At 39.8% G+C, this 72089-nt stretch overlaps 4 protein-coding genes, 1 non-coding gene and 1 pseudogene across 9 annotated transcripts in view; 2 read left to right on the top strand and 4 right to left on the bottom strand.

Annotated features, from left to right (window-relative positions):
- The first annotated feature begins 42271 nt into the window (after nucleotides 1-42271).
- LOC122046165 (transport inhibitor response 1-like protein Os04g0395600) lies at nucleotides 42272-51186 on the top strand. Of its 5 annotated transcripts, none has more exons than XR_006130186.1 (7): nucleotides 42272-42760; nucleotides 42869-43371; nucleotides 43835-44330; nucleotides 44407-45227; nucleotides 45700-45837; nucleotides 46249-50830; nucleotides 50914-51186. XR_006130186.1 is itself a non-coding variant. In XM_042606719.1 (5 exons), exons 2-4 carry the CDS (start codon nucleotides 42920-42922, stop codon nucleotides 45184-45186), a joined length of 1728 nt encoding a protein of 575 aa, XP_042462653.1. In that variant the 5' UTR covers nucleotides 42272-42760; nucleotides 42869-42919; the 3' UTR covers nucleotides 45187-45227; nucleotides 45700-46077. The 5 variants fall into 5 exon arrangements, 2 of the variants coding, with proteins under 2 accessions (XP_042462653.1, XP_042462652.1); XR_006130185.1 differs by having other exon boundaries at nucleotides 46245-50830; XR_006130184.1 differs by having other exon boundaries at nucleotides 46220-50830.
- LOC122048411 lies at nucleotides 46729-47414 on the bottom strand. Its single transcript, XM_042609980.1, has 2 exons — nucleotides 47256-47414; nucleotides 46729-47106 (listed from the first exon to the last, which is right to left on the bottom strand). Exons 1-2 carry the CDS (start codon nucleotides 47412-47414, stop codon nucleotides 46729-46731), a joined length of 537 nt encoding a protein of 178 aa, XP_042465914.1.
- On the top strand, nucleotides 48169-51186 carry LOC122046167 (GSH-induced LITAF domain protein-like). Its single transcript, XM_042606720.1, has 3 exons — nucleotides 48169-48425; nucleotides 50704-50830; nucleotides 50914-51186. The coding sequence occupies exons 1-3, from the start codon at nucleotides 48169-48171 to the stop codon at nucleotides 50995-50997; spliced, it is 468 nt and encodes a 155-aa protein (XP_042462654.1). The 3' UTR covers nucleotides 50998-51186.
- Nucleotides 51187-51631: 445 nt separating this feature from the next.
- Nucleotides 51632-51703, bottom strand: TRNAM-CAU. Its single transcript has one exon. It is a non-coding gene; the product is annotated as a tRNA-Met (tRNA).
- A 12031-nt stretch (nucleotides 51704-63734) lies between these two features.
- On the bottom strand, nucleotides 63735-63913 carry LOC122049727 (annotated as a pseudogene).
- A 4291-nt stretch (nucleotides 63914-68204) lies between these two features.
- The window catches only part of LOC122046164 (probable metal-nicotianamine transporter YSL6), a 7079-nt gene continuing 3194 nt past the window's right edge, over nucleotides 68205-72089 (bottom strand). Inside the window, exons 5-7 of the mRNA XM_042606717.1 lie at nucleotides 71746-71935; nucleotides 69797-69929; nucleotides 68205-69326 (exon numbers count right to left, since the gene is read on the bottom strand). Of these exons, the coding sequence (XP_042462651.1) occupies nucleotides 68398-69326; nucleotides 69797-69929; nucleotides 71746-71935 (1252 nt within the window). The 3' untranslated portion in view covers nucleotides 68205-68397. The remainder of the gene's footprint in view (nucleotides 69327-69796; nucleotides 69930-71745; nucleotides 71936-72089) is intronic.

Raw genomic sequence — 72089 nt, 5'->3', positions numbered from 1 at the left:
TTTTTCAATTCTATTTTTTTTTTAATTCTTTCAACATGTTGTGTATCTTCCCTATACATCATCATCAATAGCTCAAATACAAAGATAAATAGCATGATTTACCTATGTTGATCAAGCATGGTTTACCTATGTCTCTCCTAAATTCTACTAAGCTATTCCTCTCCCCCACACTTAAACTTTTATCCATCTCAGGCAAAACACTTATCATGGAACATCCAAAAATATCCACATCTAAAAGAAGAATAAGGTGAAATAAATGGAAGAGAGAAACAAATGATATGACGAAAGATAAAAGAATTATTCAAGCAACATGTGATAATAAAAGGAATGAATAGAAGCACATGAAATAACCTTTATAAAAATCATGCAATCCTATGATAATATGGTCCCGAAAGAATTAAGCAAGTTCTAGAGTAATATTAACCACAAGTGCATCACACATAAATGAGAACAATTGGCTTAAAAATATCCTCACTAGGTATATAAAAAATTATCATCCCAATCTATCCACATAGAATCCATCATCAAGTTATAATCACATGCAATTCAAGAATTCAATCATAAAAATAAATCATCAAATTTGACAATCAAATGTAACTAGTTTTCATAATTTCTAACGTGATAAAAAGAACGCATAGGGAATTTATTATGAAAACCAACAAGACAAACTAAAAATGAACTACCAAGCACAAGCAAACAAAGCAAAGAAATATATACAAATAAAAAAATGAGATGGAACAGACTCCCCTAAATTTTTGGTGGTCAGAGTCGATTCAGCTCCAAAAGCCATGCTGGAAGTGGAATGATTATGAGTGAAGTGAGGCCTGCTCCCTTCACCATCGTCTCCTTAAACATTTTCTCTAGTGGTCGAAGACGGTTCAGTTGAAGTGTCCACTCCAGAAGCTTCTTTATTGCATATAGAGTTAAGGTTTTTTTCAATTGGTAGAATGCATCCTTACATTATTGACTGCAAATGAAATGCCTATAGAAATCCTGTGCACTAAAAAGAGAATGCAATTCCTATATGTATGTTGTGTAAGATGAACTAGAAATAATATCAATATCAACAGAGCATGAATTAAAAGATGTGTCACATTCAATACAATCAAAATGAATTACCTCCATAGAATTTTCTAAGGATTCTAGAGAAACATTGACCTTACCATCCTGAAAGGTACCCGGAGGGTCTAAAATACTGAATGCGACATTATCTTAGTTAGGTAAAGTATCTGTCTTTGGATGAGGTACAATCAACGAAAGTGATTCTTGGATCTTCCCTACACTTCCTTCATTAGTAAGTATAACTACAGACTTAACTGGCTCAAAAGGAAGCGATTCTTGGGGCATTGTCTCTACAACATAAGTCCCTACACTTCCATCATTATCTCCTATACTTGCAACATCAAGACTATCTGGAACAACAATATCATCAACAAAAATATTATCAGGAATAACTACAACATCACAATGTAAAAAACTAGAAAAGTCATGTAAAGTAGCATAATTAAAGTCAGGAATATCACAAACTCTACAATCCATCTCCTCGAAAATTGATACGGTAGGTTGATCTGAATGCAACTGTAACTGTGTCGATGAATGTGTTCTTAATTTCCTGGAACTGTATTTCTTGTTATTGCCAAGATTGTTGTTGTCAGGCCCAGGTAGTCCCTGCCAAAAGAAATTTCGGCAGCATCTCCCATGTACGGGTGACAATCTGAGACTATTCTACAAGCCCTCAGGGTCACATATACCTCGACCAACATGACCAGAACAATAAAAATAAACATGACCAGACAACCACACAGTTTATATGTATTTCAGCCTCTGACTATCACAACCACGCAGTTTATATTGAAAGCCACCTACTCCACTACACAACGAAAAATGCAAAACCATGACAGAGAAACCAACGCAATGGAAAATAAGTGTAGCAGACCAAAAACTCGATAAAACTCCTCGAGTACATATACAGGTTCAACAGGTAGATAAAAAAAATAAATAGCAAGGAAACCCAGAAAGCCAAAAATAAGTGAACCCTTCGCGACAAGTGGTGAGGACTAGCGACTAGAACCTCCTGACAACATCAACTTGAAATATATATCAATGGGGGTGAGTCCAACACTCAGTGGATACCAAGTTGACATGCATAGTAAATTATAACCAACAGTAATAAATATGCGTACAGTCTCCTGAAGTAATGTAACAATGCATAACTGAAGATAAGGGAGAAGCTGCACTCACCAGGACCTCCTATCAGGATAACAAGGTCGTCAGACTGAAAATAACATGTCCCTGTATGCATGTCAATCATATGCATCCATCCAATATGCAGCAAACAAAGTGCAGCAAACACAAGCAATAAATGCAAATATTCATATGATGCCAATGACATGTCCTGGTCACCCCTGACGCTAGTCAGCCATCTCACACACGATGGTGAGACCGAGTGGGTAGAGCTATGACAACTGTGCACTCTGCCATCACTGCTCCGGAGCGACCTAGTGGACGAGATGCTGTCGGAGTATACCTATCCTCCTACCCCAAATCATAAGTGGGTGAGCGCAATGCTCTCATCTCCCTGAGACAATCCAAAGGAGAGATCCCTGCGGGCTACCACGCTACATCACACTACCCATGAGCGGACCAACGGAGCCAAACAGAGCAAATCTATCTGCTAGCTACCACGTTGCGTCCAACTACCCAACAGTGGATCAGCGGAGCCTAACAGAGCATAAATGTCACACACCCTGCCTGATATACCATTAACCCATGAGTGGTTGTGTGCGCAGATCCATGTAATTCGCGATGTGCTCAACAATAATAGAGCTGCCAATCGCTCAGCATGCAATCATGCAAGATGGTGCATGACACTAAGCAAGGAAATATCCTGATCCTATCCATCTCTATATAATGTGTACCAAAAGGTATATGGATCAAATAGAATATCCTAGGTACACAGGTCAGGTATGGTAGAATAAATCTAGGTTCTGAACATAATAAGACATGGTATTTCATCACCTTAAGGACATAAATAATCAAAGGAACATGAATTCAAAAATAGGAAATAAATACAACATACTCAGGTAATAGATAATGACATACCGATACAAAAATGAACATAAATATTGCTACTCGTTAAATATTACTAACCATATCAACATGACATATTAAAATAGATAAGTCAAGGTACCCACCTCAAATAGAAGATCCAATCGAACTAATCCGACGTTGAGATGCCTGTCTCGAATCAGAGTCCTGCGTCAAACAATATACATATAATCTTTTATTTAGCTAAAATTTCAAATGAATAGCTAAATAAAATCCTTAAGGCTAAATTAGGGTAAAACCCTAATCAACATAACCATAAGCCCACCTAATTTAAATCTAATGATTAATTAGGGTTAATTACCTTAACCCTAATCATTCCATTAGATTAATGCTAAACCTAATCATACCACATGTTCTAATCTAAATTCAATTATCCCTAATTCAATACATAAACCTAATTCATCAACATCATGTATCAAAATTACTACACCATACCTCAAGCTCAGCCAAAAAGATTGTTACCGGAAGGAGGTCCTACCAAAACCAAAGTGAGCTGCCAGATCAAAGAGCAACCCATAGCACACAATTTCAAATCCACAGCACACAATACCTCTACCTCACATGTCGTGCTTATTGATCCACAGCACTCAACCTCACCTTACAACCCTCATCCGTTGATCCACAACCAAGGATCGTTGTTGTTGGAACCCAAGAAAGCCCACCGAACAACCCTTCCTACTAGAATCCATCATTGAACGGAACAAGATGAGAGCAAGTAAGTGTTGGTGCAATCGACCTAGGTTTTGATGTGTGTGTCAAAGAGTTTAAGTTAGGTTTTCATATGTATTTGATATGTGTTTGAGTCTTGCAGGACTTTGTGGAACACATGAGAACTTGGTGCGGCCAAGTGTGGGAAGCTCATCCAAGGGCTCGGATCATTGAGGCGGTAAAGGGTGGTGTGGAAGACATCCGAAGGACCACAAGACGAGGAGTAATGGAGTGGAGCCGAGGGAAGTGGACTTCAAGGCAGCGTGAAGGATGGCACGGAGAGGAGCCGCGGGCTCGGGTGCATCTGAGGGACGAAGGCCGAGGAAGAGGACTTCAAAGGCGACTCCGGAAAGGATGAGAGGAGTAAATGTACTAGGACCAGTCGACTGGTCTTAGGACCAGTCGACTGATCCAGCTTCACAGAATGCACAGAAGCATTCTGTGCTTGTCGACTAAGGGGACCAGTCGACTGGTCCTAAGACCAGTCGACTGGTACATGATCGTTGGCAGAAAACGGGCTCTAAAGAGAGCCGTTGGCGTTGCCTAACGGCTAGCACCAGTCGACTGGTGCATGGACCAGTCGACTGGTGTCAGGGTTTGAGTTGATTGGTGATCAACTCTTTCCTCTTATTTAAGGGGAGCTTTGGGGCATTGAAGGGGTTACTGATACTCATTGTAAACCTTCTGAATCTTGCCCAAAGCTTCCAAGCCAACTCTCTTCCTTCTAACCCTAAGTTTCATCTTGTAAAGAGGAAGAGAACTTTGTGAGAGGTTTGCTCCACCGAGAAGGAGAAGCTTTAGCCGGAGATTGCCGGGGACTGATCCACCAAAGGATCAAGGGCTCGTCCACCTCAAGGACACGTCGTGGAGTAGGAGCAAGCAATCTCCGAACCATGTTACATCGAGCGTGTTAGCGTTTGTATTCTCGTTTGTGGTTCATTGTTTTAGTTTCTATATTTCCGCTTGGCAAACTAACGTACTGTAGAGAAGAAATCGATTTGGGGGTGGCCTAGCTATCCAACCCCCCTTCTAGCCGGCCACCGATCCTCCAACAATTGGTATCAGAGCAAGGACGCTCTTCAACGGACTAATCGCCAAGAAGAACAACATCATCAATGGCCGGCTCAAACATTCATCCACCCAAATTCGAAGGGGACTTCTCTTGGTGGAAGAAGAGAATGGAGGTATTCTTCGAAACCGATTTTGATATTATGCTAACCATGGAAAATGGTTTCGAAGTACCTAGGGATCAAGACAACAAGATACTTGAGAAAACAAGGTGGAGCAAGAAATAAAGGGAAGAACATCTAGCAAATTCGAAAGCCATCCATCATCTACTACATGTTCTTCCCCAACAAGAAGTAACAAGAGTTGGAACCTACTCAAGTGCCAAGGAGTTATGGGAGAAGCTAGTGGAGCTTCATGAAGGCACATCGGAGGCTAAATTGGCAAGAAGGGACCTCCTTCGAACTCAACTCAACAATGTAAAGCTTGAGAAGGGAGATAAGGTATCTACACTTCATGCTAAAATTAAAGAAATTTTAAGTGGACTAACAAGTGTAGGTGAGAAACTCTCCAACCGGGACATCATAATGAAGGCTATCAATGCCTTCCCAAGATCCTCAACATGGAGCTCCATTGTAGATTCGTTCTATATCTCAAAGGATCTTGAAAAGAGCTCTCTAGATGAATTCTTCTCAACCATGGAGCTTCACGAAACAAGGGTTGAAGGATTAGAGGGAGAAGCAAATAGATCAAGAGGAGTAGCCCTTGTGGCAAACAAGGGAAAGGGTAAGAAGAAGAAGTCTTCATCCCCACCATCCTCCGACTCCGAAGAATCAAGCGCCTCAATGGATAGTGATCAAGAGGCGTATATGGTAAGGAAAATGAGAAGAGCTTTTAGAAAATTTTCATCTAACAAATCTCATGCTAGGAAAAGCTCAAGAAGCAAAAGTAGGACAAGGAAGATAATTTGCTACAATTTCCAAGGAGAAGGACACATAAGAGATGATTGTCCTCTCTTGAAAAAGAAGGAAGGGAAGAAGAAGAAGGAGAAGACAAAAGAAAAGGGGAAGAAGGCTCAAAACCTAAAAGCAACATGGGATGATCCTTCATCATCATCGGAGGAAGAAGAGCATCACATAGTCAATTTTGCTCTCATGGGGATTGATGATGTAGCCTCCACCTCATCCGAACAAGAAGAAGGAAGGAGCTCAAGTGAAGATGAAGAGGGGAGCTCAAGTGAAGGGGGAGGTCAATCATCAGATTCGGACTTCTCGGTAAGTGAGGTACATAATCTTCCTCCTCATATTTTAATTAAAATTATTTCAAGCACAAATGATGACTTGTTCAAGGTAAAAAGGAAAAACAAGTCTTTGAAACATGATATTAGCATGCTTGAAGAAAAATTAGAATCCATGTGCTCTAAGGACTACAATAAGCATGTTTTTTCTTCCTCAAGTTCAAATGTATCATGTTTAGAAGAAGAAAATAGGGAATTAAGGGAAAAGATAGAATACCTTACCAATGTCTTTAGGAAATTTGAAATTGGCTCTAAAACCCTAAATATGATCATTGGGAGCCAAAGGGCAAGTTTTAAGAAAAATGGGATAGGATACAATGAACAAAATAATGAAAAGACCTATCATTGTCTACTTGCTAGGGGGCAATCCAAAACAAAGACCATAGATAGGAAATGGATCCCCAAAGAGTACTTGGTCAACCCAATTAGAAAGAATTTCTATTGGGTACCAAAATCAATCCTCAAGGGTTAGAGGATTTTATGGCAAGTCAACCATGGAAGTCAATAGTTCAAATTTTTCCTATATGGTTGACTTGAGACCTTAAGGGGGAGGGCTTAGCCTTGATAGAGATTTATGATCAAGAGGGCTAAGTAGAGGTTACCTTTATCTCACAATGATTTGTATTATTTTCTAACCATGAATGTGAGATATTAGGATGATACAAATAATTCACTTATGCTTATGGCATTTTGATGAGTTATGAAGTGTATCAATGTTTAGTGATCATAGGCCAACTATGGGGAAAGCAAATGTTTAATTAATGGACATCTTGCCCATAGATCATAGTTGGATATTTTAAATGTTTTTGAAAACAATCCTATATTTTATTTACTATGGTATAGCTATATTGAAACATATGAGTGCAAAACTGGGTTTTAAATTGATACAAACTTGCATGGTTTTGAGATTTTTGAGATTTGGTCAAAATTTCAAAAATACTTTGACTTTTCATAAAAACATGTTTTTCCTTGTTGAAGAACATGTCAAGAAATATGTGTTCAAAATTTCATGATTTTTTGAATTTTCTGGAATTTTTTATGCATTTCTGAAGTTGGTCTCAGAAGGCTGAAATTCGAATTCAGCATGTATCAGTCGACTGTGACAGGTACCAGTCGACTGGTACCAGCCTTACAACACTCTGAAGGTTTCTGAAATCAAGTTTTTGGTCCAACATTGATTAGAATTGATACCATAGTATGTGTACGTGTCTGGTACAATATTTTTGATGGTGTCAAAGGGGGAGAAAAAGGAAGGTTAAGTTAAGTTAGTAACCTACTTGGTTCACTTGTGTACAAATCTTTGAAAATTAAGGTTGAGAGCATGTGTTAAGGGGGAGCTTGGGTTATATGCTTCATGTTTACATATTGCTTCAAAATTTTCAAAGTTGTTATTTATGCCTAACTTAAACATATTGCCACACATCAAAAAGGGGGAGATTGTTGGTGCAATCGACCTAGGTTTTGATGTGTGTGTCAAAGAGTTTAAGTTAGGCTTTCATATGTATTTGATATGTGTTTGAGTCTTGCAGGACTTTGTAGAACACATGAGAACTTGGTGCGGCCAAGTGTGGGAAGCTCATCCAAGGGCTCAGATCGTTGAGGCGGTAAAGGGTGGTGTGGAAGACATCCGAAGGACCGCAAGACGAGGAGTAATGGAGTGGAGCCGAGGGAAGTGGACTTCAAGGCAGCGTGAAGGATGGCACGGAGAGGAGCCGCGGGCTCGGGTGCATCTGAGGGACGAAGGCCGAGGAAGAGGACTTCAAAGGCGACTCCGGAAAGGATGAGAGGAGTAAATGTACTAGGACCGATCGGTGGTCTTAGGACGATCGTGATCGACTTCACGAGAATGCGGAAGCATTACGTGCTTGTCGACTAAGGGACGATCATTGGTCCTAAGACCCGATCGGTTGGTACATGACCGATTAATGACGGACTCTAAAGAGAGTCGTTGGCGTTGCCTAACGGCTAGCACCAGTCGACTGGTGCATGGACCAGTCGACTGGTGTCAGGGTTTGAGTTGATTGGTGATCAACTCTTTCCTCTTATTTAAGGGGAGCTTTGGGGCATTGAAGGGGTTACTGATACTCATTGTAAACCTTCTGAATCTTGCCCAAAGCTTCCAAGCCAACTCTCTTCCTTCTAACCCTAAGTTTCATCTTGTAAAGAGGAAGAGAACTTTGTGAGAGGTTTGCTCCACCGAGAAGGAGAAGCTTTAGCCGGAGATTGCCGGGGATTGATCCACCAAAGGATCAAGGGCTCGTCCACCTCAAGGACACGTCGTGGAGTAGGAGCAAGCAATCTCCGAACCACATTATATCGAGCGTGTTAGCGTTTGTATTCTCGTTTGTAGTTCATTGTTTTAGTTTCTATATTTCCGCTTGCGCAAACTAATGTACTATAGAGAAGAAATCGATTTGGGGGTGGCCTAGCTATCCAACCCCCTTCTAGCCCGCCATCGATCCTCCAACAGTAAGAAGATCACTGATCATATCAAAAATAGAGACCAAGAACTCAAATCTACAACTCGATAAATCACCTATCTTAAGGACCTCTGCTAGGCATGAATCGCAACAAGAACGAGATAGGTCTAGGGCACGGCGATGACGGCTTCGGTAGTGTCGAGCAGAGACACGAGAAGAAGGGCTCGACACTGCTTGCTCCTGTCTGAAACCAACCCGAGCAAAGACGCGGCGGCGAGAGACCAAATTCAAATCTAGGGCACGACTGGGATGCTAGGACGGCTTTGTTTTGTGGCGTCGACACTGCTCCGTGCAGGAAGAAGGCAACCCTAGGGCGCTCTCACTCGGTCGTGGCCTTCGGCGTTCAGCGTAGAGGCATCGGCGCAAGGAGAACTTAGAGCACAAGGCAGGGGTCGACGCGACAGAATCGCACGAAGAAGAGGATCAAAAGGGGAAGGGCGGCGGTGCTAAGGCAGAGGGCAGAGGCGAAGGAGAAGTGCCTGACTCCCCTTTGTCCATGGCTTTTGTTCACAGAGGGGAAGAGGAGGCATCACGGCGGCGGCGGCGGCGGCGTCGGCTCGTCGGTTGGGGATGGGAAGAAGAACGACGCCGCGAGAGAAGAAGGGTCTTCGGCGCGAGAAGAGAAGAATCGGCGTTCAGGGGAGAAAGAAAAGAAAATGAAAAGAAATAAAATAAATAAACTTTTCCTCATTAAAATGGGGTAGCCTAAACAGGCTTTCCCGGGTCCCAATATTTATCCCCGTAACCTAAGCCATTCGAGCTTCGAAAAATTTCCGAATTTTTTTTAAAAATTTCGGAAAATTCCCTTATGGTTATTCATCTTTTTCGGCATTTTACATTCTCCCCCACTAATAAAAATTTGGTCCTCAAATTTCTTTATCTACCATCAGCAAGTACTAATAATAGATAGATAATATGTATAACTGCTGAACGGAAAATTAATTCACATGCCTCAAGTGAAAAGATGGGGGTATCGAGCTCGGATCGTATCCTCGAGCTCACAGGTAGCCTCCTCGTCGGAATGATGCTGCCATCCGATTTTAACCAACCGAATAGTGTTGTTCCGCAGCTGACGCTCCTTCTGGTCCAGAATTTGTATCGGAACCTCCTCGTAGGTAACGTCAAGCTAAATGGGAACAGGTATATCTGACAGAACATGTACTGGGTCGGCTACGTATCTTCTCAGCATAGATACGTGGAATACATCATGAACGCCTGCCAGAGCCGGTGGTAGCGCCAGACGATAAGCCACTGCTCCAATTCTCTCCAAGATCTGGAAAGGCCCAATGTATCGTGGAGCCAGCTTACCTCGAAGGCTAAATCTCTTCACCCCTTTCGTGGGTGAAGCTCTCAGAAATACATGGTCACCAGTAGAGAACTCCAGGGGTTTGCGTCTCCGATCAACATAACTCTTCTGGCGGTCATGCGCCTCGGACATCCTCCGTCTAATAGTACGGACCAACTCTGTCTCCTGCTGAGCTCTCTGAGGTCCTAGCAGCTGGGCCTCCCCAACCTCCTCCCAGATGGTGGGTGTCCGACAAAGCCTACCATACAACGCTTCAAACAGTGCCATCTGGATAGTCGAATGATAGTTGTTGTTGTAGGCAAACTCAACTAATGGTAAATGATCCTCCCAGCTGCCTTCGAAATCCAAAACACAAGACCTCAGCAAGTCCTCTAAAGTCTGGATGGTCCGCTCTGGTTGTCCATCTGTCTGCGGATGGAAGACTATACTGAATCGAAACCGTGTGCCCAAGGCCTGTTGCAGACACTGCCAGAATCGGGACGTGAACCGTGGGTCTCTATATGATATAATACTCAATGACACACCATGAAATCTGATGATCTCTCGACAATACAACTCTGCCAATCAATCCAGAGAATCGGTCTTCCGGATCGCTAAGAAGTGCGTAGATTTGGTTAATCGATCAACAACTACCCAAATCGCGTCATGGCCTCGTCGTGTCCTAGGCAATCCCACCACAAAATCCATAGTAATGTGATCCCATTTCCACTCTGGAATCGGAATCCTCTGCAGAATCCTGCAGGAGTCTGGTGCTCAGCCTTCACCTGCTGACATACTAGACATCTAGCTACAAACTCCGCAATATATTTCTTCATGTCGTTCCACCAATAGAAACGCATCAAGTCTCGGTACATGCGTGTTCCTCCTGGGTGGATCGTAAATCAAGAGCGATGAGCCTCCTAAAGTAGCTCCTGCAAGATCGGGTGAGACTGAGGTACGCATATTGTCTCAGAAATATATAATACCCTTCTCATCTCGTGTGAACTCGGTCTGCTGCCTGGAAGCTATCTGGCTGCCAATGGACTGTAAGTGTTGATCACCATCCTGAGCCTCTCGGATCCTCGTCCTGATCGACGATTGAGCAACCATGGTAACCAACATACCCTGCTCTGTCCGTCCCTGCTCCTGAAGGCCCAACTCAGAGAAACCCTGAATCAAGTCCGTGACTGAAGCTCGGTGGCAAGCCAAAGTCCCTCTGGACTTCCTGCTGAGTACATCGGCAACCACATTAGCTTTCCCCGAGTGGTAGCTAATGGTACAATGATAATCCTTCAGGAACTCTATCCATCTCCTCTGTCGGAGATTGAGTTCTTTCTGAGTGAACAAATATTTGAGACTCTTATGGTCAGTGAGAATCTCAAATGTAATACCGTACAGGTGATGCCGCTAAATCTTCAAAGCAAATATAATGGCGGCCAACTCCAGATCATGAACTGGGTAGTTCTTCTCATGCTCCTTCAACTGTCGAGAAGCATAGGAGACTACCCTGTCGTGCTGTATCAGAACAGTGCCCAAACCCTGTAAAGATGCGGCGGTGTAAAGTATGAATCCGTCCTCTCCGGAGGGTAAAACCAGAACTAATGATGTTACCAGTCTCCGCTTCAGCTCCTGGAAACTAGTCTCACAAGCCTCGGACCACGTAAACTTTACACCTTTCCTGGTCAGGGCCATTAGCGGCATAGCGATACGAGAGAAACCCTCGACGAACCGTCGGTAATATCTGGCCAATCCCAAGAAACTTCAAATCTCCTGAACTGATTTCGGCTGCTCCCAACTGGTGACAGCCTTGATCTTCTGAGGGTCTACTGAAATACCTCTGCTAGAAACTACGTGACCCAGAAAACCAACTGAGGGTAGCCAAAAAGCACACTTGTTGAACTTCACATATAGACGATGTCGTCAAAGAGTCTCCAAGACTATGCGAAGATGCTGTGCATGCTCCTCCTCGGAACGTGAGTAGATCAAAATATCATCAATGAAGACAACAACGAAATGATCTAGATACTCCAGAAAGATGCAGTTCATCAAATCCATAAACACCGCTAGAGCATTGGTAAGCCCAAATGGCATTACCAAAAATTCATAATGTTCGTATCTGGTACGGAATGCTGTCTTCAGAATATCAGATTCCTTAACTCTCAACTGATGATATCCGGACCGCAAATCAATCTTAGAATATACTGAGGTACCTCTGAGCTGATCAAACAAATCTTCGATCTGTGGTAAAGGGTACTTATTCCTGATGGTCATTGCATTCAACTGTCTGTAATCAATGCACAACCTCAGAGTACCATCCTTTTTCTTGACAAACAACACTGGAGAACCCCAAGGACAAACACTAGGGAAAATAAATCCCCTGTCCAATAACTTCTGGAGTTGGATCTTTAGCTCGTACAACTCTTTCGGTACCATACGGTAAGGAGCTTTCGATGCTGGTGCGGTCCCCGGAATCAGCTCAATGGCAAACTACACTTGCCTTCTGGGAGGCAAGCCTGGTAGCTCATCTGGAAATACATTCGGATACTCTCAGACCACAGGAATGTCTGAAAGCTGGGAACTACTGCTGTCGTCAGTATTAATCAAAGACAGAAGAAATCATTGATAGCCATGTGATAGCAACTTCTGAGCCTGAATCGCTGAAATGATCGATATGTCATCGTCCCTGATGCTAGTGAAATCTCATGAGGGTTGGTTCGGAAGTCGAAATGTAACCACCCTCGTCTGGCAATCAACCGTGGCATGATATGCAGACAGCCAATCCATGCTAAGGATAATGTCAAACTCGACCATTTCCAGTACTAATAAATCAACCATGAGTATCATGTTGCCAAAATCTAACGGGCAACCTCTGACCTCATGAGTGATGTCCAATGTATCACCGGACGGTAGGGAGATGGTCAGTCGCTGCGGTCTAAGAGTAGGTAGTCTACCTATGTCCCTCATCAAGGCATGGGAAATAAAAGAATGTGAGCTACCAGTATCTATCAGCATATCAGTGAATAATGCATAAAGTAAAATCATACCGCGGAAAATAGATCTGTCGGCTCGCTGTGCATCCTCTCTGGTAACCGCGTGAATACGTCCGGTCTCTGGCTATGGTGGAGGTGGTAGTGTTGCCAAAGGCTGCTGCGCCTGAGTTTGAGCCTACCACTGTGACGGTGCCGGGTACTGAGCTAGAGACGGATATGTAGGTTGTGGCTAATACTGGACCGGCGGCTGGGGTTGTGACTGGTACTGCATCAGTGGTTGTGGTTGCGATTGATACTGTACTAGGGATTGAGGGTGCGACTAGTACTGAACCAGTGGTGAGGTTGTGACTGGTACTTCCCCTGAGTCAGATACTGTGGTCCTGGAACAAAGCTCTGTGGTACTATGAGGACACTGGAGTGCTCCTGTCCATGCATGTCATATGCAACTGCTGCAGGGGGAGCTACCCTCTCCTAGCTATGCGAAGATTGGGCTCTCCGCCCTCCTCGATAAGTCCCTGCCTGATTGGGATGCCCTCCATGACTAGAAACTTCGGATGCCATATGCTGAGCCTTCGACGAATAATCTCGGCTCAGGTGCCCGGGCAGTTTGCAATAATAGCAAATTGGTTGTCCCAGGGAACGGGTTGTGGTGACGTGGTCTCTGGGCCCACATCTAGTACAGTGAATGTCACTAGTGGACTGTTTCCAGTTCTGCTGAGAAGACCGGAAACATCCTGATGAAGATCGCCCTGACTTCTGAGGCTGACTAGATGCCCCAGAAGTACCCTGACCTGGCCGACCGCGACCACTCTGCTGCTGTCCAGTAGCCTGTGGCAGCTGAATTTGTCCTGATGTCCGATCAGTCTGCTTCCTTTTCTTGTTCGGATATATTCTCTGGTGAGCTGACTCAATCATAAGGGCTTTATCCAATGCCTCTAAATAGGAAGAATTTCCAAAATCGGCAAGCTTTACTTGCAGATGCCCATCCAGTCCCTAGATAAACTGAAGCATACGGGACCTATCCTCAGCATCTAATTCTGGAAAAAATTTAGCCAACCGATTAAACTCAGCATTATACTCCGTCACGGTGCGATTGCTCTACCGAAGGTTCAAAAAATCCTATCGGCGAGTCATCTGATATGCCCGTGAAGAATACCGTCTCCCGAAAGCCTCTCTGAATCTCGCCCAGGTGATATTCGGCTCGCCTATGATGGAACGTTGTGTATCCCACCAGATATCATCAACCTCATCTCGTAAATGGAAAGCACCCAGCTCTACTTTCTCCCACTCAGAGCAAGCCATATAGAAGAAGGTCCGCTCCATGGTCTCTATCCAGGACTGGGCCACACTCGGATCGGTCTCTCCACAGAATAGGGTGAATCGACTTTTCATCGACTCTCCCAAAGCTAGGATCCGAGCTCGTGCCATAACTATATCAGTGTGATGAGTAGGGATGGCTGCAGGAACTGGTGGAACCACTGGAGTTGGTACTATAGGTGGTACCTCTGGATAGGCCAGGGGAGGTATCCCCGGTGCTGCTGAATAGGCTGGGGCAGGTGCCACTGGTGGCACTGTAGGGTCAGTATAGGTGGGTGCGGCGGGAGGTACGGTAGGTGGGGGTACCGGATGTGGAGCAACTGCTGCTGCTGGTGCGGGTGCCCGGTGTGCAGTAGGCACCGGTGGTGGTGGTGCCTGGTACGCCATAGGCACTGGTGGTGGTGGTGTCGGGTACGCAGTGGGCTCAACCGGAGTAGGCGTCGAGTATGACGGTGGTACCCGTGGTGGTACAGTAAATACTGTAGGGGTGGGTATAACGGGTGCAACCAAGGTAGGTACCTCTAAAGGAGCCATCGGGGTCTGGGAGTCCGACGCGCCCACAGCACAGTAAAGAGTATGTCCCTGACCGACAGGCTCAACCCCCATAGGCGTCTCTGGCGACTCTGCTGCTAGGGACTCCAACATCCTCTTACGTGGTTGTCCTTCACCACGTCTCGGCATGGGAGCACGTGCACCTCGCCTCATATCTGTTGAATTATAACGTAAATATTACTACAAGTATCAAACTATAAAACTAAACATCATACCTATATGTTGTCTGGAGATGTTCTATCGCTATCCAGTCCCCATTTATGACCTCGGAACTATGAAATGAGAAAATCGTCAGAAATCCATATAAATCTGAAAAATACCCAGATTGCCTCGCAAAACTGGGCTATGATACCAAAAATATTAGTATCAGATTAACTCAAATATCCATAACACAAATATCTGAAACACGAAAAATAGGTATCGAAAACCCGCTCTGATACCAAAAATATTGGTATCAAATTAACTCAAAATCCAAAACAAAAAGCAAGTATCATATACCTTGCTCTGATACCAAAAATATTATCACGCCCCAGGTAGTCCCTGCCAAAAGTAATTTCGACAATATTTTCCCTGTACGGGTGACAATCTGAGACTATTCTACAAGCCCTCAGGGCCACATATACTTCGGCCAACACAGCCAGAACAATAACAATAAACATGACCAGACAACCACACAGTTTATATGTATTTCAGCCTCTGGCTGTCATAACCACGCAGTTTATTTTGAAAGCCACCTATTCCACTACACAACGAAAAACACAAAACCACGACAGAGAAACTAACACAACGGAAAATAAGTGTAGCAGACCAAAAACTCGATAAAACTCCTCGAGTACATATACAGGTTCAATAGGTAGATAAAATAAAATACATAGCAAGGAAACCCAGAAAGCCAAAATAAGTGAACCCTTCACGACAAGTGGTGGGGATTAGCGACTGAAACCTCCTGACAGCATCAACCTGAAATATATATCAATGGGGGTGAGTCCAACACTCATCGGATACCAAGTTGACATGCATAGTAAATAATAACCAACAGTAATAAATATGCGTACAGTCTCCTGAAGTAATGTAACAATGCATAACCGAAGATAAGAGAGAAGTTGTACTCACCAGGACCTCCTATCAGGATAATAAGGTCGTCAGACCGAAAATAACATGTCCATGTATGCATGTCAATCATATGTATCCATCCAATATGCAGCAAACACAAAAAATAAATGCAAATATGCATATGATGCCAATGACATGTCCTGGTCACCCCTAACGCTAGTCAGCCATCTCACACATGATGGTGAGACCAAGTAGGTAGGGCTATGACAACCGTGCACTCTGCCATCACTGCTCTTGAGCGACCGAGTGGACGGGATGCTGTCGGAATACACCTATCCTGCTACCCCAAATCATAAGTGGGGGAGTGCAATGCTCTCATCTCCCTGAGACAATCTAGAGGAAGGATCCCTGTCGGCTACCAAGCTACGTCACACTACCCATGAGCTGAACAACGGAGCCAAATAGAGCAAATCTGTCTGTCGACTACCACGTTGTGTCCAATTACCCAACAGTGGACCAGCGGAGCCTAACAGAGCATAAATGTCACATACCCTGCCTGATATACCACTAACCCATGGGTAGTTGTATATGCAGATCCATGTAATTAGCAATGTACTCAACAATAATGGAGCTGCCAATCGCTCAGCATGCAATCATGCAAGATAGTGCATGACACTAAGCAAGGAAATATCCTGATCTTATCCATCTCTATATAATGTGTACCAAAAGGTATATGGATCAAATAGAATATCCTAGGTACACAGGTCAGGTATGGTAGAATAAATCTAGGTCCTGAACATAATAAGGCATGATATGTCATTACCTTAAGGACATAAATAATCAAAGGAACATGAATGCAAAAATAGGAAATAAATACAACATGCTCAGGTAATAGATAATGACAAATCGATACAAAAATGAACATAAATATTGCTACTCGTTAAATATTACTAAGCATATCAACATGACATATCAAAATAGATAAGTCAAGGTACCCACCTCAAATAGAAGATCCAATCGAACCAATCCGACGTCGAGATGCTCATCTCGAATCAGAGTCCTACGTCAAACAATATATATATAAGCTTTTATTTAGCTAAAATTTCAAATGAATAGCTAAATAAAATCCTTAAGGCTAAATTAGGGTAAAACCCTAATCAACATAACCATAAGCCCACCTAATTTAAATCTAACGATTAATTAGGGTTAATTACCTTAACCCTAATCATTCCATTAGATTAATGCTAAACCTAATCATACCACATGTTCTAATCTAAATTCAATTATCCCTAATTCAATACATAAACCTAATTCATCAACATCATGTATCAAAATTACTACACCATACCTCAAGCTCAGCCAAAAAGATTGCTACCGGAAGGAGGTCCTACCGAAACCAAAGTGAGCTGCCAGATCAAAGAGCAACCCACAACACACAATTTCAAATCCACAGCACACAATACCTCTACCTCACATGTCGTGCTTGTTGATCCACAGCACTCAACCTCACCTTACAACCCTCATCCGTTGATCCACAACCAAGGATCGTTGTTGCTGGAACCCAAGAAAGCTCACCGAACAACCCTTCCTACTGGAATCCATCATTGAACGGAACAAGATGAGAGCAAGCAAGAAGATCACTGATCATATCAAAAATAGAGACCAAGAACTCAAATCCACAACTTGATAAATCACCTACCTTAAGGACCTCTGCTAGGCACGAATCACAACAAGAACGAGATGGGTCTAGGGCACGGCGATGACGACTTCGGCAGTGTCAAGCAGAGACACGAGAAGAAGGGCTTGACACTGCTTGCTCCTGTCTGAAACCAACCCGAGCATAGACGCAGCGGGGAGAGACCAAATTCAAATCTAGGGCACGACTGGGATGCTAGGATGGCTTTGTTTGTGGCGTTGACACTGCTCCGTGCAAGAAGAAGGCGACCCTAGGGCGCTCTCGCTCGGTCGTGGCCTTCGGCGTTCAGCGGAGAGGCGTCGGCACAAGGAGAACTTAGAGCACAAGGCAGGGGTCGGCGCGATAGAATCGCACGAAGAAGAGGATCAAAAGGGGAAGGGCGGCGATGCTAAGGTAGAGGGCAGAGGCGAAGGAGAAGTGCTCGACTCCCCTTTGGCCATGGCTTTTGTTCACAGAGGGGAAGAGGAGGCGTCGCGGCGGCGGCGACGTCGGCTCGTCAGTTGGGGAAGGGAAGAAGAAACGGCGCCGCGAGAGAAGAAGGGTCTTCGGCACAAGAAGAGAAAAATCGGCGTTTAGGGGAGAAAGAAAAGAAAATGAAAAGAAATAAAATAAATAAACTTTTCCTCATTAAAATGGGGTAGCCTAAATAAGCTTTCCCGCGGCCTAATATTTATCCCCGTAACCTAAGCCATTCGAGCTTCGAAAAATTCTCAAAATTTTTTTAAAAAATTTAAAAATTCCCTTATGGTTATTTTCCCTTTTTCGATATTTTACAGTTGTGACTACAACATAAAATCCTGCTCAAGCTGATGGTTGAAAAGTAAGGCTGGTAAAACTAGGGCCACTTAGAAATCCCTTGTTGTGTGTTCCCATATCCAAATCTTGCAAATGAATTATACTTGTCCTGCTGATAAGTCTGATAATACTGAGGAGCAGGCTGCTGATACTTGATCTTGGTTAGGAATACACTAGCAAAGGAATGAACGTCTTTGGCAATCACCAGTTTAGGCCCATATTACTGATAATTTGTAGCCATAATCTTGATAAGTTCTCTGTCTTGAGTAGAGGTCTTGTTAATTAGATTCCTCCACTAGCTGCATTAACCATAGTCTTGTCCATGGGAAGCAATCCCTCATAGAAGTATATAATCAGTAGCTGATCGCCTATCTGGTGCTGAGAGCAACTAGCAACAAGTCCTTTAAATCATTCTCAATATTCTTGAAACGGTTCTCCTGTGAATTACTGGACTCCACAAATACTCCTCCAAATAGTTGTGATCCTAGAAGCAGGAAAGAACCTCGCCAGAAATAATTTCTTCATCTCGAACCAGTTGATGATAGAGTTAAGTGGGAGACAATGCAACCAATCTTTTCTGAATCTGCCAATGAAAATGGAAATGCTCTAAGTCTGATGTTTTCCTCTGATATACCATGTGGGTTCTATATAGAGCATATCATATCCAATTCTTGTATATGTCTGTTGGGATCCTCACTAGATAGTCCATGAAACTTCAGTAATAGATGTATGATTTTCTATAACTCAAAGTCTGTCTCTAAATCAAAATATCGAATGCAGAATGAATCATTTGACAAATCTAGTGCCCAAAGCTCTTCAAGAGTCTTTTGAGTGTTGTTCTTCATGTTACTTATCAAATCTGAGGTCCTGATTACATTGAAATTTTGAAATTGCTAATAACACACAAAGATTTCCTGATCTTACTTGAAACACTCATGCAAATACCATCAAAAGACACAGAAAAATATACAAGATAGAATGCGTGCATACAAGAAATGAATAATTAAACCCTAACAATATTTTTGAATTTTTGCAACCACCAAGGAAATAAAAATAAGAGAGAGAAAAAAAAGAAAAACAATCCTAAGATCACCAAACACCACTAACAACCTCGGGCAACGGCGCCAATTTTGATAATGATCAGTTTTGCCGTAATACGATAGTAAAAGAATTAAGTACCAAATCTATCTATGCTAGTATAGCATAGGGCAACTCGAGTCGTCTCCCAATGAATGCAATGATGGAATGATAACCATAAGATTGTATGTTATTTATATTTTGGGGGTTTTTAATATGGAGTGGGGGTTTTAGATTTTGATTCAAAATCTAACAAATTAAAAGCAAAACAAGTAGAAACTAATGTAATGCTTGAATAAAATCTAACTAAGTGTCAACAATTAATCCATAACGCATTGTTACTCTACGCTATGGGTTTCACCATCAACACAATTAAACTAAGGAATGAAATAGCAAAGTATTAAATGAACCCTAATCTAGTAAATTAAAGACAATGCAAGTAAAGGATAGCTGACCTAACCTAAATTAAAATTGCAAGCAAGTTAAAGAAAGACAAGGTGAAGCAAACATTAAATGGAAGGCAAAAACACAAGAAAACCTAAATCATTCAACTAACTAAGCATGACAAAACTTTTAAACCCAAGAAATTGCAAAACTTAAATAAAAATCACCTAACAAACATTTCATCGAACACCTACCATGCATGAAACAGATGAAACAAGATCAATGCAATTCAAACATAGAAAATTGAGTTCAATACAAGCATTCAATCAAAATTTACAAATATTAACAATAAATAGAATTAAACTAAGTAATTCAAACCCTCTTCCACAATCAACTCCAAGTTGACTATGTTAGGACCTTCGGATAGCGGCTAGAGAGGGGGGGTGTGAATAGCCGACCCCAAATTCTCGTTTCTTCCTACAATTTGAGTTAGCGCAGCGGAAATACAATGTAGAAACGAAAGTGGAGAAGATCAAACCTCAAACACGATGATGTAATGAGGTTTGGAGATGATACTCCTACTCCTCGGCGTGTCCGTAAGGTGGACGAAGCCTATCAATCCGTCGGTGGATGAGACCCCGGATAACCAGCTAATATGAACTCCTTCTGGGTGGAGAAACCTCGCCACAATCATTCTTGCAACAGTAAGAATGGAGTACAACCAATAGAGAAAGAAAACAAGAACAATATAAATGTAAAAACACTTTGCTTGCCTTCTCGTCGACTGGAGTTCGATGAAGCAACAACTTCACGATGTCAACAGCAGCTGATCACCCAGTCGAGGGAAGCTCACACGAAGCTTCAAGAATAGGGAGCTCACCAAAACTCAGATCGCAAGAGTGAGGAACAAGAAGAAGAAGTTACTGTAGAGGCCCTCGACCTCGATATATATCCTGCACCTGTGAAGAAGACAAAGAGCAACACAGAAATCTAGCCGTTGTGTCGCAAAGGCTAGGCCTGGACTGATCAGGCTCCAACCTGATCGGTCCAGGAGGACCCTGATCGGTCTGTGGACCAATCAGGCCCTAGGCTGATCGGTCCCTAGACCGATCAACCAACTCTCTGTGAGAGTTGACTTGTGCTCTTGATCGGCCTGGACCGATCAGGCTCCAACTTGATCGTTCTGGGAGTCTCCTCATCGGTCTGATGGTTTCAGTCTGCAGACCGATCAGTTAACCCACAGAAACATTCTGTTTGGTTACTGATCGGTCACCAGACCGATCTAGACAATCAGAGTATCATTGGATCGGTCATCAGACCGATCCAATGCCTTAGAGCTTCCCAGCCCTAAACCCTAAAGCCTTCCTGGTCTAGAGAACGAGCTACCGAGCCCTCTCCGACTTCCATGTTCGGTCCAAAGAACGAGCTACCGAGCCCTCTCTGACTTAGTCTGGAGAACGAGCTATCGAGCCCTCTCCGACTTCATCCGGTCCAGAGAACGAGCTCCCGAGCCCTCTCTGACCTAGTCCGGAGAACGAGCTACCGAGCCCTCTCCGACTTCCACGTCTGGTCCAGAGAACGAGCTCCCGAGCTCTCTCTGACCTAGTCCAGAGAACGAGCTACCGAGCCCTCTCTGACCTAGTCCGGAGAACGAGCTACCGAGCCCTCTCCGACTTCCACGTCCGGTCCAGAGAAGGCTCCGAGCCCTCTGACCTAGTCCGGAGAACGAGCTACCGAGCCCTCTCCGACTTCTTCCAGTTCACGCCGACCTAGTCCAGAGAACGAGCTACCGAGCCCTCTCCGACTCCATCCAGTTCAGAGAACGAGCTACCGAGCCCTCTCTGACTTCCCATGCCAAGCTTCCATACTTGGACTTTTCCCCGTGCCAAGCTCCCTGCTTGGTCTTTTCTCGTGCCAAGCTCCCTGCTTGGACTTTTCCGTGCCAAGTCTCCATACTTGGACTTTTCCATGCCAAGTCTCCATACTTGGGATTTTCCCGTGCCAAGCTCCCTGCTTGGACTTTTCCGTGCCAAGTCTCCATACTTGGACTTTTCCGTGCCAAGTCTCCATACTTGGGCTTTTCCTGTGCCAAGCTCCCTGCTTGGACTTTCCCTAATCAGGTCAACTCAAGTCGGGTCAACCAGGTCAACCTTGACCAAAGGTTGCACCCACACTCCCAAGTTCCTATTCTTGTCAAACATCAAAATACAACTTCTCTATTCTTGTCAAACATCAAAATATACCTCGAGTCAGGTCAACTCGAGTCGGGTCAACCAGGTCAACCTTGACCTAAGGTTGCACCAACAATCTCCCCCTTTTTGATGTTTGACAAAAACCATAATCAAGTTAGGTTAACCCGATAACCTAACTTAGGTTTTCCAATAGTTCTCCAATCAATGTTCTTCCTTGAACATTCTCCCCAAACTCCAATGTTCTTCCTTGAACATTCTCTAGACATTTCTCCCCCTTTTTGACACACATCAAAAAGAGTGAATCAAGGTTAAAAGTTTCTTCCTAATGAAAGTCTCATACCTTTCATTGAAACCCTTAATTTTCCCCTTGATACTAAAGACAACAATCAATTTAGTGACAATCCCATATCACTCATCCTCAGAAATCGAGTAAAAACTCCCCTAAAAGTCAACTCCCCCTTAACCATTAGGTAAAACTCCCCCTAAAGGTCAACTCCCCCTTGACCATTGCACCAACAATGTCTTGGAGAGTTTCAATCCTTTAGAAATCTAAAATACCAACTTCCAGCTGAAATTTCAGACAATCAGTCGAAAATCAGCATTTTGGCACGCTCAACCCTTTACTGGATCGGTCACCAGACCGATCCACACTTCCCTAGATCGGTCCAGTGACCGATCCAGACCTCCCTGGACCGATCAGCATCCCCTCTGATCGGTCCACAAAGCTCTGATAGGAATTTCTTATTTTTCTCCTGAAATTCAGAAACCCCTAAAAATTCACAGAAAATTCCAAAAATTGTAAAATTTTGAGGATACATTCCTCATAACATATATTATCATGGAAAAATAGTTTTCTATGAAAATAACTTCCATTTTCAAATCTTGATACAAAGTTTGAAAACTTTGAAATAACTCAAGGTTAATCCATCTTTGTATCAACTTGCTCAATGATGAATGATATCACTAGAAAAGCTTCATCAAAGTTTTTCAAATCAATTTTGAAATGATCTTAAACCATTCAATTTAGGACCACAATCTTAGGGCTAAATGTACATGACTTGTACACAAGCTTTCCCTATGATCCTCAATTTAGAATTAGACTCATCTAGGTACAAGAGCTATGCACCTTGATCCTAACTCATAATCCTAATATCTCACACACATCTAAGGTGTATCAAACACATCCAAGTCAATTTTGATGTGAGATATGGGTTTAGGTCATCTTAAGCTAAGTTCTCATGCATTTTCTAGACAACAATTTGATTTCCATATCAAATTGAGTTTTTATCCTTAAATCAATTTAATTAATCATAAATGCAAGAGATGATGACATGGCATAAAATAATATCATAAGTGAAAACATGTGCCAATGTCATGATGTCATGTCATAAAGTATGAAACTTAAATAAGGCATGACATATAACTAACCTAAGCATTATCATGACATTTCAAATGATAATAAAATAAATATGATGTCATGACATGGCATATGGCAAACAATATATGGCAAATAACATATAAAAGTATAGAAAATACCTAATTCTAGCCTTAGTTGCCATTTTTGATAGTTTTGATCATTTTGCCATAAATTCTATATTCCTAAGTGTAATAGACCTAAAATCATATACTAAAGATTTTTAGATCACTATGTGCCAATTAGATTGATCCTAGAAAACTCCTCAAATGTGGTTGGCACATCCTAATCACCTTAGGAATAATTTTTAATTTCATTTTCAAGGCTTGGTTATACCTTGAAACTTCCTAAAATGCCACCTTTTTCCATGAGTAGGTTAACTACCTATCCAATTAAGGTTGACACACCCTAAACCATCTAGCGTGAAGGAATCACGCTCCTAGGAACCCAATACCTATTTGAGCTCATTGGGTTAACTAAATATTCACTAGGGATGACTTCCCTAGCAACCCTCCTAATGACCCTCCTAGGCTTTAAAGTCTTGGTCATTTGGGACTCATCAAGATCAACTCTAGGGGTGACTCCCCTTGTGACCTTGGTGATGGTCTTCCTAGTCCTAGATCTTGTTCCATAATCGAATGGAACATTATGATAAGTGGGCTTGACCACTTGAGACTTAGGTTTGTGACCCAAACCTCTCATGCCCTTGGGCTTTGATTTTTGACCCTTAGACCCTAGAGTTGGCTTTTTCAAATTCTTAAAAGCCTTTTCTAAAGTGTCAAGTCTTGATCTCAAGACTTGATTTTCCTTCTCTAATACCTCAAGCTTTAATTTTCCATTTTTCTTTGAGGTATTCCTAGGCATATGTCTAGTTGTTTTGGGATTCCTACCTAGGTTTTCCTTAACCTTAGATGAGTTAATTCTAGGATTGGCATTTCTAGTATCATCCTTACCTAGACTAACATGTTTGGCACCTAAGCACATGTATCGGTTTCTATAGTTATCATGCTTATCATTATTGACAATTGCAATGAGGCTACTAGCATGTGTCTTAGTAGAATTGCAAGAATGTGCCTTAAGGGATACCTTAGGGTTTGCCTTAGCTCCCCCCATAGAAGTGCTTGGTCTCTTGTCCTTGTGAGATTGCCTCCCCCTTGGACATTGACTCCTATAATGTCCCCTTCGCTTGCATTGAAAGCACACCACGTGCTTCTTGCCCTTGCGTATCGGGACTCCGGCTTCCTTGACTTTTGGTGCCGGTGGAGTCTTCCTAATCCTCTTTGGACATTTACTCTTGTAATGCCCATATTCCCTACACTCAAAGTACATTATATGTAATTTACTTGAAATTAAGTTGCTTGAGTTACCTAGGGTTGAGGATGGATATAAACTCTCTTCTTCATCCCTTCCGGAGGTAGAGGCTTCTTCTTGCACCAATCTTGATGAAGAACTCTCCTCCTCTTCTTCCTTAGATGTTGAGTAGCCCTCAACTTCTAATTCCATACCTCCATGATGTGAGCTACTTGGCTCACTTGACTCCTCTTCATGACTTGAATTGGAGTTCTCCTCATGGAACTTAGCCAAGTTGTTCCACAACTCCTTGGTATCGTTGTATCCACCTATCTTACACAAGGTATCATTAGGTAATGAAAATTCAAGGATTTTCGTTACCTCGTCGTTGATTGTGGATTGGTGGATTTGTTCCTTCGTCCACTTCTTCTTATCGAGAGGTTCTCCCTTTTTATCCATCGGAGGAATAAAACCTACTTGTACACAATTCCAATTTTCTAGGTTAGTCATAAGAAAATACTTCATTCTTACCTTCCAATACGCGAAGTCGTCGTGATCGTAGAAGGGTGGAATCGTGATGTCTTCTCCAAGTTGATCCATTCTCTAGCTCGTGCTCCCCCGGGTGTTAATCCGACGAAGAGCAACCTTGCTCTGATACCACTTGTTAGGACCTTCGGATAGCGACTAGAGAGGGGGGTGTGAATAGCCGACCCCAAATTCTTCTTCCTACAATTTGAGTTAGCGCAGCGGAAATACAATGTAGAAACGAAAGTGGAGAAGATCAAACCTCAAACACGATGATGTAACGAGGTTCGGAGATGATACTCCTACTCCTCGGCGTGTCCGTAAGGTGGACGAAGCCTATCAATCCGTCGGTGGATGAGACCCCGGATAACCGGCTAATATGAACTCCTTCTGGGTGGAGAAACCTCGCCACAATCTTTCTTGCAACAACAAGAATGGAGTACAACCAATAGAGAAAGAAAACAAGAACGATATAAATGTAAAAACACTTTGCTTGCCTTCTCATCGACTGGAGTTCGATGAAGCAGCAACTTCACGATGTCAACAGCAGCTGATCACCCAGTCGAGGGAAGCTCACACGAAGCTTCAAGAATAGGGAGCTCAGCAAAGCTCAGATCGCAAGAGTGAGGAACAAGAAGAAGAAGTTACTGTAGAGGCCCTCGACCTCGATATATACCCTGCACCTGTGAAGAAGACAAAGAGCAACACAGAAATCTAGCCGTTGTGTCGCAACGGCTAGGCCTGGACCGATCAGGCTCCAACCTGATCGGTCCAGGAGGACCCTGATCGGTCTGTGGACCGATCAGGCCCTAGGCTGATCGGTCCCCAAACCGATCAACTAACTCTCTGTGAGAGTTGGCTTCGAAGCCTGATCGGTCTGTGGACCGATCAGGCTATAGGTGGATCGGTCCACAGACCGATCCCCCTCCCTTTTTCTGCCTCCTGATCGTTTCCTGATCGGTCTGCAGACCGATCAGTTAACTCACAGAAACATTCTGTTTGGTTACTGATCGGTTATCAGACCGATCCAGACAATCAGAGTATCACTGGATCGGTCACCAAATCGATCCAATGCCTTAGAGCTTCCCAGCCCTAAACCCTAAAGCCTTCCCGGTCTAGAGAACGAGCTACCGAGCCCTCTCCGACTTCCACGTTCGGTCCAGAGAACGAGCTACCGAGCCCTCTCTGACTTAGTCCGGAGAACGAGCTACCGAGCCCTCTCCGACTTCATCCGGTCCAGAGAACGAGCTCCCGAGCCCTCTCTGACCTAGTCCGGAGAACGAGCTACCGAGCCCTCTCTGACTTCCACGTCCGGTCCAGAGAACGAGAGCTCCCGAGCCCTCTCTGACCTAGTCCATAGAACGAGCTACCGAGCCCTCTCTGACCTAGTCCGGAGAACGAGCTACCGAGCCCTCTCCGACTTCCACGTCCGGCCAGAGAACGAGCTCCTGAGCCCTCTCTGACCTAGTCCGAAGAACGAGCTACCGAGCCCTCTCCGACTTCGTCCGGTCCAGAGAACGAGCTCCCGAGCCCTCTCTGACCTAGTCCGGAGAACGAGCTACCGAGCCCTCTCCGACTCCATCCAGTTTAGAGAACGAGCTACCGAGCCCTCTCTGACTTCCCATGCCAAGCTTCCATACTTGGACTTTTCCCCTGCTTGGACTTTTCCCCAATCAGGTCAACTCAAGTCTGGTCAACCAGGTCAACCTTGACCAAAGGTTGCACCCACACTCCCAAGTTCCTATTCTTGTCAAACATCAAAATACAACTTCTCTATTCTTGTCAAACATCAAAATATACCTCGAGTCAGGTCAACTCGAGTCGGGTCAACCAGGTCAACCTTGACCTAAGGTTGCACCAACAGACTACTCTTCGCTGTCACACGAAGAGCTTGAATCTGGAACCCCCAAAGCTGGTGGACAACAGTAAAGATACTAACTATGCTTGCTTTGAGTATGACAATAAATGAATCTTCCACCAAAGAACCCCTTCGATGGAAGTTGACTGGAATATGTGGAGGTGTTGCCCATCTCCGTCGACCTAAGCTTCTGCTCGCACGTACCACGGTGAGCTTGACCAGACATGATGTAGCCAGAAATAGGGGCAACACAGTGGAGCTCTCTTCAACAGGTGGAAATGGCTGCCGAACCTCCTTAAGGACCTCCTCATCCTTGCAACCCGAGCTGATGAGAGCAAATAGTAGCCACTGAAGGGGGAAAAATGCCATAGAATTTACTTTCGTTACCCAACACTTATAGATGATCGAATCAGATTCAATGTTGGTTGGCTCCTCATCAGTAGTTGGGCATAGTAGTATCGTAGCAGAGTAGCAGCTCAAAGTCGAAACAATCAAAACATCAAATGAATGCTCAGAAGCTTGTAATTGAAGTGTGTCTGAGATGCTGGTCGAGATACTCTTTTATTGAGAGTTGAAGGCGCCTTCAACCCTAAAATTTATTCCATAATTTTAGCTTCTTATCATCACCAAAGTCTTCTACGTTATCTGACTGAAGGCACCTTCCAAGCTCCCGAAGGTGCCTTCCATGAACAGTATTCAAGGTGTCTTCCAATAGCTTGAAGGCGCCTCTGGTACTGTTCATCCGAGATATTTTGTGCTCTTTTGCCCTGCAAAATGTGTTTGCCCAATACAAATAAAATATATCATATAAGACAAAGTTAGCACAATAAAAATAAATAGTTTAGTAATTAGATCCTATCCCCTGAGACCAGGATTTAGTCAGGGTGTCAATTTAGGTTTCTAAAATGGACCTAAATTAGACTGATGCCTACTATCCCCTCAATCGGGGCGCGTCCTCACTGAGCCACTCTCCTCTAGGGACTTTTCTTCACTTACCAAGTATCAAGTTACCTCCTTAATGTCAATCTAACTCACCGGGTCTTCCTATCAGAATTGCACATCCGGACTTTATCAATTTGGAATCGAACATCCTGACCTGCCAGAATTGTACATCTGGACTTCAACCTATCAGGAATCGAACATCCTGACCTCCTGCCAGAATCCTATATATGGACTTCCTGCCTAGTGTCTGGTCCTCTTGACTCATCAAGTTAGTCAACCCTGCGCACTCGGTAACAAGGTTAGATCAACAACACGTCTAACTTTAATCCACTTATCATTCATCAAAACTCAGGTTTGATCATTGGTGCCAACTGCACCAACAATCTTCCACTTTTTGATATAATGACAACCTGGGTTAAAATTAAAAAAACTATGCAAAACATATATAGAAAGATATGATTTTAAGAGAAATCTAAAATGGAGCAGTTAAGTTTTATCCTCTTGATCATTTTCTGGGTTAAGTTTTCTAGATTTTCTTACATAAACCCTAAACCTCCTCCTTTAGCATTCATCAAAAAATATGCAGATAAATCTACCAAATTATGAAAATATAAATACACAAGTAAGCAAGGAATAAATTGTTGAAAGTAAGCATAAAAACTTGTAGGTTTATTGTAGGGACGAGTTAAAAAAAAATTCCAAAGTATTTTGAAAGGAATTTTAAAAATTTACAAAAGGTTTTCAAAATTTTGAAAATTTAATTTACAAAATCAAACCATTTTTTAAAGCTAAATTTTGCAAGAATTTTAAAAACTATTTTTCAAGATTGATTTTAAAATATTTTTTAAAAAATACTTTGTTGCAAAGTAATTTTTAGAGTTTCAATTGTTAAAGGCAACTTTTAAAAAGTTTTACAAATTATCTTTCCAAAATATTTGTAAAGTATTTTTCAAAGAAATTTATCTAAGTAAAAATAATTTTGGAAGTATTTTCAAAATAGTTATCAAACAGATTTTAAAAAAGGTTGGTCAAGGATATTTTTCAAAGTGAAAGGATAACTCTTGCAAGAACTTTTCAAGACTTTTCAAAGTGTATTTGAGAACATCATCTAAAGTAATTTCCAAAGTATTTTTAAGTAGTTTTTTAATGTAATTTTCAAAATGCTTTCATTTTATTTTGCAAAATAGATATTTTTCAAAGCAAGTTTTGAAAAAAAAAATTGAAAGCATTTTACAAAAAAAAATAGTTTTGGAATATTTCAGAAGTAATTTTTGAAGTTTGAACCATTTGCAAAGTAAATTTAAGCAAGGGTTCAAAAGAATTTTAAACCAACACTTTGTAAAAGAAACAAAATTTGAAATAAAACTCTTTTATAAAGTAATTTTCAAATATCCTCCCTTGACCCTAATATTAATTTAAAAATAATATTCATCTAAAAATTATTCTTAAATATCTAACCCTTAGTTGCTAACTAACTATTAAAAGATAGTAGTATTCACTTGGTTAGTCAAATTAAGTATTAATGTCTAGTTAAAAATTTACTTTAAAAAACTACTTAACTTGATCAATGTACTATTGTATTTTTTACCTAGACTTATGTTGATGCATTGATATAAGCATCTGATTGTACTGTCATTCAAACTTCATTTCTTTCAAATTGGGCTAGTTCTTCTTGCATGACAATAATCTAGTTTGGGTTAAGCAGGGATCTTCTACTATTTTGGATTCAACCTTAGAAATTAAAAATATTTGACTTACGTTTCTAAATGATGATTTAGTTTGAATCCTTAGTTCTGGGTCACATATTATTTGTTCAATTGGATGATTTGATCGGACTCTTATTGTTCTAGATTCAGTTTATATTTGTTCATTTTCTTGTGGTTGATTTTGTACATCTTCGTGTTCATCTATTTGATTTAGGATTTCACTTGCTCCCCCTAGATCAGTACTAGCTCTAATAAAGTCAATTGGTTGAGATTGACTTTGATTTAAGTTAGTTTCCTTAGAGTTAGATTCATCAAATTTTACATTTGTTATTTTTTAATTTTTAGAATATTTTTATTATAAACTCTGTACCCTCTACTATTTAGTGAGTATCCTATAAAAATTCCATTTTCAACTTTTGAAGTAAATTTTTTAAATGTTCTCTGAATACCTAAATACTTTAAAATATTTGATATTAGATAATTTATTATAGTAAATTTCAAATGGAGTTTTATTATATTTATTATTTATTTTTGTTCTATTTGTACATAGCAGGCTGTACTAACAGCTTATGTCTAGAAATATTTTGGTAGTTGGTATTTATTAAGCATTATCCTAGTGGTTTCTTGGAGGGTTCTATTTTTTTTCAACTATTCCATTTTGTTGAGGTGTATTAGGACACGAGAATTCTTGATGGTACTCATTTTCTAAGTAGAATTTAGTAAACTATTATTTTTAAATTCTCCACCGTTATCACTCCTAATTCTTTTGATTTCTAAGTCTTTTTCATTTTCAATTTGTTTACAAAAATCACTAAATATTTCAAATTAATATTTCATCTTTATTTTTAAAGAATTTTATCTAAGTGAATCTTGAGTAATCATCAATTATTACTAAACAGTATAAATTTTCATTAATAGATTTAATCTCATGTGAGTCAAATAGATCTAAGTGTAATAATTCAAGTGTTGAATTGGTTTTAGTATGATTAGTTGGTTTGTAGTTTGATTTGGTCTTTTTTCCTTGTTGACATGCATTACAAATTATTGAGTCTAAGTTAGGTAGTTTTGGTAGTCCTCTAACTAAGCCATTTACTTTGGTGATGTTTCTAAAGTGAGTGTGGGGCAGTCTTTTATGCCAAAGCCAGGTTTCCTCCTTTTGTGTTAAGTGACACTTAAGTAAGGAGCTAGCTAGGTTAATTGTATAAATATTATTATTCCTAAATCCTTTTAATTTTATTATGAGGTCTTTCATATGTTTAATTAAATATTCAGTGGATGTAAACCTAACCTTACATTCTGAATCGCATAATTGACTAACACTGAGTAAGTTGAATTTGAAGTTTTCAATAAGTAGCACTTTATGAATAATGAAATTAGATTCTAGTTCAATGTTACATATTTCAGTTATCTTAAGTTTGTCATTGTTTCCAAAGGTAACTATTCCTAGGTTTTTGAAAGTTAATTTTGTGAACATTGTTTGATCCACAGTCATGTGTCGAAAGCAACAACTATTTAATATCCATGTAAATTCCTACAAAGAGTAGGAGGAAAAAGTTTAACTCAAGTATTAACTTAACTTTGTTTAAGTTATTTTATTTGTATTTTTATTTTAACTCAAGTTAATTTTAATTTTAATTAAATTAAATTTTAATTTAATTCTTATTAATCTCACCCGATCTATATTTCTAATTAGGGAATCTTATAATTTTATGAGATTAGTTAAGTTTGAATTACAAGTTTGGTTTAACTTGTGTTAGATTCAAATTTAGCTTTGAGTTCAACAAGTAAGTATTCTTTGGATAAACGTCTAGGCTGTGATGAGTCACTTGGATATCATTAGAATAACCATATGCTTTAAAAATTTTCAAATAGTCTTGTCCACTGAACTTAATACAAAACTTTGGTCTAACCAGCTAGGATTAGTAGGGATAGCTTCAGTTAGTTCTACTAAGCAAAATATACTAGGTCAAAGTCATATCTTCCTAGACATGCATAGATAGAGCTTCCCTAACCTACTATCATCCAAAACTTCTCCATTACTATTTGTCCAGTTAAATTTTGTCCCTAATTATTCTAGTACTAATTACCATTAATGGGCAATGTTTATGTTTTTAAGGTGCCAACTAATTTGGAGTCTCCCTTTGAATCATAGATTTTCTTTTAAGTTTAGGTTTGTGTCAATTTATTTTATAGGTATAATAAATTTGATTATAGTTTGAGTTTAGATTAATTTCATATTTATTTAATTTAAGTTTAGTTTTTTTTTTTTTTTTTTAGGTTTGAATTTAGCTTAGAAGGTTTAATTTTTGAGATTAAGGTTGAGTTATTTGGTTTATTTTGATTTGATTTTAGGTAGTGTATTTTATTTTTAGGTACATAGTGTTAGTACCCTAAGGCAGTTTTGATGTGATCAACCAAGTCAGGTTATGTCCTATTAGTTTTTAACCCCTATATCTAAGTGTGCAGGAACTTAGGAGTACAAAAATCGAATGAAAGACATAGCAAGCGAGAATGACGGCATGGGAGAGAGCCGACAGGCTTGGTGCGTCCGAGGGACGAGGTGCTGCGGAAGAGTACGTGGGCGGACGAGAAGGGGGCACGCCGGGTTTCTGAGGGATGAGAAGCCATAGAGGAAGATTGCTTGAAGGCCGGAAGTTAGGTTCGGGTGAGCCCTATTTCAGAAGGTCGAGATCACCCAAGTGGAGTCGGAGCCGGAGCGGAAGACTCGGACCTAAGCGAGCAGAGCCATAGCAGGAACCCAAACCAAACAAGTTAACAAGGAAGAGTGTTTATTATAAAAAATTTTGAGATTCTGTTAATTATAAAGTATGATTTTGTAGCCCCCAATGACCAACATGAAGCTATAAAGGAAGAGTGTTTATGGACAAAGAAATAACAAGCCAATTTCATGGTGAATGGTAAAGCAGAGTTTCATTTGTTGAGCGCCCTTCCGCCCCAGGAGGTCAATCGAATCGGCAGCTACGACTCTGCCAAAGAGCTCTGGGAGAAATTCCTATAACTCCATGAAGGTACTTCGGAAGCAAAGTTAGCAAGGCGAGACATCCTTCGAACCCAATTAACAAACTTGCGGATGAACAATGGAGAAAAGGTAGCACAACTCCAAGCACGGATCAAAGAACTCATCACTCAGCTCAACAATCTTGGAGAATCGGTAACAAACCGAGATTCAATTCGGTATGCGCTCAACACCTTCCTAAGTACTCCAGAATGGTCATCCTTAGTAGATGCATACTACATCTCTAAAGATTTCGAGGTAAGTACACTAGAGAATTTATTTTCTACTTTTGAACTTCACGAAACTCGATGTGCAGATTCTAAAGAAATCGAAAAGTTAAACAACAATCTTGCCTTGAAAGCCAAGAAGGAAGATCCTGACTCCGAAGCTTCGATCGACTAAGATGAAGCGGTGCTACTAGTAAGAAAGTTTAATAAATTTATTAAAACTAATAAATTTAAATCGCAGACGAGAAAGCATTATCGAAACAAAAGGAAAATCCGATGCTATGACTGTAACGAAGAAAGCCACATCAAGGATGACTGCCCAAAATTGAAGAACAAGGACAAGGAAAAGAACAAGAAGCCAACTCGGCCCAAGCATAATCTAAAAGCCACATGGGATGAATCGTCGTCCTCCGAATCCAAAATCAAAGCCTATGTCGGACTAGCCCTAATGGCAGATCATCAAAAGGAAGACGAAACCAACTCAGAGATGAGCTTCGACAAAGAGGGAGGATCATCAGAGGCAAGCTACGATGAAGGGGGAGCATCAGAATATGAGGTAAGTCAGGTACATGCCTTATCTCCTGAAAAGTCATTTAAATTTATTAAGATTCTTTCCAAGGATTTAGTAAAATTAGAAAAAGAAAATATAGGCTTAAAAAGACAATTAGCCAATGCATGCCCCTTAGATTTGTTTGATAATTTAAAATTAGAAAATATCAAATTGAAAACAAATATAAAATATTGGAAAAATCGTGCATACTCAAATAATCAAGATATTAGGAGATATAATAGTTTAAACTGGTATTTTAAATATCATAAGGGCCAAATTAAGAAAATTTTACAAAAATATATTCCTAAGAAATTCTTGATAAATCCAGTAGGTAGGAACATGTACTGGTTTCAAAATCATATTTATGTTAACTATTTTTTTAAACTTAGGGCTTTCAAAAAGAAAATTAAATGTTTAAATTTTTTAAGAGGCTTTGTTTAGAAGTGGTTGATGCTCCAATAACCAAGAAGGCCTAGTGCCTCGTCACAACTTGGAAGTCAATTACTGAATTGAATGTTTAATTGACTTACTATGAAACATTTAACTAATGCTTTAAATTTTTGTTAGAAAAATAAATCTAATCATTAAAATTTGTTTAACTTTTTTTTTTTTGTGAAATATTAATCTAAACAATCTTTTTTGTTAGAATTTTTTTTAATTAGTTAACAAAGTGCAAATGTTTTAAATTTTACCAAAAATATTTAACTTTTTATGAAATTTTTCTGTTCAACCCTTGCAATTTTTTTCCAATTAAAGGAGTTTTTTTTTGTTTCTCCCTTAGGCTTTAAATTTACAAAAGTCATTTTAAAAGTACCCCATTTTTAATGTGATCAAAAGGGAGAGTAGTAAAGATTAAGTCTAGGGGAAGGGTAGCACAATAATTTTTTAAATTTTGGACTTAATTTTTGTACTTGTAATTTTTTGCAAAAATTATAACTACTATTTGTTTAGTTTTACCCTAACTTAACTTGGGTTTGCTCACATCAAAAAGGGGAAGATTGTTAGTACGCCAAGGTAGTTTTGATGTGATCAACTAAGTAAGGTTAGGTACTGTTGGTTTTTAACCCCCGTGTCTAAGTATGCAGGAACTTAAGAGAACAGAAGTCGAGCGAAAGACACAGCTAGCGAGAAGGATGGCACGGGACCGAGCCGATGGGCTTGGTGCGTCCGAGAGACGAGGTGTTGCAGAAGAGTACATGAGCAGATGAGAAGGAGGCACGCAGCGTTTTTGAGGGATGAAATGCCGGAGTGGAAGCTTGCTCGAAGGCCGGAAGTTGGGTTCAGGTGAGCTCTATTCCGGAAGGCTGAGATCACCCAAGTGGAGTCGGAGCCGGAGCAGAAGACCGGGACCTGAGCGAGCGGAGCCGGAGTAAGAACTAGGACAAAATAAGTTAACAAGCTGTTAACTTGGGTCCTGTCCAGGCGCTCAGATGGTCCAGGCGCCCGAACCATGAAACTTATCTAGATCGCATCAAAAGCGATCCGTTGCGATGGGAATAAAGTTTTATCCCCATCCAGGTGCCTGGAACCCTTCCAAGCGCCCCGACCAGGGCTATAAATACAGCCCTGGTCCCAGAAGCCTAGATAGAACACTGGAGAACACTTGTAAATGATTTCTTTTGTCTAACTTCGTATTTTAAGTACTTCAATTGCTGTAAGAGGCTAGGAGGTTTGAAGGAGTGTTTAGTGTGCTTTCAATATCTTTAGACTAACAACCTCCCCGCTTGTAACCAAGTAATTTCCTTTTGCCTCTTCTTTTTAATTTTAGTTTCTTAATTATTTTTATGCAAGTGTTAATTCTTATTAAGCCGTAAAAGATTGAGGAAGGTTCGCTTTATTTTGCAGTAAATTAACCCTCTCTTACCGGCCGCACTGCCATCGATCCTATCACATAGTATTGATTGAGTCCTACTTGTTTGATTAGATAAGCTTTTGAATCCCAAGCTTTAGTTAGTTTTTTATTTTTAATTAGGGTTAGAAATGATTTAAGGGTTGAGTTAGACTTGTATTCGAGTCCGGATTTATTGTACATAGCTCTTTGGGATCCAAGTATCATGTTTAGATACTTGGTTCCTGAGGTAAACTTTTCCAACTGTTCTTTTAATTCTTTAAGTTGACTTTTCAAGATAGAATTTTCTTCCTCAAGGTTTGTAACTTGAGTTGAATTTTTTTTTGAACTTGGTCAGTTAAGGAAATTAAGCTCAGTTATTCCTTAAGGATGTTATTTTCCTTAAGGAGGAGTTTAGCGTATTCCTTAGTTTTTGTTAATTTTTTATTTAAGCAGGAAATTATTTTAAAAAACTTTGTAGTATAATTAAAATCCCAGTTGGTTCATCTAAATCAAATGTGGATTCTTTGCTCGACTCGTCTTCTTGATCCGATTCTCCTCCGGTAGCCATCAACACGAGGTAACTTGCTTGCTTTGGTTCATCGACTTCCAATTCGTCAAAGGAGGACTCGTCCCAAGTTGTCTTGAGTGCCTTCTTCTGCTTTGTCTTCCTTGTCTTATCTTCATTAAGGCATTCATGTTTGAAGTGCCCTTTCTTGTTGCAGTTGTAGCACATGATGTTCGCCTTTAAGTTGGTAGATGTGAACTTGGGCATCTTCTTCATGTCGTGCTTAGAGAAGTTTCTCTTGCATCTAGTGAACATTTTCCTTACCATATTCACTAGCTTCTCTTCTTCGTTAGACTCCGAGTTGGACTCTGTCTCTAGCTTAGGTTTGGTTCAGGTTCGTGCTTTGGTTTTCTTCAAAGTACCTGTAAGAAACACAATTCCTTTCTTGACCTTGTGGAGTTAGTTTATTCTAATTTACAAAATAACTCGTCTAATTTCAACTTTGAAAGGTTCCCCAAAACTTTATAAGCATCTACGATCGATGCCCATAATGCGGTTTAAGGAAACGATTTCAGAGTGTACCCGATAATGTCACAGTTCTCGAGTTGATGTCCGATCATGTGCAGGTCATTGGGGATATCCTTGAACCTTGCGTGTAGTTGGCTTGCGGTTTCTCCATCCTACATTTTGATATTAAATAAAGAATTTAGAAGCAAGCCTCGTTTAGTTACATTAGCGTTGTTGGTTCTTTCATGTAATTCGATGAGCTTGTCCCATAGCTCCTTTACGTTCTCGTGCGAGCCGACTCAGTTGAGTTATTCTTTCGTGAGTCCGCATTGGATTGTGTTCAACGCCTTCGAGTTGATCTAGGCCTTCTTCTTATCTTCTGTATTTCATCTTTCTGGGTTGAGGGGTACTTTAATTGCTTCATCTACAGGAGCCTTGTATCCTCGTCGGATGGTGAACCACTGCTCAATATCAATCTTCAGGTAGATCTCCATTCTCTTCTTCTAATACAGAAAGTCGTTTCCATTGAAAAGAGGAGGGTGGGTGGTACTAAACCCTTCAATTTGTGTCATTTGAATTGTCTTTAAAAAAAAAGAAAAAGAAGGTATCCAAGACTAAGTCTTGGATTAGTAGAGTTTGAAGTAAAAAGAAGTATTATCGGCTCGAGTGGTATTACACCAATTTCCAGTAAAAATTGAATGAGAAAGAATTATTTGAAAAGGTAAATTTTACCAATTCAAATGAGATACTAAAAACTGAAATTTGAAAAGAAATAAAATAATTCCTTCGGCTTTATTGGTGGTTGCACCAATTCAAAGCAGAACCTTGCTCTGATACAACTTGTTAGATCGAGACGCACATGAGAGGGTGTGAATCGCGTGGTTTTAGAAAACTTTCTTTTTCAATTTTGAAATAAAGTGTACAACAAAAAAATAAACATAAAAAATAGAACAAAAAAACTCAAACTCGATCGATTTTACTTGGTTCAGAGCCTTCGGCGACTTCTACTCCAAGACTCAGGTCCTGCAGACCTATCAATGGATAATCCACTAATAATCTCTTCCGAAACCGCTGAAGAGGGAATTGAATACAATAAAAATTAGGATAAGTGTAACACGCTACACTTCCCTTTTCTGTAGAAATTAAGTACAGAATTAACTTTCGTTACCTAACACTTGCAAATGATTAGATCAGATTCAGTGTTGGTCGGCTCCTCAGCAGTAGTCAGGTGCAGTAGTGCCATAGCAAGCAGTGGTGCAAAGCCAGAGTAATCGAAAAGTCAAATGAATGTGCAGAATTTTGTAATTGAAGTGTATTTGAGATGCTGGTCGAGATACTCTTTTATTGAGTGTTGAAAGCGTCTTTCATAACATCGAAGGCGCCTTCAACCCCAAAAGTTATCCCATAATTTCAGTTTCTTATCATCGCCGAAGTCTTCTGTGTTATCTGACTGAAGGCGCCTTCCAAGCTCCTGAAGGTGTCTTCCATGAACAGTACTCAAGGCACATTCTAATGGCTTGAAGGCCTCAAGTACTATTCATCCCGAGGTATTTTATGCTCTTTTACCCTGCAAAATATGTTAGTCCAACATAAACAAAATATATCCTATAAGGCAAAGTTAGCATAATAAAAATAAGTAGTTTAGTAATTAGATCCTATTTCTCTGAGACTAAGATTTAGTCAGGGTCTCAATTTAGGTTTCTAAAATGGACATAAATTGGACCGACGCCTATTATGCCTTCAACCGGGATGCGTCCTCACTGAGTCACTCTCCACTAGTGACTTACCTTCACTTACCAAATGTCAAGTTAGCTCCTTGGCGTCAATCTGATCCACTAGGTCTTCCTACTGGAATTGCATATCTGGACATCGCCAATCCATAATTGAACATCTTGACCTCCTATCAGAATCGCACATCCGGACTTCAACCCACCAGAAATAGAACATCCAGACCTCCTGCTAGAATCCCACATCTAGACTTCCCGCCTGGTGTCTGACCCTCTTGACCCGTCAAGTTAGTTAGCCCTACATTCTCGGTAATTAACTAGATTAGATCAATAACACATCTAACTTTAATCCACTTGTCATTTATCAAAACTCAAGTTTGATTATTGGTGCCAACTGTACCAACAAGTGGGAGGCTATGAATATTTATATAGCACTACTCTTAAGTATTCCTAGTCAAGAATTAATATACAAAGACAATATTAATGTGTTGAGACTAACATGTAGGTCAATTGATGACTTAATCTCACAAGTCATGGATATAAGATATCAAGTTGGCACATGGGTATATATTAGAGAATATGTACTGAATTGACTCTCCATGAGAATATTTTATGGATCATTATATGAGTATCATAAATATTCTCATAGTAATTATTGGTATGAATAGTCTTTATATCTGAAGTCACTACGGTTCCTTACATAAGAAGTTGTGTATTTTAGTGTCGACAAACATCACCTGTAACAAGGTGGACTATAAAGTTGACCACTGGATATGCAATAAGTTACATAGAGAGATATGAGTGATGTAGATATGATCTATCTCTTCTATATAACAGAAGTAATACTTGTAGACCCCTTAATTAAGTAGGACTACTAAAATACATGATCATGCTCAAAAAAGTCAATATGAGATATTGAACTCATTTGGTTAAGTGAGTCTACTTAGAGATTAGGAAATACAAAGATTGATAAGAGGATGTCATGGTATATACCTCATTAATCAATCTAGATATTAGGGGTGAGCAATCAACCCGCCAAACCGACCAACCCGCTTATATCGACCCAAACTGAACGTAAAAAAAACCCCGCCAGATATAGGACCGGATGTAGGGTCCTGATATTGCATTATTTGATCTAATAGAGCTGGATAATTTTTTTACCCCAATAACTGAACCAACCCGATCCGTGATCACCCCTACTTGTAGCAGCTACTGTCGATAAGCTAATACACGTTGTAGTAGCTACTGTTAATTAGCTGCTATAACGCATAATGAGTAATGTCTATTATTATTTTAAAATATTTTATGTTTTGTTGTATTTATATTTATATTTTATATTCCATTAGATATAGGGTTGGATATCCAAATAACTGACAACCCGTCGGATATCTGATACATAAGAACCGCCGGATATAGGGTCGGATGTAGGGTTCTAATATTGCATTATCTGATCAAGTAGAACCGGATAGTTTTTATCCCAATAACCGAACCAACCAGATCCGCGATTACCCCTACTAGATATCAAGTATAGAAGAACAAAGTTATACAAGATAATAGACACAGAAGAGTTAGTAGAAATGATGCATTGCTAGATGTCACTCATTGCTTATATATCTCAATAGTTTTAGATACATTGCCAACGTTACGAGAGTTTATTTGGTCACATACAAAAAACATGTTTATTTGGAAATGGATTCATTTTTAGTTTGACTAAAATATAATGAACCATTGGGCTATTGGATTGAGTCTAATCTGAATTAGACTCATTGAGTTAGACTCAAATGAATCTAACCATTGGATTGAGTCTAATTTGAATTAGACTCATTGAGTTAGAATCAATTGAATCCACTCATTAAAGAAGAATAATGATGATCAATTTGGATTAATTATGCATTGAAGAAGGAAGATCAAAAGGTAAAAACTTTTGGTATTCATTGGATGAGTATAAAAGGATTTTTTTGATGATTTTTGGGAGGACTTTTGAGTATTCATTCTAGTCTTCTTCTTCTTCTTACCTTGGCTGAAACTTCCTTGAGTTGTTGCTAGCACAACAAAGGTTATTTCTTCTCTGAGTAGTAAATTCATGAGACGGACGGAGAATGTGTTTGTGTGAAGACCGTAGAGGCACGGACGTTCTGATCGCGCTAAGATCTACTAAAGTCAAGTTGTTGTCGGGATTATTTTTTTCACGCAACAAAGGAAACTATTCTATGTGATAGAGTAGCAACAACGAGTATATCGTATTTGCAAGGATTTCTGGAGAGATCCTTTTCTGCTACTATTATGTTTGTTATATGCATGCATAAGATCTCTATACATTTTGGGAAAGATATTAGAGCATCTTTATGGTATATCTTTTTTAGGAAACACTTTGAAATTTATGCATAGATAAACAGTAATACTATAAAAGGGGGCCTCCAACTATAGGCGTAGAGATGCGATGCTACATAATTTTACATGCTCATAGTCACTGTTGATACTATTATTCACTATACTCAACCCGATCACTAACTTGAGCGTCAGAGTACCTACACAGAGACCCCTTTCTTAGTCTGGTTACTAATGCTCCTCTTGACACGCAAAACTGCTTGAAGTCATTTTTTATTGAATCGGAGTCTTTAGACAGTCAACATCAAAGCCACCTATCAAGTGAGTCGTCTCCATCAATTTCAAACAGGATCACTAAATCTTCTCAAATTTTTAAGCTCTGTTCAAATTTAACCTAATACTAATGCCTAATTCTAATTTTTAAACCCTAATGCCTATATGTATTGTCATTGTATCAACGTATACATTGAAACAACTATACTCACATTATTTTTTTTATCCAAGAGTAGTGATGGTGATTGCCAAGGCATTAAGAGTTGCTGAGGAAGCGTAGGAGAACTAGGAGCAGAGTCAATCGTAGTAGAAAAAAGAGCTACATAGCAAGAGAGTTAGACGACAAAGAGACCATAAAGGAGAAGAATAGAACTCTTGATAACTTGCTTCGTCCATCATCTACTAGCACAGACTTGTCCAAGGCAGAGAGGGAAAAGAAGACCGATGAAGGGTGAACGACTACGAGGTTGGTTGCTAATGAAAGTGTGTTTGTTAAAGATGGCTGGCCAACAAAGAATGATCGTCAACTATAATTACTATCTACAACGATACAATGTCATATTCTAATATTTGTTAACGAAGAAGCCATTCATCATTCATTAAAGTGTGATTAAGAAGTGGTTATGGTTGTTAATATTTTATAGTGTAGGATTTGATAGGGTCGTTGCACCTCTAATTGAGCTATTATCTAATTAATCCCTAGAGTTGTCTTCCACTTGCTTCCAACTTTTTTCCCCCTCAAATGGCATCCCCCACATGATCCCAATTAATCAAAGCACATGCTCAAGGACCATTAATTAATTCATAATCATGCATTCAATCAATTAATTAGTGCCCTCAAAAATAAAATGCAAAATTAGGATATTTTATTATTATTATTATTATTATTATTATTATTTCTCTTCATTTTACACCTCACAAATATAAATTTTAGTGGGACCCATCATTGTGTGCATGTAATTACGTCACTAATCTCTTTTATATATATATTCCTCAAGAGGTAAAGATTAAGGCAAGGACAAGAAAGGACAGCTCAAGTAGGCCTTCAACCCCCCACAAGGGGCCACTTTCAATTCATTGCCAATCAATGTCTTTATAAGTTTGATAAAATTAGATCACAGTTAACCCATAGTTGGGGTTAATTATTCTCACAATGGTTGTAAAAGGATCTTAGTCAAGTCAATTAACTCCATATATGATATAGTAAACACTAGCATTAACCCATGAGAATTTTTATGATTAAGCCTATAATGCATTTGAAGGTAAATGATTAATTTAGTTGAATATTGCAAGGTTATGACTAAAATTATTAATTAAGTTGTAGGTGCAATTTCCACTAGATTATATAAAAATTAATAGAGAGAGATATGTGTACATTGTCACAGCTAATCATTATAAATTGAACGCTACATTGCTAAAAAAACAATAATTATAGTGACAATAATGGTAACGAAACCGGTAGCGTGGATCGTGACTCAATACCAATCACGCCACTTTCCTCCTCCTCCTTACCCTTCGCCACACATACGCAACGGTCCAGATCACATATCACTATACGACGAATCTATATAGACCGTTGGATCTCCTAAATGGGATTCAACCGAACCGAACCATCAACCAAAGCTCTTAACTGTGGTTGGAGGGGTGCAGAGAGGCGTTGAAGTGCGAGCAAAAAGGAGCAGAGAGAAAGAGAGGGGAGAGAGAGTAGGGAATTGGAAGCTGAGGTCTGGCCTCCTCTCTCTCTCCTCCCCGCCTGTTCTAGATCGTCAGTTCGTCACGCCTCTGTTTTTCTTCTTTTTGTCTAGTTGTTTTCTTCGGTTTACTGCGCTGTTCTAGTGATGCATTTGTCTCGCTTGTTTTAGGGTTTTTTTTGTTCTGTTTTTTTGAGATCTTGTGTTTTTTTTTCCCGTGTGATTTGTGTGTGTTTCGCCCCCAATTTGCTGCTGGTGTGTTCCCGATGTGATCCGGAGGAAAAAAAAGATGTTTTTTTGTTTGATATACCTCCTCCGAATGATCCTCTGTGATTTTATTCGTAAAGGAGGGATTGTTTTTACTATTTCTGGAGCAGATCTACGTTCGTTTGCATGTGAAGCTGGAGCTGCTGGAAAAAGCTACATCAAAGGTTGGATCGTTTTAACTGTTAGTGTGGCATTTTGCGTGGTGATCGGTGGAACTTGGCTACAGATCTGAGTTTGTGTTGTGTGTGTTTTTTTTTCCTGTTCTTACTAAGCTTGAGGAGGAGAGGAAGGTGCAAAGGAAAGTCTTTCCTGGCTGTGGAGCTATGACTTACTTCCCGGATGAGGTGGTGGAGCACATCTTTGACTTCCTGAGCTCCCACCGAGACCGTAATAATGTGTCGACAGTGTGCAAGGCATGGTATTTGGTGGAGAGGCTCAGCCGCCGGTGTGTATTCGTTGGCAACTGTTACGTCTTGCGGCCAGAACGAGTAATGGCCAGGTTCCCTAGAATGAAGTGCCTCACTGTCAAGGGGAAGCCCCATTTTGCTGATTTCAATCTGGTTCCCCACGATTGGGGAGGCTATGCGCTACCGTGGATTGAGGCGGCTGCCCGATGTTGCCCTGGTTTGGATGAGCTCCGACTGAAGAGGATGGTGGTGTCGGACGACAGCCTTGAGGTTCTAGCCCGCTCTTTCCCCAAATTTAAGGCCCTTGTTCTAATTAGCTGCGAGGGTTTCAGCACTGATGGACTTGCTGCGATTGCTACTCACTGCAGGTAAGAACTGTTCTCCGCTAAATTTGTTTGCGCAATAATTTTGTCTTGATATCCTTCGTTCATGCGCTTTGGTTCTTCTATTTCTTCTTAGCTAGCTTCTGATTGGTGAATTCAGGTGTATATTGTACATTTGATCTGTTTGTTGTTTCACCAATCTCAAGTCCAATTAAAATCATGAAATCCAGAAGCAATGCCATGCTTTTTATTTATCTTGTTTTAAGTTATTAGTTCGTCGAGGGAAGCAAGTGATGATCTCTCTTAAAAGATTAGTCTTTGTGGACCAATTATCTTATGTAAAGACTGATACTATAGTGAAATCTTGTTATGATGATTATGCATGCTAAATTGTTTCTCCATCCAGTGAAAGGGATAGATTAAGTGGGTGTATTAACTTCTATATTTGACTCTAGCATCAGATTACATTTGTCAAATTTCTCATGTTATGTTGTTTTTTTGTTGTCAGGGGTCTTAGGGAGCTAGATTTACAGGAAAATGAAGTGGAAGATCATGGTCGGCAGTGGCTGAGTTGCTTCCCTGATTCCTGTACTTCATTGGTATCTCTAAATTTTGCATGTCTAAAAGGAGAGGTGAATACAAGTGCTCTTGAGCGACTTGTTGCTAGGTGCCAGAATCTAAGGTGCTTGAAGCTTAATCGAGCAATATCTATTGAGTCACTTATCAGGATACTTGCCCAAGCCCCCAGTTTGGTGGAACTTGGAACCGGCTCATTCACAGCTGACCACCTCACTGAAGCTTACCAGAATCTAATTAATGCCTTCTACAGATGCAAATCTATAAGGAATTTGTCAGGTTTCTGGGATGCTTCTCCTCGCTGTTTGCAGTCCATATATTCCATCTGTTCAAACCTTACTGTTCTTAACTTAAGCTATGCCCCTGCGATCCAGGGTAATGATCTAATAAAGATGATTCGTCACTGTTTCAAACTTCAAAAGCTTTGGGTGAGTTGTTGTTGCTCCTTTAATTGTTTTTGTTTTCCCTTGTTACTTCATTTAATTTGACATGATTGATTCTCAGGTATTAGATTGCATCGGAGACAAAGGATTAGCAGCTGTGGCCTCTGCCTGTAAAGAGTTACAGGAGTTGAGGGTATTTCCGTCTGATATCTCTGGTACTGGCACTGCTGCTGTGACTGAAGAAGGCCTTGTTGCTATATCTTCAGGCTGCCCAAAGTTGAATTCTTTACTGTATTTCTGCCACCAGATGACAAATGCTGCACTGATCACTATTGCAAACAACTGTCCCCATTTCACACGGTTCAGGCTGTGTATTCTTGATCCCAGAAAGCCAGATCCCATCACTAATCATCCATTGGATGAAGGTTTTGGAGCAGTTGTGAAGTCGTGCAAAGATCTGAAGAGATTATCATTATCAGGCCTTCTAACTGACAAGGTTTTCTTGTATATAGGCATGTATGCTGCACGTCTAGAGATGCTTTCAATTGCATTTGCTGGTGAGAGTGATAAAGGAATGGTTTACGTGCTCAATGGATGCAAGAATCTTAAAAAGCTTGAAATAAGAGATAGTCCTTTTGGTGATGCGGCACTTTTGGAGAATGTAGGGAAGTATGAAACAATGCGATCCCTTTGGATGTCATCGTGTGATGTTACTCTAGGGGGTTGCAGGGCACTTGCCACAAAGATGCCAAGATTGAATGTTGAAGTTATAAACGAGATGGATGAAAATGATGAGATGGTGGAAAATCCCAGTGACATGCATAGGGTGGAGAAGATGTATGTTTATCGAAGTCTGACCGGGCCAAGGAACGATGCACCAGAATTTGTCTGGATATTTTAGAGTTCTTCACCTCAGGATCATGAGTATTAGTAGCACATAAGGTAATCTAGTTATGAATGTAATAGTGTATTTTTTCCTATTTCCTCCAGTGTCATCACTACCTTAATCGTGTTTGTAGATTGAAGTTAGGCAGGATGAACACTTGTAGATTTTGCTTTCTTGACAAGTGACTTATAGTTTGTAATGTTAAGTTTAGAATCCTATTTGCAGTATCAGATTACTATGCAATCCACAAATTAAAAGATTAAGCCATTTACCTCTGTGTTCTTTATTGAAGCACCAGTAGTTGAATCTTTTGTTAGAATGCTTTCTTGTATTTGGAGGATTTTGCTATTCAGAATAAGATAGACATCACTAAAGCTTTCACTACCCGTACCTTTTCTTCCAGTTGTGTTGCAACGTAAAAACTCAAACTGTTGGAGGCCTTCAGTGTGTGCTTGCACATTTGCAGCCTTACATCAATAGGTTCCTGTTGTGTAGTCTTCTGGAGCTCACTTTACTTTTGGCATGCAGAAGCATTCAGCATTCTAGGAGGCATGGATAAACTGGAGGGTGGTCAGTTCCAGGATAAGCTTGTCATGTGGAGTGTCTTTTCCTTTCTGCAATGTGCTTGAAGCCCGTCATTCCTAGTATTAACCCTTTTTGTGTTAGGTATTATTTCTCAGAACAGAAGACACCATCTTTTCTTTTCTATCTCAATGTTTCCCTGCACAATCTACCAAAACACTTCTTGGTTGGTTTTCACCAAGTCAGGTCCCAAAGTTCAGATTATGAAAATAATTGTTATATTTAGTTGTACACTGTCAGGTTGTAGGTTGATTAAGAATCCACTTGTTACTTATGAGTTATGAAATCAGCTTGCATGGATGTTAAGATATAGGATTAAACAAATTCTCATTTGAAAGCCACATTTTACTCATGAGAGGTCCATGCGATGCAAGTTTCAGATGGTGACAAGATCAAACAATAGACTTTATGGTGCTTTGTGATGTTCTTGTTTCTGGAATGATTCACTAAAATCCCCCTTTTTAAGGATTTAATTCTGCCTTTGCACCAAGGAAGAAGAGAAGCAGCAACAATGACAGATGAGGTGGTCGTGGAGGACAAAACAAAAGGAATTTTTGCAGACGTTGGAGCAGCTTGCCAACAAGTAACACTTTCACATGATGCTGTAACACTTTTGGTTTTAACTCGATCTTTGGAACGGGACCAAGAATCAAACCACCAGTCTGACGTTCTTATGATATTTGATCACTCCAGCAGAATTAACTGGATAAACTATGTCTGCAACAGTTGGTGCAAGGTTTAGGGAAAGCTTAAGCGACCACAGCAAATGCTGCTGCTGCTGCGTAAAATCTCGTAGCTAGGGCTCTCAAGGTCCTTTCTGCGCTCTGCGTAGATTCCTTTGTGCCAGCCCGAGGAAAGGTCTCAAGCTTCAACTTGTAAAAGAATTCGAAGCAGAGGAAAAATGTTGCAGAAATGAGTTAAATTGAAAGTTGGATTGATCCAAGCTACAAGGGCGAGAGGTGAGTTTGAAGAGGTTCAGGCGTTGCCGTGGCGGCCGAGCTTGAAGAGGCGACCGCCGCACTTGGGGCAGGCGTCGTCGCTCTTAGGGACCATGAAGTACATGAAGCAAGATCGGCAGCCAGCGGAGACTAGCGTCTCGGCGGCGGTCGCGGGGGAAGAGGCGGAGGAGATGGAGGTGAGGCAAGAGTTGGCGGTGCTGTCGACGTTGTCCTCGTTAGTGTCGTCTCGGCTGCTGCCGCTGCCGCTGCCGACCCTGGAGAAGCTGTCAGAGGAAGAGGAGACGTCTTCTTCGTCCAAGAGGTTGCTGGACGAGTAGGTGTGGGTGGCGGCGATTCGGGGATCCTTGCTCGTCCTGGTTCCGGTCTCCCGGTTGAAGTAGTAGACCTCCCCTGTCTGCCATCAGAGGAGGCGAAGGGAGCTCAGAAGATTGCAAAATCACAAAAAGGAAGGATCTTGACGTCGGAAAAGACAGATCGGTGTGCATTGATAACCAATGATTGGCGAAAAGGAGAGGAAGAATTTAAAGAGGTGGGGACGTATACCTGCATGTCGAGACACTGCTCCCAGTGGAAAGGCAGCGCCGTCTCCGAGTTCAGCTCCACGGCGACAACACCCGCCGCCGGCGAAGGAATCCCTCGTTCCCTCCCCACCGTGCAGCTCCGAAGCAGAGCGGCGATCATCTCAATGTTTGGAGCCGTCATCGGGATCTAGAAAAACAAAAGGAGCGAGCGAGCTCGAGAGGAAACAGGCGAAGCCGATCGAGCAACTACGGAATGAGCATTTGGGAAGGAGAAGACAACGCCCATGGAAGGAAGTAAGCAGCAGCTGCAGATGCCGCTGCTACTGCAACAATACTCCCCAGATATATGCGATTTCCTTCTCCAAATTAAAACTCGAGGCTTCTGAATCGAAATAAACAAGAATTGAATCGAGACAAGAACGGCGTTGGCCGCCTTGTCCTCATCTGTTTGTCCGCAGGGTAAAAAGGGACAGTTCTTCGGATGCAATTTCGAGATCACGTAGGGAATTAATTATCTCTTTATTTTCTGTTTAATTTCGTGCATTACGTGAATCTTGTGCGGGCGAAGAAACCACGCTGCAGTGCAGTTTGGAACTTTGGAGGCATGCAATAAAAGAGATGGGACGCGATTCTCGAGCGATCTCGTTCGGCGTTATTATTATTCTGATCAGATTACGGCGCCATTTATTCATTTGGTTCGACCCCCAAAATCTAAATCCAGCGTGCAAATCTCCGCGTTGCTATTGGAGTTGATAATTGTTGAAGTCATGGATGCTTCTAGTGGTCGCCTGAATTCAAATGAAAGAGTCAAGTCAACGGGCTTGGTTGACGCGAAAACTCAGAGGGCCCCACCTGTGAATTGTTAAGCATGGGGAAGTTATTTGTAAAAGTAGCATGAGACCGATCGACGGAAGGGGAAGAAGAGAAGAGAGGGAATGGCGACGAAAGGAAAGGAAGGGGAGCCTGCGCTGGGCGTGCCCTATGGATACGCTTATGGCCAGGAAGCGCCGCAGCCGCAGCCGCAGCCGAAGGTGTATTACGTGGGCCAGAACCCTTACCAGGCGGGGGCGATCCCGCCCAACGCGGTGTATGGCGACCCGAAGGGGATCCCCCTGCAGCAGACGATGTACCGAGACACCCCCGCCCCCTTCCAGTGCGTCTTTTGCGGGTCCTCTGGCCTCACAACCGTCAGGTTCGGATTCTCCTCCGACTTGTACAATTCTTTCCCTCTTTCCTGAGAAGATGCGTCCGTATTACTTCGATCCGTCTTCTATTGTTGAGATCATATTTTCCTCTCTTGATTCTTCCGGTTCCGTTCCGGCGATCCGAATGATTTTCTTGTGGGTTTGTTATTTTGTTTCTCCTCTTGAGAGTAAATATGGACCAGATTACAGTGAGTGAAAAGTGTAGACGAGGTTGGATTTGATCTAAATTGTTCCTGTGGTTTATAACTTTAGATTCCAATCTTATTCTTCATCCTAGCTTTTAGCTTAATTTGTTGCGAATGATAAGTGTGAAATCAAGTGATCTTGGTTTCCTGTAATCCCTTTTCAATGGAATATCTTTGCTTTGATTTGCCTTGGGCTTAAGCAGGAATATACAGATGTAAGTGCTTGAAAATTTAACCAATTTATATGTACTGATTCAGATTCTTTGGTTAGACTAATTGAGACAAATGGAGTAGAGATATCAAAGAAAGCCATAGTTAATGTAATGATACAATAATTTAATTGATTTGAATTTTACTGGTGATACAACCTTTAATAGTGCTTAATTAAGGGATAAGATCCATGTAACTCACCCCAAATTGTGTCATAGAATTGGATAGAAAAACAGATGTTGAAGCTGCAGCATGATGTATTTGAGAGGACTACCATCACAATCAACTTTCCCTATTCACGCTAACTCCTTTTGTTGTGACTTAAACATTCGCGATATAGGCTTTTGCAATCTTGATTTCCATTCTCATTTCTAACAGAAAAGCCGAGGAGTTTGCTATGCATGAATTCTGATGTATATCTTTAAGATCTATGGTAATATTTACTTCTCAAACTGTTTTTTTTTTTGTCTCCATAAAATTGCATATGGCATTTGGAAGCTTAATTATACAAACTAGTTCATATTTCTCAATGTTCAGTCCATCCTTGGTATTCTCTAACCTGCAGATTATTTATAGGCAGTACTTTAGAATGCCTTCCTGTTCCTAGATATGTAAATGTGTGGTGTTATGTACTGGGATTTGTGGTATTCAGTTTATGCTTAAGGGATGCAGAAGCTAAAAAAAGGGAATTCCTGAGAAACTAAGCTAAGGACATTTATTAACAAGACCAAAAATCTAGGTTGCAAGTGGAATAGTTCAAAGAAGTATTTTATGCTTTCATTATCATATACCATATATACCATAATGATAATTTTGAGAAATTTTCTTCACAGATACAAGTCGTGACTTCTAACTGTTTATAGTTTTTTTTTTTGTTGTCGTTGGAAAGTTGAAGGGGAGAGATGACAAGAATATTATTCTTATTGTTCTCAAGTTTATTAACTAAGCTCATGCTTCTCTGATAAATTTCCATCATTGGGACATTGCATATTTCATCTCATGTGGTGACATAACTCCCAAGCATTGAACTGACAAAATTGGTCTTAATATAGAAAGTTCTGGTCAAATACAGAGAGTTATGTGCTTGGTCACCAATCTATAAGCTTGAACATTACTCAACTGTAGTTATTTCTCAAATTAATGATACTTTTTTGGTATTTTGTGATTTTACAGATTAACTAGACTTTTGCCCATAGGATATATCTGTCATTGTGATCGGTGGGAGAACCATAAAAAGTCATTATATTTGGGCTCAGAAGAGAAGTGTACATTAAAACTTTGTCTTGATAAGGATTTGAACTTAGGCATGCAAGAACCTCTCAAGTACTGTTTGATCGAGGAAATCGATTCCCATTTGATGATTTCTTTCTGTCAAGTTTAATTCAATTGGTATGTTCCAGCAACTAGTTTCCTACCTGAAGAGTCAGAAGTGAAACCGCTTAATGTAAGCCTGATTTTGCCTTTCGACGATTAGATGGTCAAGCTCCTTGATTGAAATGTGTATTTGGGTAGTTTCACTTCTAAGACCAAAGAGTGTTAACATAGATCCTTCTGGGTTGTAGAATTTGCAAGGAAGAAGATTTTGGTGCCCCAAAACTCTTATCCTTTGGGTGCATTCAATAAATCTTCGAGTGTTCTTTGGCCACTCCAATCCTTTTTTTTTCAAATAAATAAATAAATTTAGAGTACTATTCATACACTGATACCACAAGGCTGTTAATGTTGAACTCGACAATCAAGCTAGATAAACACAGACTATCAAAGATGAACCTCTGATTATGGCTTGAGAAACTGTGGAGTACCGTCGACTGTGGTTTAATAAGGCTGTTAATTAAGTCACTTGAGTGAAAACTGTTTCGATTGGGCACAGATCGAAACCAAGCCTGGCAGCTGTTGTTGGTTGCATGATGCCATTCATGCTGGGAGTTTGCTTCCTTTGCCCATCCATGGACTGCTTATGGCACAAGTACCATTACTGCCCAAACTGTCAACAAAAGGTTAAACTCATTTCTCGCTTATGATTTTGCTCCTGTTCCATTGTTGCTCTTTTGCTGCAGCTCACAAAACCTAGTTTTTTCAGGTTGCCGACTTTGAGAAATCGGACCCGTGTCTGGTTATGGATCCACCCCATTGGCAAGAGATGAGCTTCGCTGTCCCTGCATAGTGACTCATGGCTTCAATCCTGCATCATGGTCAATTCTGTTTGTAAACGCTTTTCATAGGGCAATTCCATACATTTGTAATTGAAATGCATACTTTGGAGTGTGGTGTTAGAAAAGAGATTCATGTTAGATCGATATTTGGCATAATATTTAGATGAAAATATTATATTATTTTGATATGTTCCGTTTAATTTTGAGAAGAGCACTTATTGTATCTACAACCAAAAACCAGACTGAAACATCTTAAAAATGAACTCATCATTGTAATTTAATTTTGAGCTAAGTATAAACAAATACCATAATAGCGTTGGTTAGCTCATTTGCGACAATAACCAAACTGATACGATCCAAACCAAACTAATCAACTTTTTTATACCAATGGTTAAATCGGATAAAAAATTAAAATAATTGAAATTCCAATTTTTGTTGGGAGTCACGAATTATAAATTTATAGATTTTAAACTTTGATTTTAGTTATTAAATTAAATTTAGAATTTTAAAATCGAGATTAAACCCATTTGAATAAAATAATCGATATTCTAAAGAAAACAATAATTCGATTTAACCAACCTTTTTCTCGTTTTTACACTTAATCAAAGCTGATTGGAAAAACATTGAGAAAAAAAATATTAAGATTATCAGAGCGAGGTTTCGATCCTCGGACCTGTGGGTTATGGGCCCACCACGCTTCCGCTGCGCCACTCTGATTGTTGTTTAAGGGTCACTCTAATTATTATTTAATCTTTGATATTATATTTAGTTTTGGAAAATTTAAGCCAATTTATTCATTCAACTATCCCTCTCCTCCACCTAATTATTTTAGAAAATATACTATAAATTTATCGAGATCGTAGGTTTTTTACTAATCATCGAGCGGGCAGTTCAATTAAACGGATCTGTCTGTTAAATTATATTGTTGTAGTTTCATTGAATTAATGAGATGGGCTTGGTTGACAGATTGAGCTAAGTTTAAACACATAGAACAATTAGGTTGATTAAGTAAGATTATTCTTTAAGAGTTAAGGGGATTAGGTAGATTGATGAGTTCGACAAGTATATAATTGAATCGATCAAATTATTTAAATCGAAATCGAATAAATTATTTTTTTTTTATCTATACGATCAAATTTTCATATAAAAGTTAAATAAATTGAACTAATAAAATGCCAATTAAATCAATCAAAAATTAAAATAATAAAAATTTTAATTTTTGCTGGATTTGAGAGAGAAGTAAAATCATGAATTATGAAATCAAGGATTTTAGACCTAACTAAATCGGTCAAACTTTTGTTAAAAAAAAATCAAATAAACTAAAACATCGGTTAAATGAATCGAAAATTAAAATAACCAAACTTTCGAATTTTGTTGGACTGGGAGGAGAGGGAATTAAGGAAATATGGATTTTAAACTCCTGATTTTGATTATTAAACCCAATTTAAATTTTAAAAATTGAAACTAAATCAATTTGATTGAAATAATAAATTTTTTTAACAAAAAAAAAACTGTTATCCTTAGGCTTAATCAAAGTTGAGAAGATCAATTAGAAAAAACAGAGGAAAAAAATATCAAAATGTTTATTAGAGTTAGTTTCGATTCTTGGACCTGTAATCTTCGATTTTTGAAAATTTAAAGTCAATTTATTCATTCAAATATCCCCCACCCCCACACACACAAATAAACAAATTCATATTAGTTATCCCATGAAGTGAAATGCGAGCATCATTTTAAAAATATATTTTAAATTTATCAAGATCTTAGGTTTTTAAACGGTTTGTCAGGTAGATTATATTGTGGTTGGTTCATTGATTCAATGAGGTGAACTTAGTTGGTGGTACTGGAGACAAATGAATTGGATGGATAGATGGAGCTGTGTTAAAACAAATACAACGATTAGATTAATTAAGTTAGATTATCCTTAGAGATTCAACCAGTTGGTTAAGGGGATAATTAAGGGAAGTGATCCTGTCCGAAAGCAGGAAGGTGGAAAGATAGGGATGTGGCGGTTTCGTTGACCGGCTGTGGATCTCGCTCCGTTCTGCAAAATAAGTAACGTCAATGCTGAGTTAGGAAAAGGGTCCTCGGCGTTGATCCTCTGACGCTCAAGTCAGTCACCGAAATAATGGAATAAAGTGGAGCAACAGTAACTCTAGCGCAAACAATGAATCTCGTATACCTCCGCTGGTGATGAACCCCCTTTTATATAGAGCACTGGTAGGTGACGTGAACGCTCCTCGAGGCGTGGACACATTCTTCAATATGTCCTATGAAGGGACATGCTAGCTAGGAAAGTACCTCTGACACCATACCTTAACAGGGCATACATATCCCTGACAAGACAGTAGAAGTTTCCGCCGTACGATCGGCCTGTCGACCATGTCTCATGTCAGCGACACTATCTTCTAGAAAGGTATCGAGAGATACAACAATGGTCCCATTGTTTGGCCGAGCGGGGTAACCGCTCGGCCGAGACTCCGCTCCGTCAATAACCAGGTCCCGCTGCTTGGCAGAGCGGGGTAGCCGCTTGGCCGGGACTCCGCTCCGTCAATGGCTAGGTCCCGCTACTTGGCCGAGCGAGGTAGCCGTTTGGTCGGGACTCCTCCGCTCTGGCGGCCTTAGTTGCTATTCCCTGCGGTAATTGTGTAGTAGCATGCTCCTCCCTGTTCGGACAAGCTTTCCGGTCTCCTTTAACGATGTCCTACTGTTTCACACTGAGTGTCTATTATCTTACTGTATTATCCCGAGTTAGACGGATGGTCCGCTCGGACATGTCTCTTGCGGGTCCGGCACTAGCTGTCCCGACAGGCCATTGCAATCGTCTTCCGTTCGACCCGTTAACACCTTGGCGTTGACCACTTTGACTTTGACTTCCACCTTAACAATTGACCCCATGTCAGATGGACCTCCCTATATCGCTGCATCAATAAGCATATTGATAAGCTCATTTGAGACAAGTATATAATTGAATCGAATAGGTGAGCTTAGTTGGTTGGAACAAATGAATTTGATTGACAAACTGAGCTAAGTTTAAACAAATACAAGGATTAGGTGCTTAAGCTAGATTATCCTTAGAGATTCATCAAGTTGATTAAGAGTATAATGAAAGAAATTTATTTCTCCTAACCACATGAATTCTAGGAACAAAAGGAATTTGTACATAGAAAACATCCTATACATGAAGATCTAATTTCATCGAAAGCATGATATAATAATGTAAAAGCATGAATAACGATAAGTAACAATGATTGCAGAGTCATATTCTTATCTTGAAATGTCATAAGTATCCCTCAGGAAGAAGAGCAGCAGAATCAAAAGGATGATCTTCCAAGGGGATTAGGGTCAACGACACCAAATCTCCTTCATCTAATGGGGAACAGAGAGACGTCTCAAAAATGATGCCCTAAATTCTTAGGGACCTCTCCCTTATATAGGCAATCTAATCTGTTATCAGCCCATAGATGATAACAAGTCGGGCTAAAATGTTCTACACATTAAACTCACATCCAATAATCCGAAACTCAATAACCTTAAGTTAGATTACTTTAATGAGTTCGATTTGTACTCATATACATAACTTACAATTAAGCCCACCAATTAGAGATAATAACCAACAATCTCTCACTTCGGTTACTTGTGAGTTGTATATGAAACACAAGTAAAACTTTAGTTGATAATAATCTTTATGAGTACAGAATACCCTCATGAATAATCTGGTTCATTAACTTCATTAGTATATGACTAAAGAGGTTATAACTATTATATATGCTTGTAATAAGCCCCAATAGTAATTACAATACTAATGTCATTAATAATATAGATCAAGATGTGGATGTGTAGTGTGAAAATTACTTGAAATGTGATCAGTAAATTTTTTTTATGTGATCAAAGGGAGAAAAATTATAGGGGTTAAGTTAAGGGGGAGATATTATTCTTCTTATTTTTACAAACTTATTGCTTGTACTTAATTGCAATATTTGATGTTATGATTATTTTTATAAATCATTTATTATTTTTTTCCCTAACCTTAACTCGGGTTGATGCACATCAAAAAGGGAGAGATTGTAAGTACTCCAGATTAGTTTTAATGTTGATCAACCGAGTTAAGTTAGACCATATGTATTTGATGTCTTGTGTCTAAGTGTACAGGGACCTAAGAACCCAAGAAGTTGAGCAAACAATGCAGCAAGCATGAAGGATGACATGAGTGTTAGGATCCTTCTTACGGAGGCTAGAGAGGGGGGGTGTGAATAGCCGACCCCAAATCGTCGCGTTTCTACAAAACGTGTTAGCGCAGCGGAAAATAAACACAGAAACGAAAGGGAAAGAAGACAAACCTCAAACAAACCGATGTAACGAGGTTCGGAGATAAACTCCTACTCCTCGGCGTGTCCGTAAGGTGGACGAAGCCTATCAATCTGTCGGTGGATGAGTCCCCGGAGAACCGGCTAATAAATGCTCCTTGTGGGTGGAGAAACCTCGCCACAATACTTGTAACAACAAGAAAGGAGTACAAGGAAAGCAAGAAGCAAATACAAACAACAATATGAATGCAACACTCGCTTGCCTTCTCTGTCGACCGGAGGCGATGAAGCAGCAACTTCACAACCCAAACGCAGCAGCTGATCGACGACTGCTTCGGAAGCGAGCTCAACAAAGCTCAGAACCTCAGAGCACAGAAGCAAAAGCTTCAATCCAAGGAAGAAGAAGAAGGAAGAAAGGGAGGAGGCTCGCAGCAGCAGCCCTCCTTTTATAACCTGCGAAGAAAGCGAAGAAACACAGAAGAAATCTAGCCGTTGCGTCGCAACGGCTAGTGCCTGGATCGGTCTGTGGACCGATTAGGCTCTATGTGCATCGGTCCATAGACCGATCCATTCCCTAGCCTTCGCTTCTGTTCCGTCTCTGATCGGTCCATGGACCGATCAGGGAACCTCCTGATCGGTCCGTAGACCGATCAGGCTTCTCTTCTCCCGAACTTCTTTGCGCCTCCTGATCGTTGTCTGATCGGTCTCCAGACCGATCAGATAACCTACAGTAGGCTACTGGATGGTTACTGATCGGTCTGGTGACCGATCAGGCTATCCAGTGTATCACTGGATCGGTCCCCAGACCGATCCAAACTCCCCAGCCCTAAACCTCAGGCTTCTACACCAACATCCGGTCAACCTTGACCTGTTGGTTCATCATTCCTAGCATCTGGTCACTCCCTTGACCTGCTAGAATTCTCCACCAAGTGTTCGGTCAATCCCTTTGACCCACTTGGGCTTTCCTCTTCGTGCCAAGTATCCGATCACTCCCTTGATCTACTTGGACTTCCCAACACCAGATGTCCGATCACCCTTGATCCATCTGGATTTTCCCTTGCCCGGCTTCACTCACCAGGACTTTCACCTAGCTTCACTTACTAGGGTTTTTACCTGGCTTCACTCACCAGGATTTCCAATCTGCCTGGCTTCACTCACCAGGACTTTCCCGAATGCCTGGCTTCACTCACCAGGACTTCCACTTTCACCTAGCTTCACTCACTAGGATTTTCACCTGGCTTCACTCACCAGGATTTCCCGACTGCCTGGCTTCACTCACCAGGACTTCTCCGACTGCCTGGCTTCACTCACCAGGACTTTTCCCCGTGCCAAACTCCCTGTTTGGACTTTCCCCGTGCCAAGTCTCCATACTTGGACTTTCCGCGTGCCAAGCTACCTGCTTGGACTTTTCCCCGTGCCAAGTCTCCGTACTTGGACTTTTCAGGTCAACCAAGTCAACCTTGACTTAGGGTTGCGCTCCCTGCTTGGACTTTTCCCGAATCAGGTCAACCAGGTCAACCTTGACCTAAGGTTGCACCTACAATCTCCCAAACACCTATTCTTGTCAAACATCAAGAATACAACTCTCTTCTCGTCAAACATCGTCAAACATCAAAACACAACTCGAGTCAGGTCAACCAGGTCAACCTTGACCTAAGGTTGCACCAACAATCTCCCCCTTTTTGATGTTTGACAAAATCCAAAATCAAGTTAGGTTAACCCGATAACCTAACTTAGGTTTTCCAATGTTCTTCCTTGAACATTCGTCCAAAACCTACATTTTCTCTCCCCCTTGGGACATCTCTCCCCCTTTTTGACACATATCAAAAAGAGGGAATCAAGGTCAAGAGTTTCTTCCTAATGAAAGTCCCATAGCTTTCATTGAAACCCTTAATTTCCCCCTTGATACTAAACTCAACACTCAACTTAGTGACAATCTCATATCACTAATCCTCAAAAATCTTAAGGAGTAAAAACTCCCCCTAAAAGTCAACTCCCCCTTGACAATTAGTTAAGACTCCCCCTAAAGGTCAACTCCCCCTTGACCATTGCACCAACAATGTCTTGGAGAGTTTCAAACCTTTAGAAACCCGAAACTCAACTCCCACAGCTGAAATTTTAGACCACAGTCGAAATTCAGCGCGCCTGATCGGTCACCGGACCGATCAGGACCCCTCTGGATCGGTCCCCAGACCGATCCAGCCTTCCCTGGATCGGTCCAGTGACCGATCCAAGTTCAGATCAGGCGGTTTCTGATTTCTTCTCTCCCGAAATTCAGAAACTCACAAGAAATTCCAGAAAATTCAAAAAATTGTGAAATTTTGAGGATACATTCCTCATACCATATACTATCAAGGAAAAATAGTTTTCTATGAAAATAACTTCCATTTTTAAATCTTGATACAAAGTTCAAAAGTCTTTGAAATAGTTCAAAGTTTAGCTCATCTTTGTATCATCTTGCTCAATGATGAATGCTATCACTAGAATGGCTTCATCAAGGTTTTTCAAATCAATTTTGAAATGATTTTTAACCCTTTAATTTATGACCACAATCTTAGGGCTAAATGTACATGACTTGTACATAAGCTTTCCCTATGATCCTCCTTCTTGAATTAGTCTCATCTAGGTACAAGAACTATGCACCTTGATCCTAACTCATGATCCTAATATCTCACACACATCTAAGGTGTATCAAACACATCCAAGTCAATTTTAATGTGAGATATGGGTTTAGGTTATCTTAGGCTAGATTCTCATGCATTTTCTAAACATCAATTTGATCTCAATATCAAATTGTGTCTTAGTCCTTAAATCAATTTCATTGATCATTAATGCACAAGATGATGACATGGCATATAATGATTTCATAAGTAAAAACATGTGCCAATGTCATGATGTCATGGCATAAAGTGTGAAACTTAAATAAAGCATGACATTTAAACTAACCTAAGCATTATCATGACATTTTAAATGATCATAAAATAAATATGATGTCATGACATGGTATATGACAAATAATATATGGCAAATAGCACATAAAGGTATAGAAAATACCTAAAACTAGCTTTAGTTGCCATTTTTGATAATTTTGATCATCTTGCCATAGGTTCTATATTCCTAAGTGTAATAGATCTAAGATCATATATCAAGGATGTTTAGATCACTATGTGCCAATTAAATTGACTCTAGACAACTCCTCAAATATGATTGGCACATCCTAATCACCTTAGGAATATTTTTCAATTTCATTTTCAAGGCTTGATTGCACCTTGAAACTTCCTAAAGTGCCACCTTTTGCCATGATTAGGTTAACTACCTATTCAAGTAAGGTTGGCACACCCTAACTCATCTAGCGTGATGAAATCACGCTCCTAGGAACCCAATACCTATTGGAGCTCATTGGGTTCACTAAGTATTCACTAGGGATGACTTCCCTAGCAACCCTCCTAATGACCCTCCTAGGCTTTGGAGCCTTGGTCATTTGGGACTCATCAAGATCAACTCTAGGGGTGACTCCCCTTGTGACCTTGGTGATGGCATAGTTTGTAGAATCGCGATTCTACGTAGAATCGATTTAGGGTCAGGATCGGATCGGTCAGGATCGGATCGTAGAATCGTACGATCCTACCAAAAACCCTTAAAATATTATCATACATGATTAATAATTAGAAAAAATACTTAAAAAACTCATTTACATATAAATAGACAATTAATTTTGCATATATATGCAATCATTTACACTCAACACCTTAGATTACATTACTACATGTACAAATTTAAATTAACTAGTAATTTAACTACTATTCTCACATAGTAATAATATTTATATTTTCATATCATAAAATGAAAGAATATAAAATTTCTATTAACACAATAATAATAACACATTCAACGTCAAAAATATTTCCTTGGTTTATAAGATGATCCAATTTAAAGGCCAATAAAGCACCTAACGTACATAACAGAAGTTATTGGATCCTTTGATTCAAATATGAACGTCGAAAATAATCTTCTAAAGATTGGTTGATATCACACAATACTAGACAATAGATATCCAAAAATTCATCATTTTGGGGGGAAAATGACATAATATTATTGATAAAAAACTAACTCAAAAATAATTAAATATATGTTTAAATAATTTAAAACCCTAACAAGATGAAAAAAATATAATAAAAAAAGATAAAATCTTCTAGGCATCCGAAAAGGATTTAAATAATATTTTTTGGGTTTGAAATAGGGTGGTTAAGGATAAACTTTGAAATTTATTAAAGATCTCTGAACAAGCTTCGATTTGATATATTATAGGCCACGTGGTTCAATCCGAGTCAAAAGTTATGACCTCTCAAAGCTTCCACCGATCCTGCTCCGATTCTGTTCCGATCCTGTTACGATCCTACCGATCCTGTTCCGATCCTACCGATCCTACCGATCCTGCTACGATCCTGCTGCAAAACTCGATTCTGCACGATCCTGGATCGATTTTGGGTCTTAGGATCGTAGGATCGTACGATCCTACGATCCGGATCGCGATTTTGCAAACTATGGGTGATGGTCTTCCTAGCCCTAGATTTTGTTCCATAATCGAATGGAACATTATGATAAGTGGGCTTGACCACTTGGGACTTAGGTTTGTGACCCAAACCTTTCTTGTCCTTGGACATTGGTTTTTGACCCTTAAACCCTAGAGTCAAATCCTTAAGAGCTTTTTCTAGAGAGTTAAGTCTTGACCTCAAGACTTGATTTTCTTTCTCTAACACCTCAAACTTTAATTTATCATTCTTCTTTGAGGTATTCCTAGGCATATGTCTAGTTGTCTTGGGGTTTCTACCTAGGTTCTCCTTAGCCTTAGATGAGTTAATCCTAGGGTTGACCTTCCTAGTATTGTTCTTATCTAGGCTAAGATGTTTAGCACCTAAGCACACATGTTGATTTCTATGATTATCATGCTTATCATTCTTGACAATTGCAATAAGACTACTAGCATGTATCTTATTAGAAGTGCAAGAATGAAACTTAGAGGATACCTTAGGGTTTGCCTTCGCTCCCACGTGCTTGGTCTTTTGTCCTTGTGAGATTGCCTCCCCCTTGGACATTGACTCCTATAGTGTCCCCGTTGCTTGCATTGGAAGCACACCACGTGCTCCTTGCCCTTGCGTTTTGGGACTCCGACTTCCTTGATCTTTGGCGCCGGTGGAGTCTTCTTAGTCTTCTTTGGACATTTACTCTTGTACTGTCCAAATTCCCTACACTCAAAACACATTATATGCAATTTACTTGAACTTAAAGTGTTTGAGTTACCTAGGGTTGAGGATGGATGGATGCTCTCTTCTTCATCCCTCCCGGAGGTAGAAGCTTCTTCTTCGTGCTCCGATCTTGAAGAAGAACTCACCTCCTCTTCTTCTTTAGATGTTGAGTAGCCCTCAACTTCTAATTCCTCACCTCCACGATGTAAGCTACTTGGCTCACTAGGCTCCTCTTCATGGCTTGAAGTGGGGCTCTCCTCATGGAGTTTGGCCAAGTTGTTCCACAACTCCTTGGCATTATTGTATCCTCCTATCTTACACAAAATATCATTAGGTAAAGAAAATTCAATGATTTTCGTTACCTCATCATTGATGGTTGATTGGTGGATTTGCTCCTTGGTCCACTCCTTGTTCTCTAGGGTTTCTCCTTTCTTGTCCATCGGAGGCTTGAAACCTAATTGAACACAACTCCAATTTTCAAGGTTAGTCATAAGAAAATACCTCATTCTTACCTTCCAATACGCGAAGTCGCAGCACTCGTAGAAGGGTGGAAACGTGATGTCTTCTCCGAGTCGATCCATTCTCTAGCTTGTGCTCCTCCGGGTGTTAATCCGACGAAGAGCAACCTTGCTCTAATACCACTTGTTAGGATCCTTCTTACGGAGGCTAGAGAGGGGGGGTGTGAATAGCCGACCCCAAATCGTCGCGTTTCTACAAAACGTGTTAGCGCAGCGGAAAATAAACACAGAAACGAAAGGGAAAGAAGACAAACCTCAAACAAACCGATGTAACGAGGTTCGGAGATAAACTCCTACTCCTCGGCGTGTCCGTAAGGTGGACGAAGCCTATCAATCTGTCGGTGGATGAGTCCCCGGAGAACCGGCTAATAAATGCTCCTTGTGGGTGGAGAAACCTCGCCACAATACTTGTAACAACAAGAAAGGAGTACAAGGAAAGCAAGAAGCAAATACAAACAACAATATGAATGCAACACTCGCTTGCCTTCTCTGTCGACCGGAGGCGATGAAGCAACAACTTCCCCAAGCGCGTTGGGGATCTGAAAGGGAGAAGCATCTCGGAGAGCTAAACGCCTTCTTAACAAATGGTTTTGAATCAGCAGCGATCAAGGAAGAAGAAGAAGAAGAGCTCGCGAAGCTACTTCCGCTCTCTTCTTCTTCTTCTGGTTTGTCTTCTTCCTCCATGAATGGCGGACGTAGCCACATGAGAGATCCATGAAGCTCCTCTCCTCCTAATCCTGCTGACGGACAGAATCCTCCGGCGCTTGATCAAGCCGTCTCGGGCTTTCGAACTTCGCCTCCTGATCGTTGTCTGATCGGTCTCCAGACCGATCAGATAACCTACAGTAGGCTACTGGATGGCTACTGATCGGTCTGCTGACCGATCAGGCTATCCAGTGTATCACTGGATCGGTCCCCAGACGGATCCAAACTCCCCAGCCCTAAACCTCAGGCTTCTACACCAACATCCGGTCAACCTTGACCTGTTGGTTCATCATTCCTAGCATCTGGTCACTCCCTTGACCTGCTAGAATTCTCCACCAAGTGTTCGGTCAATCCCTTTGACCCACTTGGGCTTTCCTCTTCGTGCCAAGTATCCGATCACTCCCTTGATCTACTTGGACTTCCCAACACCAGATGTCCGATCACCCTTGATCCATCTGAATTTTCCCTTGCCCGGCTTCACTTACCAGGACTTTCACCTAGCTTCACTTACTAGGGTTTTTACCTGGCTTCACTCACCAGGATTTCCAATCTGCCTGGCTTCACTCACCAGGACTTCCAAACTGCCTGGCTTCACTCACCAGGACTTTCCCGCATGCCTGGCTTCACTCACCAGGACTTCCACTTTCACCTAGCTTCACTCACTAGGATTTTCACCTGGCTTCACTCACCAGGATTTCCCGACTGCCTGGCTTCACTCACCAGGACTTCTCCGATTGCCTGGCTTCACTCACCAGGACTTTTCCCCGTGCCAAACTCCCTGTTTGGACTTTCCCCATGCCAAGTCTCCATACTTGGATTTTTCGCGTGCCAAGCTACCTGCTTGGACTTTTCCCCGTGCCAAGTCTCTGTACTTGGACTTTTCCAGTGCTAAGTCTCCATACTTGGACTTTTCGCGTGCCAAGCTCCCTGCTTGGACTTTTCCCGAATCAGGTCAACCAGGTCAACCTTGACCTAAGGTTGCACCTACAATCTCCCAAACACCTATTCTTGTCAAACATCAAGAATACAACTCTCTTCTCGTCAAACATCGTCAAACATCAAAACACAACTCGAGTCAGGTCAACTCGAGTCAGGTCAACCAGGTCAACCTTGACCTAAGGTTGCACCAACAATGAGAAGGGAGTCGACGGGTTCAGTGTATACGAGGAAGGCAGAGCTATGGAAGAGTACACCATGGAGTGAAAAGAATGCATGCAGCGCTTCCGAGGAACTCGATACCGGGAGGAAGTCTACTCAAGTAGAAGGTTAGAGTTGAGTTCGGGTGAGCTCAACTCCAGATGGCCGGAGCATCACCCAAGTGTATAAAAAAGTGGGCGATCAACTCAAAGGTTGACCATCCTAGGCACCTCAATTAACTGGAGGTGCCTTGATGCTAGAGGCACCTTAGTTGTCTTGAAGTGCCTCAAAAGCTAAACTTTGGAGGTGCCTTGGATGAACTGAAACGCCTTAGATGCCTAGGAACCATTGTGGAGCGGATAAGCAATGGATTCCAGCTTAGCACAATTGAGGCGCCTTTGATGAGCCAATGTGCCTTCGATACTTCCAAATCAGAAAGTGGTCATTGTGGTGGAGATAAAATTCAGCTTTGGAGGTGCCTTGGATTAATGGAGGCACCTCGAATTGCCACATCAGCAAAATAGTCATTTCAACTGGTACACTATAACTAGTGTCCTAGACTAGTTGTAAAGACACATCTGTTCTTAAACTTCTGTAATTCATTTAGAGCTTTCAACTACTACAAGGAGTTGTTCTACCTCAAACCTTTCTCAAAGAAAGAGATCTCTAGTGTGTTTTTTATTATATTGGATTAGCAACCTCCCCAATTACAAACTAAGTAAATCTCTCGAGTACCTATTTTCTTTATACTAGTCATCATGCAAATGTATTGCATGTGTAATATAATATATGAATACGAGTAAATTACTGCCCTAGGCCAATAAATTAGACTTGGTAACGATACACTAGGCCCATGCAATAGTGCAACGCAAGGACGACGCTCGAGAACCCCAGCAATAAGCTACTGTAATAGACTCTTTCTCATAAAAATTTAATTTAATTTTTTATATCAAATATTAAATTGATAAGAACAGATACTACACTTGATCATAACCAAAATGTCGAGAAATGTATGCTTTCTAACACTACCAACCCAAGGTATTCATAGAAATTTTTGTGTTCATAGTATTGTCATTCTAAGATGTGAGACTAAAGAGAACTAGAGAAAATTACAAATAAGCCTTAAAATTATTTTCAGTGTGAAAAGAGAAAAATGACATTAACGTAATTTAATTTTAGGCTTTACCAAAATTAATTATGAAAGGGTTCAGATTCTTAATTAAATAGTAAGATGTATTATTTTTAATTAATCAATTTGTCCTTGCTAGTAAAATAGCAAGAGAAGTTCTAATTCAATTTGCAAGCTATTTACCCACTCCAACCAGTCCAACAGATCCAATAGCCTTTCCTAGGTTTTCTTACACAAGATTTTCAACAATCAATAACTAGCAAAGCCTAATCTATGGTAAACAAAGATAAAAAAAATCAAACAATATTGTCATGAAATTGAAAAAACAAAGTCTTGACTCTGATACCAATTGAAAGGAATTTCTTTCTCCTAACCATATGAATTCTAGGAACAAAAGGAATTTGTACAAAGAAAACAATCTCATGCATGAAGATATAGTTTCATCAAAAGTATGACATAATAACATAAAAACATGAATAATGATAAGGAACCTTGATTGCAGAGCCATGTTCTTATCTTGAAGCGTCATGATCGTATCCCTGAGGAAAGAGCAGCGGAATCAAAAGGGTGATCTTCCAAGGGAATTAGGGTTGACTGTGTCAAATCCTCTTTGTTAATCGGGAACGAAGAGATGTATCAAAGATGATACCCTAAACCATTGGGGACCTCTCCTTTATATAGGTAATGCAATCTGTTATCAACTAATAGATGATAACGGGTCAGACTAAAGAGTTCTACACATTAAATCCACTTTTAATAACCCGAAACTCAATAACTTAAGTTAGATCACTTTAATAAGTTCAGTTTGTACTCATATGCACAACTTACAATTAAACTCACTAATTAGAAATAATAATCAACATATAAGGTAAACAAATTGATCAACTCATTTGAGACAAATATATCACTAACTGAACCATTTAAACTAAAACTGAACAAATCAATTTTTTTGGATCTAATTGAATCGACTGAACTTTCGTAAAAAAGCGAACAAACCAAACTGATAAAATATTAGTTAAATCGGTCGAAAATTAAAATAACCAAACTTTCCATTTTTGTTGGACTTGGGAGGATAGATGAGTAACTAAACTAAGGAATTAGAGATTTTAAACTCCTAATTTCGGTTACTAAACTAAATCCAGATTTTTGAAATTAAGACCGAACCTATTTGACTGAAATAATCAATATTTTAAGAAAATAACTAAATTTCCCAATTAACCAAACTTTTACTCACCCTCAGACTTAACAAAAATGAGAAAATTGATTGGTAATAAATAACAGAGGGGAAAAAAATCATCAAAATGTTTATTAGAATTGTGTTTCTATTTATTCCGTGACATCGGAGACAAACAAATTGGATGGATAGGTTGAGCTAAGTTTAAATAAATACAACGATTAGGTTGATTAAGTTCGATTATCCTTGGAGATTCATCAAGTTGGTTAAGTTGATAAGTTCATTTGAAACAAGTATATAATTGAACTAACTGAATTGTTTAAATTAAACTAAACAAATCGATTTTTTTTACCTATATGAACTGGCAGAAGTTTTGTAAAAAAAATCAAATAAATCAAATTGATAAAACATTGGTTAAATTAGTAAAAACCAAAATAACATAATTTTCTAATTTTGTTGGACTTGAGAGACGAGGAGAGTTATGAATTATGAAATTATGGATTTTAAACGCTTGGTTTCAATTATTAAATCAAATTCAGATTTTTAAAATTGAGATTGAATTTATTTGATTGAAATAATCGATATTTAAACAAATGAATTTCTTAACTGAGCTTTTAATTTTGGTATTGATTAATTCGATTTAACAGACATTTTAATCAAAACTGAGACGAAAAAAATCGATCAAAAATAAAAATAAAGATATTTTGATTTTTGTTGGACTCCCAGGTGAGTCCCAATTTATAAAATTATTAATTTTTAACTGATTCGGTTGTTAAACTAAATTTTAGATTTTTAAAACTAACAAGATTTGGCAAAAATAATCAATATTTTAAGGAAAAAAGTTGAATTTCTGAATTAATTGAACTTTTAATTTTGTTTAGTTCGGTTGATTTAATTGACCTTTTGCGTACAGTTGGGACGATGTTTGACAAGGATGATCAATCTTGTAATATAATCAGAATTATATTATAAGATTAATTATTTTATTTGGTATAATTTTAAATTTGTAATGTAATATAATAACATAGAATTGGGATTATATTTCAACCTCAGATTTAATATGTCAAATATACCCATAGTCTATTTATTATACCAATAGATCATTATTGTTGCCGGCTACCGAAGTCGTTGCTGGCTGTTGAAGCTGCCACTGGTCGCTGAAGTTGTCGTCGGCCGCCGAAGCTGCCGTCGGCCGCCGAAGCCGTCGTCGGCCGTCGAAGCCGCTGTCGGCCGCCGAAGCCGCTGCCATCACGGCCGTCATCAGCTGCCACCGTCACCCGTCGTCGTTCGTCATCGCTCGGCACAGAGGTCGTCAGCAGCTACCGCTGTCACCGTCTGCCATCACCGACCGTCGACAAGAGGTCGTAAGATATTTTTATAATTTTATAATAATATAAATTATATTACATATAATACTTAGACGTGTGGGTTATGACCGCCATACCTCGAATACACCACTCTAATTTTGTTTAATTTATCATTCTAATTACTATTTACACTATGACATCACATTTAGTTTTAGAAAATTAAAGTCAATTTATTCATTCAAATATTTTTCCCTACAATTAAATAAATTCAAATTTATCCCATGAAGTGAAATTAGGGATGTAAAAAATACTAAAAAATTTTGTTTACCAATAGTATCGTATGTATATGTCGAATTATATCAAAAATCTTATATATCAAAAATTTAAGTAAGATATTATATTATATTAAAAAGTCAATATAATATTAATATATAATTTAATAGTTCGATATTTATCGTACTGATATCAAAATTTAATTATAAACAATATAAATTTATACCAGTATGATTTTACGATATCAATATAATTTTTTTATATATTAAAATTTTTGATATAGTATAAAGTTAAAATTTTTGGTACAGTATAAAGTTTGAGATTTTGATATCGATATACCATACAAAATCAGCTCTTAGTAAAACGCATGAATCGTGTTAGAAAATATACCATAAATTTAACAAGATCTTAATTTTTTACTAATAGTCAAGTGAGTGACCTATTTAATTAAACGGATTTGTCGGGTAAATTATATTATGGTTGGGGCGACCTATTCAATTAAACGGGGTTGTTGGGTAAATTGTATTATGGTTGGCTCATTGAATTAATAGGTTGGGTTTGGTTGGTGGAGACAAACAAATTGGATGGGCAGATTAAGCTAAGTTTAAATAAATATAACGATTAGGTTGGTTAAGTTAGATTATCCATAGATATTGAAAGCTAAGAATAAACATCAAAATATTTATTATAGCGAGATTTCAATCCTCAAACCTATGAGTTGTAGTCCCACTACACTACTACACTTCCACTGTACCACTTTAATTATTTTATTACTTTGATTATTATTTAATCCGTGACATCACATTTAGTTTTGAAAAATTAAAGCCAATTTATTCATTCAAATATTTTTGTCTCCGCAAATAAGCATATTCAAATTTATCACACGAAGTGAAATGCAAGCACCATTTTAGAAAATATACTAAAAATTTATCAAGATCTTAGTCGAGTGGGCGACCTATTCAATTAAATGGATTTGTTGGGTAAATTATATTGTGGTTGGTTCATTGAATTAATAAGGCGGGCTTGGTTGGCGAGAACAAATGAATTGGATGGACAGTTTGAACTAAGTTTAAACAAATAGGACGATTAGGTTGATTAAATTAGATTATCCTTAGATATTCATCCCCTTGGTTAGGGGATAAGGTAAACAGATTGATCAACTCATTTGAGACAAATAAATTCTATGAACCTAGCAAACTAGTCAAGCTTGGTGGCCAAGTTAAACGAAGATTAGGCCCGACAAGTCAGGTGAGAAGGTTTAACCGACCAAGGCGGTTAGATTGAAAAGTTCGAACGAGCTAGTCATGCCTAGTGGTCAGATGAAAAAGATCCATCGTCAAGCTAATTAGGCTTTAGAGTTAGGACAAGATAGTTGTATCAATTGGGCTAAGTGGATTAGTTGAGCAATCAAAATGGTCATTAAAAAAAAATTAAACAACCTATATAATTGTCGTTTATTCATAACATAGGAGAAGAATAAGCTCATGGCGTTGTCGTTTTGGAAACCTTCCCACATAATAATTGATATTTACATAACATAGTGCTGAGGGATTTATATGAACAATGAAGCAACTGTATTGTGCATTTACACACACATCTCCAGGGCATAAATATTTTAACTGCTAGGAGCAAAGTTCATGCAAATTGGTGGATCAATTCTAAAGATCGACAGGATTGCCGATGGAACAGTCCATATCCCATCTCCGCATATCAGGCCTGATGCCACTGCTCCAGCATAGTCCTCGGCCTCCTTCTCATTCAACCGTTCCCAGACGAACACAATCACAGTTCCAACAAACATGTCGATCGCAAAATATGCTCCTATGTAGAAGGGAACTGCCATTGCCATCGGTATCGGGATGTACTTTGATACACTCTTTGGGGTTGCATCCCTCAGAAGATTAATTATCAGCGCAGCTACAAAGAACCCACAGCATATCTCCAGACAATGCTGTGGCAGTGCTGAGAAGCCCTCAACACCTAAGATGGCCATTTCCCGATAAATGACTGCATAGGGAGCCTTGTAGGCACCATCGGGTGATCCAATGTCAAAAGCAGTCCAGTAGAGCCAAAAGGTGCCGGGAGCAATGACACAACCTAAGGCTGTGCCAATCAACTGGGATACAAACATGGACCTTGGAGAGGATAGGGTGAGGTAGCCTGTCTTGAAGTCCTGCATAAGGTCAGCAGCAGTAGAAACGATGGACATCATAACACCACACGCAGCCAGCCCAGCAATCACACCACCTTTGCTTCCGACCAATGAAGCAAAGATGAAAAGTCCAATCTTCCCATAGGTTGAGGAAAGGTTCCAATCAGTGAGGCCAGTACCATATGAATTACAGAAGGCCAGTGCAGGCGCAACAACGTAACATGCGAGGACGAGGTACCATCTCATCTGCGGAAAGATGTTTGGAATTACTGAAGTTGATATAGCAGCAAGAGCAATGTACCCAGAACCTGCAAACCAGGATGGTATGCTATCCTTTAAAAATGTTTCTTCTCTCTGATTTTCTTCGGTTAAAAGCTTGGAGCTTGCATCATCTGTAAACAAGTCGGTTAACAAGTAAATTTATTAGGAATTTTATTTTCCCTCCATAATATTAATACGCTTTCTTGCCACAAAACACACAATGTATGACACAGACAAGGATGTTCTATTTTGGAGGTAAAAGGCTAAAACAAGGTGTTTATTGAACGTAAACATCTTTGAAAGATGAAACAACAATAGAGACAATAATCTGCAGAAGGTAGAATACAGTCTTATATATACAGTGAAGAACTGGTCATCTGTTAGGTTCGTGATTTAAAATGAGATATAGATTTTTTGAGCATTTAATGAAAGATAAGAACCGTGTTAGACTTGTGAATGACCATGTTAATGACACTCATTCAACCAAATAGCTTGCATAAATTGCATTAGAAAATATACTGAAGTAACTTTCTGTTTTGCTGCTTTGCTAGATTATTGCCTTGAGCAAGCAAAAAAAAAGAGGATCAACAACACGAGGTACCTTGATGAAGTGCTACTAGTGGAAGTGATGCCTTCTTTGAGCGTGAATTCATGATTTCCTTGACAGTTATTATCACTATTTTAATCAAGTTGTAAAGACCATCTCCTAGAATAAGAGAGACTGCTATGAAAACCTACAGATAGAATTTAGAAACTGCCAATCAGAAATTCAAACAATGACTACTTGTGAATAATTCTAAACAAACCAGAAAACTTAAAACACAATTTTGTTAAAATCAGAAACCCAATGTAATAAGTACTTGTAGAATTAGACAGAATCATAAAGAACAAGGATGAAACAAATGTTACAGTCCAAGGTTCTGAATGATAATAGGTACATAATTAACATGAATAATAGACAAACCAGAAAACTTTAAACACACAAACTTTCATGAAATCAGAAACCCAATGTGTAATAAGTACTTGTAAAATTAGAAAGAACAAACCGAATAATCAAGAACAAGGATGAAGCAAATATGGTAGTCCAAGGTTCTGAATGATAATTAGGTACATAATTAAACATGAATAATAGACAAACCAGAAAACTTAAAACACAACTTTCACGGAATCAGAAGCCCAATGTAATGAGTACTTGTAAAATTAGAAAAAAGAAACAGCATCATTAAGTATACGGATGAAGCAAATATGATAGTCCAAGGTTTTGAATGATAATTAGGTACATAACTAAACATAAATTTCATCATTATGTTTCATAGATTGTAGGAAAAGGTGATTACACTCACCCCAGTCGCCTCTCACAGCCCGTCCCGAAGTTATGTGAAAGGAGGTAAATCACGGAGTCAGCTTATAGCCGACCGCCAAGTGGCTAGGGGGTGGGAGGAGTTTTTCCCCGAGGGCATACAGCCGTTGGGAATTGATCTCTGCCCGATTGTAGTAAATCTGTCACCCTCTAGCCAACTAGACACCCTGTGGGGACCATTATGTTTCATAGATGACTACATGACAAATTCAATTGCTAATATGAGGTGATAATGACAAATTCCATAAAAAAAATAGAAATCTAGAACCACAATATCTTATTTGATAAGGAAAATCACTAAGATATCGTGATAGTATAACAAAGTAGAATGTTAAGCATGTGTTACATTTCCTGCAATTATCACCTAGATCGTTAGGTTGTTACTGCTACCCAGATTGTAATCTTCTGTAGCAAAATGTGAAAACCTTTGAGATTGTTCAATGTTTTAGGACAGTTTTTAGATGTATTTATAAGTTACAATACAATTAATAAAAATAGAGCTAAGATATTTTACAGGGGAAATGTACAAATGTAAATGAAAAATTATTCGACACTAGAGCCCTATTTCCTACAAAGCAAAAGAAGGAAACAACTATGAAAAAAAAGAGTGCAAATAAAAAAAATCAATGGAAAAAATTTGCAATTTTCTTTTTACATTTTAGCAAAGGGCAAACCCAACCTTTCAAATACCATAGGCACATTCTACTTTGGTACTTACCAAAGAGTGTACTTGTTTTTCAAAATATCCCTCCACCCATCTGAACCAAAGCATTGAATCACCCTCCGCTGCCCAATCCGAACCACGGTAAAGAAAGAACCAACACTTTGGCCTCTAACAGTGGTTTGATTCTGTTTGGGTGGGAGAAACAAGTTCGATGCCTCGACTCAAGCAAGTGAAGGGCGGCCTTTGATAGAAGGAAAGAGGGGAAATTTTTAAAACTTGATTTGTAAGTGATAAAAAAAATAAAAGGATTTTTTAATTTTTTTTATGCTCATATTGAGTTCCAATGCATGCAAAAGACAAGAAAGCAATATAGAGGAGAATTAAAAAAAAATCAAAGAATTTTCCTTCCCTATAGTTTTTTCTATCAAAGAAAATAGAGGAAATGTGCAGCTAGGAAAATCTATCTATCAATTTATTTGCTTTCCTCGTAAGAAACACATCCTAGAAGTCTAGAACTAGGTAATACCTTGTAACCATAGAGGCCTTTGAAGTCATTATTTCCAAGGTTATCTGGATACCAATCCCCTGCTTTGGTAGAGATGAATGGCCAAAGGAAACCCCAAGATATGATGGCTCCAAGCAGGACTGAGCAATTAACAATATGTGGGCAAATGAGACCGCATCCGACATATGTGGGGCTAAAGTCAAAATAAAATCTGCAAAAAAAAAAAGTAAGTCAAAAAGAAAATTAGATAACAAATAGATAAGCAATCCCTAGCTTGTATAGGGAGTCGCATTTGTTTTTTTTGTTTCGCATGTATAAAGAATAACTTAATAAAAAAGCAATACAACCGAAGATACATATAATTG

Source organism: Zingiber officinale, chromosome 2B (genome assembly GCF_018446385.1).
Source record: "Zingiber officinale cultivar Zhangliang chromosome 2B, Zo_v1.1, whole genome shotgun sequence".
NCBI classification, from domain to species: domain Eukaryota; kingdom Viridiplantae; phylum Streptophyta; class Magnoliopsida; order Zingiberales; family Zingiberaceae; genus Zingiber; species Zingiber officinale.
Note: the sequence above shows the minus strand (reverse complement) of the source record. Positions and strands in the feature narration are given on the sequence as shown.

Excerpts from the sequence above, each read along its gene's own strand:
- LOC122046167 (XM_042606720.1), top strand. The coding sequence starts at position 48,169 with ATGGCGACGAAAGGAAAGGAAGGGGAGCCTGCGCTGGGCGTGCCCTAT. Across the intron at positions 48,426-50,703 it reads TCTGGCCTCACAACCGTCAG|ATCGAAACCAAGCCTGGCAG; the intron begins GTTCGGATTCTC and ends GATTGGGCACAG. Across the intron at positions 50,831-50,913 it reads GCCCAAACTGTCAACAAAAG|GTTGCCGACTTTGAGAAATC; the intron begins GTTAAACTCATT and ends TAGTTTTTTCAG.
- LOC122048411 (XM_042609980.1), bottom strand. The coding sequence starts at position 47,414 with ATGACGGCTCCAAACATTGAGATGATCGCCGCTCTGCTTCGGAGCTGC. Across the intron at positions 47,107-47,255 it reads AGCAGTGTCTCGACATGCAG|ACAGGGGAGGTCTACTACTT; the intron begins GTATACGTCCCC and ends CTCTGATGGCAG.
- LOC122046165 (XM_042606719.1), top strand. The coding sequence starts at position 42,920 with ATGACTTACTTCCCGGATGAGGTGGTGGAGCACATCTTTGACTTCCTG. Across the intron at positions 43,372-43,834 it reads GCGATTGCTACTCACTGCAG|GGGTCTTAGGGAGCTAGATT; the intron begins GTAAGAACTGTT and ends TTTTGTTGTCAG. Across the intron at positions 44,331-44,406 it reads TCAAACTTCAAAAGCTTTGG|GTATTAGATTGCATCGGAGA; the intron begins GTGAGTTGTTGT and ends ATTGATTCTCAG.